Here is a 72,089-nt window from a genome sequence, read left to right as displayed (position 1 = left end):
CCTTTTCAAAAATGAGATAAAGACTCGATTCAACAAATATTTTGAATTGAAAGGACATAAATGAAATTCCTTTTTCCAAGATACCTGTTCCTCAACACTGTCTATAAAATAATGAGCAAGCAAAACCAAATATATCAAACTAAAACACAATTTATAGTAACTAAAGAGAGAAAATGCCTTTAATCATTGAAGTATTGCAGATTGATTCCAAGCTTCATGTTCACCAAGAACGAGAGAAGAACAGGAACCAATATTTGTAACCAACAAGTTAAATAGATCCAATCTTTGTAACCTTCGAGTTATGAGAGTCACCAAGACAAAATTCAAAGGTTTCATACATTGTGATCCGTCATAGAAGAGATGAGGAACACCGTCTTGTTGAAGAGATAGACTGTCCAAGAAGGAAGAGATATATGTCCAGAGGGATAGGTTCAAACACAGTTCTCTCTTATCTAGCCTCATTGATAGAATGCTTCGTGTCAATCATCGTGAGCATCAAAGTCAGGTAGAGAGCCGATGGCGCTGAAGAAAAGATGCAGAGCCAACTTTAAATAGCTCTACTCAGAAGATGTTGCACCGAAGGAATGACACGCTAATCTTTTCCAAATGAACAAATCAGCTAAGATCATTGTCGAGATGAAGATAGAAGATCCTGAGATATAGAAAGTGAAAGAGAAGAACACATATTAGCAATGTTAGTAGCAAAATGTATAATGTATACTTCTTTGGTAAAATAAAAGTTAAAAAGATTTTTTTGAAGCGAAAGAATCATAGTAGACTAAAATTTTTAGAAGCTTATGTTCAGAAATTTTAAGGTAGCGAAGCATAATGTTAAGTCATAAAGTAGCATTGCCTAACACAAGTACAATCAAAGTATATAAATGTTATTGTCCCTGAGTGCAGTGAGCACAATATTGTTCTTAGAATCAATAACCTTTCCTTCATTGCAATTAAAGAGAACTTTGTAACCAATGTCACAAAGTTGACTGATGGAAATAAGATTGCTTTTCAGGCCCTTGACATAGAACACATTCCTCAGCTTGAATGGTCTGCACTAAAATGTTCCAACGCCCATACAACTTCTTCACTATTGTCCCAAAAAACTACAATCGGACCATCTTTATCCATAAACCCCGTTAAGAGAGACTGGAGACCGGTCATGTGTCTAGAGCACCAACTATTAAGGAACCAAGTATGTTCCAGATCCTGACTTGACTCTTGGACAACTTGAGAAGTATCAGCGTCACACTTGCTGAAATCACCATCAAGGAAATCATTGATCAGAGCCATAAGACCTTTAACATTTAGCCCCTCATCTTCATATGTTTCCTCTTCTTCCACCCATTCTTCATGGTCCTCTTGATTTGTAATGAAGGCTTTTGGCAGAGATGTTCTCCTTCTTCATGTGGGCCAACAGCTTCTTGTACAAGACTTCATAATTCTCCGGACTTTGAGCTTCTTTCTTCTCTTTACAGTCCCTAGGAAAATGGTCAGGGCTTCTACAGTTAAAAAGTTACATGAGTTTCTTTTCTCTGAGATAGATCTTCTCGTTGAACTGTCTCCCTTGGACTGAGGTCTTCGGACTCCATTTAACCTGCTTTCTTCATAATGTTTAACGACCAATGCAGCACTGGCAACAAGTTCATCAATAATTTCTTCATTACTTGTTTGCCTTGATCAGAGTCATCGGAGTTGTTGATGAGATTCATTGCTTCTTTTCTAGAGACCAAGGCTACAGACTTCTCTTTGGAAGATATAAAAATGTCTGGTAATAGCAAAAGGCGCCACATCTCTTCAACACCTCCATTCCTTGTCGTCCGTTGTTTTACCAGTTGGATACCTGGTAACACATACACACAATGACACATACATAACGAATTTTATAGTAGCGAGAGGCTATGTGTGTTGGATACCTGGTAACACAAAGTAGGAGCAACCATGAAATAAACCAAGCTTGTGAAGTTGACATTATAGAAATATTCAACATTTGAAGACATTGCCTCAGCTTTCTTCCTAATAGTAAAAGACCAAAATACCCCCATTATATATATATATATATATATATATATATATATATATATATATATATATATATATATATATATATAAAACAAATCAAATCTTATATTATTTATCAGAAAACACAACACCTCTAAATTTTACTTTAGCGGTTGAGTTCATAAGTGATCGCATGTCATAATTTGCATGAACAAAAGACGCCAACTTCAACCAATTAATGCAAGCACAAAGCATCAATGATACGCCTGGTAGAACAACTGAATCAAACCTGCATAACTTTATAAAATCACATGAGAATAATAATATATTGTGGAATTTTTATATGAATTTTTTTTCAAATGACTATCTAAAAAGATAATGAATTACATTAATTATACAAAGCTTTTAATAGTATAAAGATACTGACCTCAAATTGGAATAATATACTTACAGGGTAGCATATATATGTATTTCATCTATTGGAGATAGAAATGTATGATGTATGGAATTTAAATAATCTAAACCACCATAATTTTATAATAAATCCTCTATAGAAGATTAAGATTCTTAAAACGTCAACCCAAAATATTCCCAAATCACAAACCTTTGGTTGCCCAAATTTATAAGTAAGAATAGTCACTCTATTTACAATGCCACAAGACAAAAATGATGTTGAACTTCTTTACAGGTAGAAGTGTAATCCACCTGCAACAACCAATGAGCAATAACATTCACCTGTAAATCACAAAGAAACTTATTTATTTACAATTATACCCCTAGATAATTTGTGTAATAACAGCTACAAAACCTCACATTTATATTAAACAATGGGAATTTGAAGGTTTGGATTTTATACTTTAACTTATAATTACTTTTTCAAATTAGGTTAAAAAGGTGGAACTACGTTTTCATTCTTTATTGTCAACTTTGGAAAAGCCCCAAGAATAAAAAGAACACTATGTGGATTGATGTTACTCTTCATATTTACACAATTTATCATTTGTTTTGTGCCTAGGCACCACTTGCATTAATTTAGCCAAAATTTGAAAAACCAAATCTCATATTACTTTGCCCAAGAATTCAGATTCCGAGACAGTTCGCTCTTCATCTACTTCAAGGCCCTCAAGCCTCATTTATTGGAGAGAGAAAGAACGGTGACGGTGAACTTTGGGGGAAGAGCTGTAACATCCCAAAATTCAAGACCAAAAATTTCATTTTTGATTAATTAAAACCACTTAGTAACTTGCTCAAAACATCGAATAGTATTCTAAATACAACAATCATAAGAGTTTTAATCCCAAAGATCTTATAGTGCGGAAAAACATAGTATGATGCGCTGCGATCACCCCGAGCTCCTTCCTTTGAAAACATAAGTACCTGAAACAAAAGCTGAAAGCCGTAAGCACGAAGCTTAGTGAGTTCCCCACATACAACATACCATACATATCAATTGGGCCATACATGCCATACATACTGTAAGCCATACATATCAATCATATATCAAATAAGGTGTTATGTGCCGCACATAGTCTTGTTGTTATGCCACGGGCCGCCACATGGTCTTTCTTGCCAAGCCGAGGGCCACCCTATGGGTCTTACAGACAAGTGCCAAGAGCCGCCTCCTGGTTTTCCATGCAAGTATCACAAAGAAAACTATCATACATACTACTCTACTTGGCTAATGAGCATACAGTGTTCCAGGAGCCACCTCCTAGTCTTTCATGCATATTGCCTAGGGCTAACCCTTGGGTCTTCCTGTCATACATAATAGCATATTGTGTGCCAGGAGTCACCCCCTGGTCTTTCATACATAGTGCCTACGGCTAACCCCCGGGTCTTCCTATCATACATAATAACATATTGTGTGCCAGGATCCACCCCCTGGTCTTTCATACATAGTGCCTAGGACTAACCCCCGGGTCTTCCTACCATACATAAACTAAATGGGTCGGCATTGTGGCCGTATACCCATACAAATAGTGAGGAGACTCACCTTGCACTTTTTAAGACTTACAGATAATCCTCTGGCTGCTAACTGGCAATTCCCGAACTGCTAATCCTTCGGCTCCCTGAGTTATCAATACCAAATAACACTTAGTCCAAAACCAATAATCATTCTTAGGGTAAAATGACCATTTTACCCCTGCTCTAATCTAGACCATATCCAAGGCCCAGTTCCATGTAATCTTTCTAAGTCCACTAATGGCCCACTAATGGCCCAATTTGCTAAATTGGGCCCAATCCCTCTAATGGGCCTTACCCTAAGCCCAAACATATTCTTGTCCCAAATTATCTGACTTATGATGGCCCACTAAGGCCCAAAGAACTAAAATCCAATGCATGACCCAATCCGAGGCCCAATAACGCAAAACCCACTCTGACTGAGTACGTGGGGCGTACTCAGCTGTACGCAGGGCGTATTGGGCTGGTGACCTGTACGCTGCGCGTACCAGCTTGTACGCCCAGCGTACTCCCCTATTAAGCCCTTTCTTCTATTAAGCACTTAATGCTTCTATCCAATGGTCCAAATCATACATCTAAGTTCCTCTTAACGTCTAAATCCATAAAGTCACTGACTTGGTGACTTTGCATGTCCCAAACAAGCCCAAACTCCAAAAATGGTATTCTAATTTCATGAAAATGGTCTTAACTCTTGCATGAGCCCATTAAGACCACCAAGATGACAACTTTCTATCTTAGGGAGTCATTTAGCACCAAGGGTGGCAACCCTTAGTCTAGGAATCAGATTTGGACCATAAAGCTTCATCCTTGGGACCAAAAAAGTCCAAAACTCCATCATAATAGATCTAAGCATTCAAGATACAAGTTCAAGACTTTATACCTCAAGAAAGTCTGAAATAAAGCAATAACCCCAGATCTATATCTTCTCCTTTAATCCACCACCTTGCTTTTCTCTTCACTTCCTTGAAAAATGAATCCAAAACACCAAAATGCTCTCTAATGGCCTTCTAAGCTCCAAGAACACTCAAGGGAGGATTAGGGTTTCGTGGTGGCTGTCTAAGAATGAGATGGAGGCTGACCAATGAGGCATATTATTCCTTTTATAGTGGCATATCCCTAAAATTAGGGTTTTAGAAACTCTAAGCGTACGCTGGGCGTACTTCTCGTACGCTGGGCGTACTTCTCGTACGCTGGGCGTACGCCTCCAACACCCGCATCCACTTTACACCCCTACGCTGGGCGTACTTCTCATACGCTGGGCATACTTCCGCGCCTACCACCATACATGCATGGTACCTTCTTTCCACTTTTCTCCATTAGGGACCAATATTGCCAATAACTTCAAAGTGCTATAACGTCTTCATCCCAAGCCCGTTTCTGACGAACTTTATATCCACGAAAAGGTGGTGAGTAGCCCTACGCTCCTAGCTACACCCTCAAGCCTAAAAGCCTTCCGAAAATAACTCGAGACCCATAAAAGACTGAATCATCAGATTACGCTTATGCCCTTGTCCTCCGAAGCCACAACCAAACATTTTCAAAACCGGGTGTTACAAGAGCAGTGGACATTGTGGGACAACTAACAAAGTCGGAATGGAATAAAGAAATAAAAGGCAAGTATTTTTCAACTCATGGTAAGAGGTGATTTCGTTTGAATAATGAAACAATGGAGTCTATAATTTATTTCACTGGCAACAAATGGAATCTGTAATGCATTTCGTTGGCAATAATTGGAATGGAATTCAACTTTATTCCTTTTCCATTTTCTGTTTGGTGTTAGAATCTGGTAAAAGCTTGGAACCATGTTAAGGTCACAATTCATGTAATTTTTACCTATGAACACCCACATGAAGATCTATGCTAGAAACATCGTTAAATCTTTGAAATGAACCTGCATTACAAAATCAAAAAAATCCCAAATGAGAAAACAAAAGAATGGAAGATATGGATATTACAAATCAAAAAAACATCGTTAAATCTTTGAAATCACCCTGCACTACAAATAAAAAAATCTCAAATGAGAAAACAAAAGAATGGAAGATATGGATATTACAAGATCAAGAAAGCGTCAATTTTTATCTCTGAAAATTAGAAATTTTAACACTACTTGAGAACCCAATTTTTGTGATAAAAGGTAACAAATTATGAACAAAAATTTCGAAGAAATACGGAATACCCACTTGAGTGACGAACACAAACCAGGTCCGATGGAGTTGATAGGTTTTCATGGAAGCAAGTAATATTGAGGGTATCGGCTTTGCACCTGGATACGTGGAGGCAAATATATAAATCAGGTCACACAATTACTTAAGAAATAGATGAATGGTGTGTAGAAAGTACCAAAGAGGGCGACGTCGAAGGTAGAGTACTTACAGTGGAGTCGTCAAGATGAACTTGCGGCGGAATAACTCTGTCCCACATATATCGTTCAACTTCTTTCTCTTCCCGGGCATCTGAATCGGCACACACACAGAAGTATAATGAGAATCATCATTGGAGGTGGTGAAGAGTCAGAGGTAGGAGATAGAGAGGGCTTCTTATGTAACCCAACGCAACCAAAAACCAAAAATCATTGTTGGGTTGTCGTGGGTTGGGGATGGTAAGACGTCCTTGTGACCAACGATGAGATAAAAAGAAAAACGGAGAAGATGGGTCAAGTGACAGGTCATAGGGAGCAGATATGTAACGACCCAATTTTTCAAAGAAAATTTTCATTTTTAATTAACCAAATACATTCCCATAAATCAATAAATTCCAAAACAATTGTTTTAAATCCATATTCATTACAACTTTATTTTCAAATATCATAGTCTCCCATAAAGTTTCCTGAGAGAGAGTGCATGCCACGCCATCAAACTTTGCCCTTGCCCTTGGACTCAGATGAACCTGAAACAAATCCACAAACTATAAGTGAATGCTTAGTGAGTCCCCCAGACCATACCCCCCACACAAACCACATAACACATATCGAATTAGCCATACGCTACATATATCACATAAGTCATGCATTCGACAAATAAGGAAGCCCTGGAAACCCTCCCGGGTCTTATACCAAATGCCACGGGAACCCCCATGTGGTCTTTCTCTGCCATGGGAACCCCCACATGGTCTTCCTGCCTTGGGAACCCCCACAAGGTCTTCCTGCCTTGGGAACCCCCACAAGGTCTTCCTACCAAACAAGACATAATGCAAACTATACAGGCAAATGTTTTAGGATGCCATGGAAACCCTCCAAGGTCCTATGCCAAATGCCACGGAAATCCCCACGTGGTCTTCCATGGAAATGACATACTATCAAATCACATATTCAATCAATAAACCGAATCTCATAAAATGGGTCGGCCTTGGTGCCTTAGACCCATTGATATGGTGAGAAGACTCACCTCACAAAGCTGAATCGGCAACTGAATTCAGGTATGTCCTGTGCTGCTCTTCCCAAACTGCCTATAACCAATAAGTAAATAATCTTAACTCAGCCCCTAAGGCTCCTCTGAGTCAAACCTGGTCAAAGTCTAGGTCTATAGTCAAGGTCAACAGTCCATATTGACCTTGACTCGTCGAGTACAATCAGTCACTCGTCTGGTCCCTGCTTAACCCATCGACTCGCCGAGTCATCCGAGGGACTCGTCGAGTTCCTTGATGTTCACGACCGTAAACCACCAACCGAACACCCTTGATTGTAAACCCTTGGCCGTAACCCTTGGCCATAAACCCTTGGTCGTACACAAGAAAACCCTCTCGACTCACCGAGTCTCTTGCACGAATCGCCGAGTCCCCCTTAGTCCCTTATGTTTATGGCCCTTTCCAATGGGACTCAGGGTCTCAAACTTCAGATCTATCCTCTACTAGTGCAGATAACACGTAAAGTTGCAAACTTTACGTGCATGCAAGGCCTCTCATGGCCATAATACTCAAAACTAACCCTTAACAAGGTTTTCATGCACGGAGAGGGAATGAGCTCATAAAAAGATGTAACTTTATGACTTCTGGGACCTAAGAAGGTCCAGATCTGGAACCATATCCTTGTGATAGGTCCAGATCCAACCTTGTTTCCCTTTCCTTCTATGATGGCCATAATCTTCCAAAATAAATTTAAGGATCTTAAACTGAAAGTGACAGATTGATACCTCAAACGAATGCCCAACACGAAATAGACGCTTGATCTAGTGCTTTTCCTCTTGGTACTTCCTCTTCAAGCTTGGAATTCTCCCCAAAATCCCAAAGATAGCCCCCAAATGCACTCACTTCACACCTTTGAGAGTTTACGGCCGTAAACGGTCTTTTATCGTGATAAGGGAGGCCATAAGGGTTTATAATGATGTTTATATATAGGGTAAAACCCCAAAATTAGGGTTTTCTTTAAACAGCTCGGACTCGCCGAGTCGACCCTCCGACTCGTCGAGTCAGTCATGTCCCGCGTCCATGATATCACGACCCTACTCGACGAGCTGGACTCCCAACTCGCCGAGTCCATGCACAAACACCCCAAAATAGCAATTTCCAACCACTACTCGAAACAAGTGTTACAAGTCTCCCCCACTTAAACTAGACTTCGTCCTCGAAGTTTGTCAAAACGAACAGTTCCGAATAGTGCTCTCGCATATCCTCTTCCAGATCCCAAGTCCATTCGGAGCCTCTCCGATGGTGCCATTACACTTTCACCAGTCTTACTTCTTTATTCCGAAGAACCTTGGTTTTCCTATCCAGCACCGCAACGGGCTTCTCAATATAGTTCAAACTCTCATCCACCTGGATATCGCCCAACGAGACGACTGCGGCCTCGTCGGTGACACACTTCCGAAGCTGCGACACATGGAAGGTGTTGTGAATCTGGCTAAGCTCTTCCGGTAAATCCATACGGTAGACTACTTTACCCACTCGAGCCGATATCCTGAATGGCCCAATATATCGGGGTCCTAGCTTACCCCTCTTTCGAAATCTAATGATTCCCTTCCAAGGTGACACTTTCAATAACACGAAATCTCCCACCTGAAATTCTAAGCCTGATCGTCGTCGGTCAGCATAACTTTTCTGGCGACTCTGCGCGACACGCAACCGGTCGCGCACCTGCTGAATCAACCCAGTAGTCTTGAGCACCACTTCAGTGCTTCCCATGACCCGGTGTCCAACCTCATCCCAACAAACCGGGGTCCTACACCTCCGACCATATAACATCTCAAACGGAGCTCGATCGATACTGGCATGATAACTGTTATTATACGAAAACTCTGCCAGTGGGAGATACGTATCCCAACTCCCTCCAAAATCCAACACGCATGCCCGCAGCATATCCTCTAGTGTCTGTATTGTCCTCTCGCTCTGACCGTCGGTCTGGGGGTGATACGTCGTGCTAAAATGTTGCTGAGTGCCCAGATCCTCGTGAAATTTCTTCCAGAACCGAGACGTAAACCGAACATCACGGTCAGAGACTACCGACACAGGCACCCCGTGTCTAGCCACCACCTCACGCACATAAATATCTGCCAACTTCTCTGCGGATATACTTTCGGATATCGGAATGAAATGGGCACTCTTCGTCAGTCTATCCACAATCACCTATTTGGCATCCACACCCCTCGCCGTCCTTGGCAACTTCGTAATGAAGTCCATCGTGATCTCCTCCCACTTCCACATGGGAATGGGTAGCGGCTGGACCTTACCATGAGGCCGCTGATGCTCGGCCTTGACCTTCCTGCAGGTCAAGCATCGCTCTACAAACCAAGCAATTTCCCGCTTCATGCAGGGCCACTAATAACTCAACCTCAAGTCCCTATACATTTTCGTAGCTCCTGGATGTATAGGAACTTGGGCTTATGCGCTTCCTCTAATATCTTCTGCCTCACTCCTCCGGTCACCGGTATCCACACCCCGCCACACTGCGTCAAAAGACCACGACTATCCTTAACAAACAAAGGATATTGTCCTTGGATTCTCTCTACCTTCCAATTCTCTTTCTTCACACCCTCAACCTGAGCCTCTCTGATCATCTCCAACAATGGAGAGATCACCGTCATTCTCAAACACACATTCCCAATCGAGGAACCCGCCGTCTTGCGACTCAAAGCGTCAGCCACTACGTTGGCCTTCCCTGGATGGTAAAGGATCTCACAGTTATAATCCTTCAGCACATCCAACCACCTCCTCTGTCGCATGTTGAGGTTCTGCTGGTCCATCAGATACTTCAGACTCTTGTGGTCGGTGTAAATAGTACACCGCACTCCGTACAAATAATGCCTCCAAATCTTGAGGGCAAATACCACTGCCCCCAGTTCCAGATCGTGAGTGGGGTAATTCGCCTCATGCGGCTTCAACTGTCGTGAGGCATATGCTATCACGTGCCCTCTCTCAGTACCGCACCTAACCCTGAAATCGATGCATCACAGAACACTACCAGATCATCTAATCCCTCAGGTAGTACAAGGATCGGAGCCTCGCATAATCTCCGCCTCAAAATCTCGAAGGCTAACTGCTGATCCGTACCCCACCCAAACGCCACATTCTTCTTGGTCAGACGGGTCAATGGCACAGCAATCTTGGAGAAATCCTAGATAAATCTTCGGTAATAACCCGCTAGACCCAAGAAGCTACGAATCTCTGATGCATTCTTCGGTACTTCCCACCGCATTACAGCCTCAACCTTGGATGGATCAACCGAAATACCCTCCTGGTTGATGATATGCCCCAAGAATTGTACCTCTCGCAGCCAGAAATCACACTAGGAGAACTTGGCATACAACTTCTCCGCCCTTAGGGTCTCCGCACCTCCCCTAAGTGTTGTTCGTGCTGCTCCCTAGTCTTAGAATAGACCAGTATATCATCAATGAAAACGATCACCGACCGATCCAACATCGGTCTACACACCCTGTTCATAAGATCCATGAACGCTGCTGGGGCATTGGTGAGCCCAAACGGCATCACTACAAACTCATAATGCCTATACCGAGTCCTGAAAGCCCTCTTCAGTATATCCTCATCCCGAATCCTCATCTGATGGTATCCCGACCAAAGATCAATCTTGGAAAACCAAGACGCACCCTGCAACTGATCGAACAAATCATCGATCCTTGGCAACGGATAACGGTTCTTCACCGTTAGCTTGTTTAGTTCCCTATAATCGATACACGTCCTGTGGGATCCATCCTTCTTTTTCACGAAAAGAATTGGTGCTCCCCACGGGGAACTGCTCGGACGAATGAATCCCCGGTCTAATAGCTCCTAAAGCACTTAGTTCCTGGTATGTATTTTATTTAAGTATTGTGCATTTTTGGCCTGGGACTCGGCGAGTTGAAGGCCCAACTCGTCGAGTAGAAGCGGATTGGATACAGGATTTAAATGACGGACTCGTCGAGTCGGCCTCCAGACTCGACGAGTAGACTCTGACTGGACAAAACCCTAATCTAAGGGTTTGCACTCTATTTAAGCACTTCATTCAACCACCCTTCGTCCCTATTGCTTCCAGAAACCTCCCATAGCAAACCCTAACTGTGTGTGTGAAGATCTAAAGGCATTTGTGGTGATTTTTGGTGATTTTGATCACAAGGAAGAAGGAAGGGCCTAGAGGGATCAAGAGAAGACCAAGGGAGTTCAATTTTGTGCATCATTTGCAGTTCCCAGAAGGTATAAAGTCGGTACCTTGCTTGCTCATTTGCTAGATCCCTTTTTGGGGAGATTTAGGGCTTTTATAAGCCATTCTTGGTGACCAACCATGATTGCAAGCATGGTTGGGGGTTGAGGCTTCAGATCTAGGTCCATGAAGGAGTTACAAGGCAGAAAAGGGCTGCTTTTGCACCCATGGAAGCCCCCATGCAACTTAAGAGTCTCTTTTAGAGCCTTTTAGGCTCAAAGTCCCATGCATGCACGTAAAGTTCGTAACTTTACGTGCTAGATCGAGTTTATGGACCTAGATCTATCATATGGATAAGAGTTGTACGCCAGAAATCGAAGGAAATAGACTTGGACAGTATCGACTCGGCGAGTAGTTCTTGGGACTCGGCGAGTCCTAGGTTAGACTCCCCTTTTCTGTTATAGGTCAAAGAGACCCAGTGGAGTGCTGGAAAGGTTTTAGAGGTTCCAGGGGAGTGACCCAATGTATTGGGCTAAGCCATAGTCCTGGAGTTCATAGGACTCGGCGAGTGCATGAACAGACTCGGCGAGTCCAAGGCAATCTCCCAACTCTTGAAGATGAACTCGACGAGTTGTTCATACAACTCGGCGAGTCGAGGACAGGACTGGTTCTTAGGATGAGGATGAACTCGACGAGTTGTTCATACAACTCGACGAGTCGGATGAAGGTTCATTCGATGCTCGTATAGAAGGAGAACTCGTCGAGTCATTTCTAAACTCGGCGACTAGAGACGTGGATGAGGACAGTTAAAAGGTTAGGGACTCGACGAGTTGGCGGCCCAACTCGGCGAGTCAGGTCAACTTGAAGTTGACTTTGACTTTGACTTTGACTTGGACTTGGTCAGGGGTAAAATAGTCATTTTACCCTAAGAGTAGATATCAGATTCTGACTGAGTGTTTTGTGGGGATTATAGCCGGAGGATTTCCGGAGCAGCAGCAGACAGAGATTTCCCGCACAGATTTTTAGCAGCTACTCGTACGAGGTGAGTTACCTTCCAGTAGCGGTGGGTCTACGGCCACAATGCCGGCCCACCAGTAGGAGTTGTATGTTAGATGATTGTCTTTGTGATATCATCTAGGTTTGCTACTACCTGATATGTTGTATGCTGGCATGATATGTTATATGTGATAGTACTAGAGTTCGGTTGTTAGGACCGAAGGGTAGGTCAGGCACCCCAGATATGTCTGACAGTATGTGATGATATGTTTATATGCTGGCATGATATGTTATATGTGATAGTGGTAGTAGGAGGGGAATAGTCCCCAAGTTCGGTTGTTAGGACCGAAGGGTAGTTCGGACACCCCAGATATGTCTGATAGTATGTTTATGTTATGATATATGTGATAGTAGCAGTAGGGGGTGGAATAGTCCCCGAGGGTCAGTTGTTAGGACCGACGGGTAGGTCAGCACCCCAGAATGGCTTGACACGGGTAGGTCGGCACCCCAGAATGGCCGTACCGGGTAGGTCGGGCACCCCAGAATTGCCCGATAGTATGTATGCTATATGATTGTATGGTATGTGGTACGATTAGGGGAACTCACTAAGCTTCATGCTTACAGTTTTCAGTTTTGTTTCAGGTACCTCTTCAGCGAAGGGGAAGGAGCCGGCGCGGTAGCTGCACATCATACACACATTGGATTCCGCATTATGAGATTTCTTGGGATTGTACTCTGACATTGTTACTACTTTTACGATATGATTTTCAGACATGAGATTATGGTTTTTACGAAATGATATGACTTCATGATATTTTCTTATGAATGTTTTCTAAGTCGTTATATCAAAATCAAAATTTTTGGACTCGAAAAATGGGATGTTACAAGTTGGTATCAGAGCCCTGGTTTGAGGGATTCGGACACACCCTCGGGAGTGTCTGAACTCAAACCGAGGGATTAAAATATTTTTACAAAGAAAATGGTTCTAAAATCTAAGTTAAAGAGTTTTGAGAAAGAACAAGGTGTGTGATGTGCGCGACCGGCCGAGCTCAAGTAAGTTTTCCCCAAATTACCCATACAAGTTTATGTTATGATTATCAGTTTTAGTAGAACAACATGCTAGATTAGGGCTAAGGATCTAGGAGGATGCCTTATGTGCCTGCTATATGTGTTTCAGCTTTATGAGAACTGTATGCTAGTACAGATTAGTTAGGAGGATAGCCTGAGTAGTATATGCTTGCTTATGTGCACTCGATATCCGAATGCTGCTTGCTTTGTGCTTTTAGGAGTTCTAGTTGTCTTTCACTAGCTAGTAAACAAATATGTTAAGTTACATATTGCAAGGACTAAATAATTTCAGAAGGTTAGGTCTAGCTCTATTTCGCAGCTCTTGTCTGAGTCCAACCGTTGTAGGGTAGGATCTCTCATTCGAAGAATTATCTAGTCTGAGTGATATGTAATAGTATTTGCGAGCTAGTTAGGGGAAGAAAGCAGGGACTTCTTACGCAGCTGATGGCGGAGAGTGGGTTGGTGATTACCCTAGGGCAAGCCTAGGAAGAGAGTAGCAGAGATCAGTAGTTGTAGAAGGGACTTGGTGGAGTCAAGGCAGTTCTTGAGGAAAGTACGGATAGATGTGGAAGGTAGTATGGGCCCGTACTACTGAAAGAGGATCCGTACTTGAATCGAGGAAGGCTGAGGCAAGACCAGGGAACTTGTGATAGATGTGATCCCTCTAGATGTATCGGTATCACTGACGGTTGTCATTATGTATTGCATAATGGTGGTACTACGTCCGAGGCCAGCAGTTGGCAGCTCAGGAGAGGGATCGGGTTCGGGTTCAAGTTTCGAACCGGTGGATGAGAGGCTACGCGAGTTCATCGCGTCCGAGATCACTAGAGGCATCCTTGATGCGACCCCGATCATCTTTGGGTCGATCAAGGAAGGGATCGTCGAGCTGATGAAGGATCGCCTTCGGGCGTTCAGGAGCGACATGGCGACCAGCCAGTCGGGATCACGCACACTGTCCTTTAAGGACTTCAGGGGCAGCAGTGCGCCGGATTTCCATGGGGCGAATGACCCCATTGCAGCCAGGTGATGGATTGCGGACATTGAGTCTGCATAGTTGACCAGCTTCTGCCTCGAGGGGTCGAAGGTGAGATATGCAGCAGGGTGCTTGAGAGACAGGGCCAGAGATTGGTGGGAGTCGGTTGGTGACTCTCTGGGAGCCTCGGCTAATGAGGCTATGACATGGCCGGACTTTGTGACCCGGTTCAGGGCGGAGTTTGCACCTGCAGTGGAGCTCCAGCAGTTGGCTAGGGAGTTCTTAGACATGAGACAGACTACGGAGACTGTGGCGGAGATCACCGCCAAGTTCCGGGAGAGGGCGTTACTGGTGCCCCAGTATGCGGGAGATGAGGACATGAGGAGGACCCGCTACCATGACATGTTGCGAGTCGAAATTCGGGAGCATGTTAGTTTTTCAGCTTGCCCTACCCTGGATTCCATGATTGCCAGGGCAAGGGAGAGGGAGATTGATCTGGAGCACATCCGGAAGAGGAAGGTAGAGGAGGGGCAGGTGACTGGGGCTTCGCGGAAGAAACCCAAGGGATCAGATGGTAGGCCGAAAGGCCAGTCAGGACAGGGCCGCTACAAGAAATGCGGCAGGCCACACGAGGGGGCATGTAGGTTGGGATCGTCGGGCTGCTACAAGTGCGGCAAGACGGGGCATTTCAGCATGGATTATACCGCCCCTGCACCCACTATTCAGACGTCCGAGTTGTTGTGTTTCCACTGCAACCAGAGGGGCCATAAGAAGGCCAATTGCCCCCAGTTGACAGCAGCAGCGCCAGTGAAGGCGCCAACGCCAGTGAAGGCGCCAGCCCCAGCGACCCTACGGATCACTGATGGCCGGCAGGGCAAGTCAGAGGCTACAGTGGTGAGGAGTCGGGCCTTCCAGTTGACTACCGAGGAGGAACGCGTCGCACCCGATGTGGTGACGGGTATGATTCTTTCCCTCTGATTTATTTATTTGATGCTTATGATATTGATATGTGCTCTGTGTATACGTTTAGGATCGTTCCATGTGAACGGTATCCCAGTACAGGTGTTGTTTGACTCAGGTGCCACTCGATCTTTTGTTTCCCTTGCACTTAGCAAGAGGTTTCCTGAGTCTTCGGGCATGTTGGATTGTCCTTTAGAGGTAGATATTGTTGATGACCGATCGGTGCGAGCATCAGCAGTTTTTAGAGATTGCGTACTGAGGTTATTTGAGGAGCGCTACCTGGTAGACTTGGTTCCCATTCCGTTGCGTGGGAACAAGGTGATTATAGGCATGGACTGGTTGAGCCCTAATGGAGTAGTGATAGATTGCGCACATCAGCTAGTGTGAGTCAGGACCCCAGGTGGGGGAGAGTTAGTGATCCACGGCGAGAGGCCACAATGTGTTCAGCAGCAAGGGCTAGGCGCTACCTACAGCAGGGCTGCGCCGGGTTTGTCGTGTATGTTATAGATACACGGGAGGCGGGTAAGGCGACAGTGAGCGAGGTTCCGGTGGTGCGAGACTACGCGGATGTGTTCCCAGAGGAGCTTCCTGGGATACCTCCGGAGCGACAGGTGGAGTTCAGGATCGACTTAGTCCCTGGTGCGGCTCCGATAGCCAAGGCACCATATCGGTTGGCTCCTCCCGAGATGCAGGAGTTGTCTACGCAGCTGCAGGAGCTGCTAGACAAGGGATTTATCAGGCCGAGCAGTTCGCCTTGGGGAGCCCCGATCCTATTTGTCAAGAAGAAGGACGGGTCGCATCGCATGTGCATAAACTACCGGGAGCTGAACAAGGTAACGGTGAAGAACCGTTACCCACTCCCGAGGATTGACGACCTCTTTGACCAGTTGCAGGGAGCATCTTGGTTCTACAAGATCGATTTGCGCTCGGGTTATCACCAGATGAGGGTCAGAGAGGAGGATGTGTAGAAGACTGTGTTTCGGACTCGCTATGGCCACTACGTGTTCGTGGTGATGCCCTTCGGGCTCACCAACGCTCCTGCCGCGTTCATTGACCTCATGAACCGCGTATGTAGACCGATGCTAGATCGGTCCGTGATAGTTTTCATCGACGATATCTTGGTTTACTCCAAGACGCAGGTGGAGCACGATGAGCATCTGAGAGAGGTGTTGGAGACTCTGCGGAGGGAGAGCTTGTACGCCAAGTTCTCCAAGTGTGAGTTCTGGTTGCGCGAGGTGCAGTTTCTTGGGCACCTTGTCAACCAGAACGGTATTTTGGTCGACCCGGCCAAGGTAGAGGCCGTGATGAGATGGGAGGTTCCGAAGTCTCCATCTGAGATTAGGAGTTTCCTAGGATTAGTCGGCTACAATCAGAGATTCATCCAGGATTTCTCCAAGATAGCCGTACCCTTGACGCGGCTGACGAAGAAGGCCGTAGTCTTTCGTTGGGGGCCTGAGCAGCAGGCAACGTTTGAGACACTGAGACAGAGATTGTGCGAGGCGCCAATCTTGGCCCTGCCAGAGGGCGTAGAGGATTTTGTGGTGTACTGAGACGCGTCTATTACGGGTTTGGGCGCAGTACTGATGCAGAGAGGACATGTCATCGCCTACGCTTCGAGGCAGTTGAAGCCTCACGAGGCGAACTACCCGACACACGATTTGGAGTTGGGGGCGGTTGTCTTCGCCCTCAAGATATGGCGACACTACCTCTATGGGGTCCGTTGTACCATTTACACGGACCACAAGAGTTTGAGGTACCTCATGGATCAGCCGAACCTGAACATGAGGCAGCGTCGGTGGTTGGACGTGGTGAAGGATTATGATTGCGAGATCCTTTACCACCCAGGGAAGGCCAATATGGTAGCCGATGTGCTTAGCCGCCGGGCAGCGCCGATCCGAGACATTTTCATGTGGATGACAGTAGTGACTCCACTATTGGAGCAGATCCGAGAGGCCCAGCGGGAGGCCATGAAGGAGGAACACCAGAAGAGCGAGCGTATAGTGGGTCAGGTTTCCTCCTTCGACTATGATAGCCGAGGGTTAATGACACTACACCGTAGGGTGTGGGTTCCATACCACGGGGGTGTATGCCAGGTTCTGATGGAGGAGGCGCACAAATCCCGATTCTCCATTCATCCCGGGGCGACGAAGATGTATAGGGATCTTCGTCTCGACTACTGGTGGCCCTGAATGAAACGTGATGTAGCATGGTATGTGGAGCGATGCTTGACCTGTAGGAAGGTCAAAGCCGAGCACCAGAGGCCACACGGCAAGATGCAGCCGTTGGATATTCCCCTGTGGAAGTGGGAAGATGTTACCATGGACTTCATCACCAAACTTCCCAGGACAGCGCGGGGAGTGGATTCCATATGGGTCATCGTGGATCGGTTGACCAAGAGTGCCCATTTCATACCGATCCAGGAGAGTATCTCGGCCGAGAAGTTGGCCGACATCTACATTCGAGAGGTGGTGGCTCGACACGGAGTGCCAGTCTCCGTGATTTCTGACAGGGATGTACGGTTCACTTCCAGGTTCTGGAAGAAATTCCATGACGAGTTGGGTACTCGTCTGCACTTTAGCACTGCATTTCACCCGCAGACAAATGGTCAGAGCGAGCGGACCATCCAGACTCTAGAGGATATGTTGCGGGCGTGTGTGTTAGACTTCGGTGGTAGTTGGGATACTTACCTTCCATTGGCTGAGTTCTCGTACAACAACAGCTACCACACGAGTATTGACCGTCCTCCCTTCGAGATGTTATACGGGAGGAAGTGCAGGACCCCGATATGTTGGGGTGAGGTTGGCCAGAGGGTCATGGGGAGCACCGAAGTGGTGCTCAAGACGACAGAGAAGATTCAACAGGTCCGGAGCAGGCTTCAGACTGCTCAAAGTCGGCAGAAAAGTTATGCCGACAAGCGCCGATCAGACCTGGAGTTCCAGGTCGGGGATATGGTTCTCCTGAAGGTGTCGCCATGGAAGGGCGTCATCCGATTCAGGAAACGGGGCAAGTTGGTCCCCAGGTATATTGGACCGTTCAGGGTTTTAGCCCGGGTGGGCAAGGTGGCGTACAGGCTGGATCTGCCAGCCGAACTCAGTCAGATCCACAGCACTTTACACGTCTCCCAGCTGCGGAAGTGCCTGGTGGACGACTCAGCAGTGGTGCCCTTAGAGGATATTCAGGTCGATGACAGCCTGAATTACATTGAGCGGCCTGTGGCGATCCTTGACCGGAAGTCGAAGGATCTGAGGAATAAGAGGGTCGAGCTGGTGAAGGTGCAATGGTAGCACCGGAAGGGCTCAGAATGGACTTGGGAGCCGGTGGATGAGATGATGGAGCATTACCCAGAGTTGTTCCAGGAACGAGCAGCAGACTTCGAGGACGAAGTTTAAAATAAGTGGGGGAGATTTGTAGCACCTGGTTCCTGATATGTTTTTTATTTAAGTATTGTGCATTTTTGGCCTGGGACTCGGCGAGTTGAAGGCCCAACTCGTCGAGTAGAAGCGGATTGGATATGGGATTTAAATGACGGACTCGTCGAGTCAGCCTCCAGACTCGACGAGTAGACTCTGACTGGACAAAACCCTAATCTAAGGGTTTGCACCCTATTTAAGCATCTCATTCAGCCACCCTTCGTCCCTATTGCTTCCAGAAACCCCCCATAGCAAACCCTAAATGTGTGTGTGAAGATCTAAAGGCATTTGTGCTGATTTTTGGTGATTTTGATCACAAGGAAGAAGGAAGGGCCTAAAGGGATCAAGAGAAGACCAAGGGAGTTCAAGTTTGTGCATCATTTGCAGTTCCCAGAAGGTATAAAGTCGGTACCTTGCTTGTTCATTTGCTAGATCCCTTTTTGGGGAGATTTAGGGCTTTTATAAGCCATTCTTGGTGATCAACCATGATTGCAAGCATGGTTGGGGGTTGAGGCTTCAGATCTAGGTCCATGAAGGAGTTACAAGGCAGAAAAGGGCTGCTTTTGCACCCATGGAAGCCCCCATGCAACTTAAGAGTCTCTTTGAGAGCCTTTTAGTCTCAAAGTCCCATGCATGCACGTAAAGTTCGTAACTTTACGTGCTAGATCGAGTTTAGGGACCTAGATCTATCATTTGGACAAGAGTTGTACGCCAAGAAATCGAAGGAAATAGACTTGGACAGTATCGACTCGGCGAGTCGTTCTTGGGACTCGGTGAGTCCGAGGTTAGACTCCCCTTTTCTGTTATGGGTCAAAGAGACCCAGTGGAGTGCTGGAAATGTTTTAGAGGGTCCAGGGGAGTGACCCAACGTATTTGGCTAAGCCATAGTCCTGGAGTTCATAGGACTCGGCGAGTGCATGAACAGACTCGGCGAGTCCAAGGCAATCTTCCAACTCTTGAAGATGAACTCGACGAGTTGTTCATACAACTCGGCGAGTCGAGGACAGGACTGGTTCTTAGGATGAGGATGAACTCGACGAGTTGTTCATACAACTCGACGAGTCGGATGAAGGTTCATTCGATGCTCGTATAGAAGGAGAACTCGTCGAGTCATTTCTAAACTCGACGACTAGAGACGTGGATGAGGACAGTTAAAAGGTTAGGGACTCGACGAGTTGGCGGCCCAACTCGGCGAGTCAGGTCAACTTGAAGTTGACTTTGACTTTGACTTTGACTTGGACTTGGTCAGGGGTAAAATAGTCATTTTACCCTAAGAGTAGATATCAGATTCTGACTGAGTGTTTTGTGGGGATTATAGCCGAAGGATTTCTGGAGCAGCAGCAGACAGAGATTTCCCGCACAGATTTTCAGCAGCTACTCGTACGAGGTGAGTTACCTTCTAGTAGCGGTGGGTCTACGACCACAATGTCGGCCCACCAGTAGGAGTTGTATGTTAGATGATTGTCTTTGTGATATCATCTAGGTTTGCTACTACCTGATATGTTGTATGCTGGCATGATATGTTATATGTGATAGTAGTGGAGTTCGGTTGTTAGGACCGAAGGGTAGGTCAGGCACCCCAGATATGTCTGACAGTATGTGATGATATGTTTATATGCTGGCATGATATGTTATATGTGATAGTGGTAGTAGGAGGGGAATAGTCCCCAAGTTCGGTTGTTAGGACCGAAGGGTAGTTCGGACACCCCAGATATGTCTGATAGTATGTTTATGTTATGATATATGTGATAGTAGCAGTAGGGGGTGGAATAGTCCCCGAGGGTCGGTTGTTAGGACCGACGGGTAGGTCGGCACCCCAGAATGGCTTGACACGGGTAGGTCGACACCCCAGAATGGTCGTACCGGGTAGGTCGGGCACCCCATAATTGCCCGATAGTATGTATGCTATATGATTGTATGGTATGTGGTACGATTGGGGGAACTCACTAAGCTTCGTGCTTACAGTTTTCAGTTTTGTTTCAGGTACCTCTTCAGCGAAGGGGAAGGAGCCGGCGCGGTAGCTGCACATCATACACACATTGGATTTCGTATTATGAGATTTCTTGGGATTGTACGCTGACATTGTTAGTACTTTTACGATATGATTTTCAGACATGAGATTATGGTTTTTACGAAATGATATAGACTTCATGATATTTTCTTATGAATGTTTTCTAAGTCGTTATATCAAAATCAAAATTTTTGGACTCCAAAAATGGGATGTTACACTTAGGCTTCTTAGCCTGACCCCCTGCTGCCTGCACCTGCTCAGCTTTCCGCTTCGTGTGAGAATCCAACTCCATCTCCCTCTCACGGGCCTTCTCCACCATCTCATTCAGGGTTTTGCACCCCGTAAAGCTCACAAACTCCCGAATATCATCTCTCAACATGGAATGATATCGGGTTCGTCTCATCTCCTCATCGGTAGCATACTGAGGGATCAACAAAGCTCGTTCCCGAAACTTGGCGGGGATCTCCGCCACAGTCTCGGTGGTCTGCTGCAAATCATGAAACTCTCGCACTAGTCGTTGCACCTCAATGAGTGGTGCAAACTCCAAATCAAATCACCGAACAAACTCGGCCCATGTCATCTCAGCCACCCCGGCTGGTCCCACCTGTTTAGTAACCTCGCCCCACCAATCCCGGGCTCTGTCTCTCAGCATGCAAGAAGCAAACCCAACCTTTGCCACATCCGGGTAAGAACTCGTGCTGGCCGTTTTCGATATCCGCCACCCAGCGTCGGCTGACAATGGGGTCCCTGACCCCAAAAAACTCTGGCGCCCCACACGCCTTGAACTCCCGGAACGAGGGAGTTCGGGCTCCCAACTGGCCCGCAGCAATCTCAGTCCTGAATGATCTGAGTCTCTCCTCCATGATCTCCATTATGCCCTCCTTGACCGTCCCAAAAATCACTGGGGTAGCGTCAAGGATACCCTTCGTAACCTCGACTGCAATGATCTCGCGCAACCTCTCATCTATGCCGTCTGTAGTGTCACCCGATCCATTCCCGGATCCAGATCCTGATCCTAATCCTCCCGCTCCGAAACGTGTGACCACCATGCTGAACTGGAATGTCATAAATCATAACTATCAGGATTTCCATAAAACAGATCTCTCCACACCGGTCCTCCTTGAAGTTGTCAGATCTAACATTGGTTCGGGTACAGGTCCTGTGCTTCCAGTAGTACGGGCCCAATACTACCTTCCACACCTACCTGTACCTTTCCCCACTGTCCTTCCTGATAACTCCAATTTGTCCCAATCAACCCTTATCCCACATCTACCGCGTAGCTCAAATCCTAGGTTGTCCTAAGATTTTCTCTATCTATATCAATCAAACCAATCGCAACAGGTTGCTTTTATGCATGCAAATTATACACAGAAAGGATCAAATAGACTTTCGAATAAGAGATTCTACCCTAAGACCACATCCAGACAAGGAAAAGAAAATAAGGCCAAATCAATCATTATGAGGCTATGAGCTCCTAACCGTATACAATTTTAAAAGCATACACATAGCAAGATCCATATAGTCAGCAAAGCTCAATATCACTATAACACGGATTAACATATTGGGGAACTACTTACTTGGCTCGGCTGATCACGCGCGCTGCACTCTCCTCTTTTTATTTATTTTAAAACCTTTTATGATACTTTTGAAAACAATTTTACTTCTTCCTTAGTTTAAGTCCTGACACACTCGAGAGTGTGCCCGAATCCCTCAAACCAACGCTCTGATACCAACTTGTAACGACCCAATTTTTCAAAGAAAATTTTCATTTTTAATTAACCAAACACATTCCCATAAATCAAGAAATTCCAAAACAATTGTTTCAAATCCATATTCATTACAACTTTATTTTCAAATATCAAAGTGTCCCATAAAGTTGCCTGAGAAAGAGTGCATGTCGCGCCATCAAGCTTTGCCCTTGCCCTTGGACTCAGATGAACCTAAAACAAATCCATAAACTGTAATCGAATGCTTAGTGAGTCCCCCAGAGCATATCCCCCACACAAACCACATAACACATATTGAATTAGTCATACGCTACATATATCACACAAGTCATGCATTCGACAAATAAGGAAGCCCTGGAAACCCTCCCGGGTCTTATACCAAATGCCACGGGAACCCCCATGTGGTCTTTATCTGCCATGGGAACCCCCACATGGTCTTCCTGCCGTGGGAACCCCCACAAGGTCTTCCTGCCTTAGGAACCCCCACAAGGTCTTCCTACCAAACAAGACATAATGCAAACTATACAAGCAAATGTTTTAGGATGCCATGGAAACCCTCCAAGGTCCTATGCCAAATGCCACGGAAACCCCCACGTGGTCTTCCGTGGAAATGACATACTATCACATCACATATTCAATCAATAAACCGAATCTCATAAAATGGGCCGGCCTTGGTGCCTTAGACCCATTGATATGGTGAGAAGACTCACCTCACAAAGCTGAATCGACAACTGAATTCAGGTATGTCTTGTGCTACTCTTCCCAAACTGCCTATAACCAATAAGTAAATAATCTTAACTCAGCCCCTAAGGCTCCTCTGAGTCAAACCTGGTCAAAGTCTAGGTCTATAGTCAAGGTCAATAGTCCAGATTGACCTTGACTCGTCGAGTACAATCAGTCACTCGTCTGGTCCTGCTTAACCCATCGACTCGCCGAGTCATCCGAGGGACTCGTCGAGTTCCTTGATGTTCACCACCGTAAACCACCAACCGAACACCCTTGATGGTAAACCCTTGGCCGTAAACCCTTGGTCGTACACAAGAAAACCCTCTCGACTCACCGAGTCTCTTGCACGAATCGCCGAGACCCCCTTAGTCCCTTATGTTTACGACCCTTTCCAGTGGGACTCGGGGTCTCAAACTTCAGATCTATCCTCTACTAGTGCAGATAACACGTAAAGTTGCAAACTTTACGTGCATACAAGGCCTCTCATGGCCATAATACTCAAAACTAACCCTTAACAAGGTTTTCATGCATGGAGAGGGAATGAGCTCATAAAAAGATGTAACTTTATGACTTCTGGGACCTAAGAAGGTCCAAATCTGGAACCATATCCTTGTAATAGGTCCAGATCCAACCTTGTTTCCCTTTCCTTCTATGATGGCCATAATCTTCCAAAAGAAATTTAAGGATCTTAAACTGAAAGTGACAGATTGATACCTCAAACGAATGCCCAACACGAAATAGACGCTTGATCTAGTGCTTTTCCTCTTGGTACTTCCTCTTCAAGCTTGGAATTCTCGCCAAAATCCCAAAGATAGCCCCCAAATGCACTCACTTCACACCTTTGAAAGTTTGCGGTCGTAAACGGTCTTTTATCGTGATAAGGGAGGCCACAAGGGTTTATAATGATGTTTATATATATATGGCAAAACCCCAAAATTAGGGTTTTCTTTAAACAGCTCGGACTCGCCGAGTCGACCCTCCGACTCGCGGGGTCAGTCCCGTCCCATGTCCATGATATCACGACCCTACTCGACGAGCTGGACTCCCAACTCGCCAAGTCCATGCACAAACACCCCAAAATAGCAATTTCCAACCACTACTCGAAACAGGTGTTACAAGATGTAACCGAAGGCAACCAAAAACCACTGTTGGGTTGTCGTGGGTTGGGGATGGTGAGACGGCCGTCAGCCGGAGTCGCCGTGTTGCTTTATCGATTGTAGTCGTCATCTTGAGGAGCGTTCTGCGAACTCATCAATGGAGGCGATGAAGGAATTGGTAAAGTAAGGAGGTCATATGGCGGTGGAAGAATTGGGAAGAAGCAACAGAAGAAATTTGAAATGATAACACGTAACAGGTAATTATCCCTAAGCCAACACGTGTAAAGGAATGTTCTAAAACCAAGAACTGGGGAAAATGAAAACAAAAAAAGGTAAAGCAGCATAAAAAATAAATCCGAGAAGATTTATTGTGGACCAAAAGCCACCAAAAAGAAAATAAAAAATAAAATAAAAAAACCTATTTAAATTAGGGCCATGGGCGGAGCTTTATTAGGGTGAGTGGGGGGGGGGGGGCTGTGGCCCCCCTGATTTTTTTGTTACAAATAGCCCATGTATTTTAATTTTATACATATTAGACCCAAAAATATGATTTTTTTTGCTGTGGCCTCCCTGCTCCCCTGCTCACCGATTTTTATACATATTATATTTTCGGCCCCCAAATCATATGTTGAAGCTCCGCCCCTGATTAGGGCACCAAATAAATTATTTAACCGATACATGAATTATGTTACTAATATAAGTGAGGGACAGGCCATGTATGGAAACATCCTATTAATGATTGTCTCATGTCGGATGAGCAAAATCTAAAGAAACCGTTCATAAAGACTGAATGTGTATAAAATAATGATTTATTTTGCAACAAAAAAAAATTAAAGGCTAAATATGTATAAATTGAGAAGTTAACCTTGAATAGCCGGTTATAATGAGTGAATGTGTATAAAACAAAAAATTAAAAAATTTACTTAAAAAAAACGTGTACATAGTAAAAACTATATTACCTTATTAAGTTATTTTTTTTTATATATTTATGTGTAATTTTCTTTTGAGTAATCATATAAATGATTTTCTATATAACGATTAAATCTTTTTAAATTATATAAGATAACCTGTATATCTATGTATGTGTGTAGTTTCATTTCGGTTTTATCACGATATAAGTGCAACCTTAACAGCAAAGTACCAAAAAAAAAAAAACAAAAAAAAAAAGAGGAGAATGGCCAATGAAATTGCAAATAAAATGAAGGTGGTGAGGAGATCGAGCGGTTAATTTAATTCCCCTTGCCACAGGTTAGCTTGATGAACAAGTGTACCACAGGTTAAGGATCCCACCTTTCAGTGCATCTTTGCCCAGGTTTAGCAGAAAGGTTTGTGTGCAGCTGCTTGTTTTCCCATGTGAAACGATCCAAGTCATGTCAAAGATGAAGCATCTACTGCGAAAGCTTCACATCGGTGGTGGTTTCAACGACCACAACAACCGCTTGTCCGCCACCGACACGCCATCTCAACCTCCAGCCACAACACAGTTCCACTCGTCGGCTTCTCCATCTCCATTACCTAGAATCGGCGCCGTTGATGCTTTATCTGTTGAGAATTTAAATAACAACAACAACTCAGAGTCCTCAGCTGTTGATTTCAATTTCTTCGAGGAGGAATTCCAGATGCAGCTTGCTCTGGCGATTAGTGTGTCATCAGGATCCGCTGAGGCGCGGGAACCCGACGCTGAAACTGCACAAATTAAGGCCGCAGAGCAAAGAAGTATGGGCTGTTCCCCTTCGGAATCTCTCGTTGAATTTCTCTCGCTTCGATATTGGGTAAGATAATTCAAACTTCTAGGTCTTATTTTTCTTTGTTGTTTTGTAAGATCGTTTCAATTCATTGCATTCTATCACAATTCGATTTTGCAGTTCACTGATTCACTTCTATGTTTGACCTAAGTGTTTCGTTTAATATGATCTTAAATGAATTTCATATTACTAAGATACATGTGTTCAACATTTAATTAGCTTATCTAAAAGCCAATGAGGGTATCTAAATTGGACTTTGGGCTTTTATTTTTGCCACAAAAGGCACGTCCTCAAACTAAGCAACACAGAATGAGAGTGACCCAAGAATTTAGTATGAAATTCCAAGACAAGTATATTTGTCATTGATGATAGTATTTGGTATTTGCAGAGTAATAATGTTGTAAACTATGATGAGAAAGTGATGGATGGTTTTTACGATGTATATGGGATTACTTCAAATTTAGTCACACAAGGGAAGATGCCCTCATTAGTGGAACTTCAAGCCAAAACAGTATACGATGATGTTGATTATGAAGTAATTCTAGTGGACAGAGCAAGTGATAAGAAACTGCAGCAGCTTGAAGAAAGAGTATCAAATATATCACTTGAATGTCATGCTTCGGGGATGAGCCAGATTATAAGCAGGTTGATCCAGAAAATTGGTAATATTGTTGTTGCACAAATGGGTGGTCCTGTTACTGATGCAGATGAAATGTTGAGAAGGTGGACTACTGCAAGTTATGAATTACGGAACACTCTGAAGACTGTCATACTTCCCCTTGGTTGTATTGATTGTGGACTTTCACGTCACAGGGCCTTGCTCTTTAAGGTATTAAATGTCTGACTTTTTATTATTTAAGTTGGTTGATGTGAAAATTTTAAAATAGTAATTAGTGATTCTTTCAGACACATATTTGATGTGCATTAATAAAAAGTGTACATTGATATGCAATAAAATAAAATAAAAACGATACGTTTGGTGCTAGGTACTTGCTGATAAGATCAACCTTCCATGTAGTCTGGTCAAAGGGAGCTACTATACTGGCACCGATGATGGAGCTGTGAACTTGATTAAGATTGATAATGGGAGGTATGGTTGTGCATGTTTTCATTTTTAATCAATTCCACCAGATGCTATAACTATAAGATATTTTTTATTTGGTCTATGTTGCTACTTTTGGGGCATGGACTCTTTCTCGATATCAAGTCTGTGCAAAAGACATGAATTTGCATCATTGAAAATAGCTCTAGAAAGATTGTCTGGAAAAAAAAATCAGGTTTAAAAGTTTGGAGAAGAGGTGAATGATGTAGCATCTTGTTTTGTTTAATGTTTACACAGCGAGTACATAATTGATCTAATGGGTGCTCCAGGCACCCTAATCCCTGTGGAGGTGCCAAGTTGTAATGTTGAAGTAGTAGATATCAGGAGTGGTGCAGGAGGGTATACATTGGATATAAGCTCTGAAAATGGTTTTGCCAAAGTTGTCCCATCAGATTCTATTATAGGAGGCTCACAATTGAACACTAGAAGTGGGAGTGCTGTGGAGAGAAAGCAAACCAAGAGGTTTGAGAGTGATTTTGGTAAGCTACTTCCGGCTCTTGGCAGGTCAAATGAAGGTGGTGGTGGTGGTGGTTCACCTGCCCAAAAGTTGCAGCTTAGTGATGTCTCCAAATGTGTGATAACTGCTGCAAAAAATCCAGATTTTGCTCAAAAACTCCATGCGGTGTTGTTAAAGAGTGGTGGGCCATCTACCGAATCACTTTTCAATTTAAGTAATAGGGGAGTGGGAGAGACAAAGGCCTTTCATTTGTTGGATGCTGATCTTGATCTTATTTCCTTTACTGAGATTGCCAATGCAAATGTTAATGGGTTACCTTCTCAAGAAACAAGTGCTCCTAGTCGTGGGACTACTACTACTACTGAAGATGTCATCAATGATTATGCAGTTGGTAAGAGATTTGCTGAATTCTGTATGATTTTTTCAATAATATTTGGTTTGCGATGATGGATTTGGAATGTTGGAAATTGGACAATATTTAGTTCCCTATGATATGAATCTTTCAAATTCCTTGTTTGATGGATTTCACCATTCCTAGGAGTGAGTGAATGGAAACAAATCTTATTCTTTGTTTTTTCATAAAAGATCGGAATATCCTGATATATATATATATATATATATATATATATATATATATATACATACAAGGCAAAGTATAGAAAACCACTATATCTGCAGCAATGTTGTGGCTTAACCATTTACACTTAATTTTTTCTAATCAAACCTTGAAAGTTTCAGATGTTTTTCCAAATTAACCATTTTGACAGAATATTGTCAAAACGGTTAATTTGGAAAGTTAATGGTGAAACATGATAGAACATGTCAAAATGGTTAATTTGGAAAAATGTCTGAAACTTTTGTGGTTTGTTTGGAACATAAAGTATTAGTGGTTGAACTACAAAACTGCCGAAAATATAATGGTTTTATTTTGTGTTTTTCCTTTATAATCGAAAACAAAATTTGAGTTGTATAATAATATATATACACAATAAACAAAAAATATATTCAGTTTTAGTTATTGAATTCCAACCAAAGTGGTGATAGATTATGATTCCTTGAAATTGCAATTCCATTCCTTCCAAAATCATTCTACAAACCAAACACGCGTTTAGATGTGAAGCAAATTCATGAATGCCCTTTGTCCTTTGCAGTAAAGCCTGTAGAAAGACGATATGCAGATAATACCAAAAACAGAAAAAATTTAGACATGAAGTTGGTGGATTTGGAAAAATCTTGCACCAATCAGAGAGAAAGGAAAATTCGCATTGATGAGGAGTGGGAAATCCCATGGGAGGATCTTCAGATTGGAGGACGCATTGGTATTGGTAAGAATTACTTGTTTCCAACATATTCTGTAAAACTGTATTATTACAATGGAAGGAAGTGGATCCCATGATAAAAAGAAGGGAATTAGAATTAGATTAATATTTTAGTATTTAATATAATAATCTTATGCTGTTCCCTTTCTTGTATAGGTTCTTTTGGAGAGGTTTATCGTTCAGAATGGAATGGAACTGTAAGATAAGATGCTTCCAAATCTGAAAAATTATAATCAATCTACTACCAGCTAGTTTCCCTTCCATAATCTTAAAATGTTATGCAGGATGCTAGTTTACTTACTTAATTTAGTAAGCATTATCTGATCCTGATGACATGAGTACATGACAGGAGGTGGCTGTGAAGAAGTTTATGAACCAAGATCTCTCAGGCGATGCTCTCACTCAATTTAAAGGGGAAGTAAGTGCTACAACTGGACAAAATTTGCAATTTTTTATTTTCGTCTCTCACCCAAAATGTGGAATAACCTAGGACTAGGAGGAGGTTATACAGGGACTTGTCTGTATAAAAGACATAAATGCCCTCCTTTTATGTCCTGTGTGAGCCTTGTGGTATTCTTCTTTTGTATACAAGGAAGGATTTGATTGAATGCATAGTGTTTTGTAATGTTTTGTAGGTTGAGATCATGTTAAGGTTGAGACATCCTAATGTTGTACTTTTCATGGGAGCAGTCACCCGTCCACCAAATCTCTCCATACTTACAGAATTTCTACCAAGGTTCACTGCTTCTTTCAATTCTAATCAAGTCTACAGATATAGCAACCTACTTTTTTTTATTTTTTATTGTTATTATTATAGCCATGTACCTTACAATATATATATATATATATATATATATATATATATATATATATTTATTAATAGGACATTATACTTTGACAAATTCGTTACATCAATGAAAATTGCTTTGTATTTGGATGACTTTGCTATATTTGGGTAGATTATCAAAGTACACTGGTAAATGAAAATAGGATGCTATAATAATCAAATTAATGGAAGTTCGTTGCTGTTTCTTGCATTTAACCCATAAGTGTATCTGATTATGAATTTCTAATGTTTTACTAGCTTAAGTTTTGTGCCTTAATTTACAAGTACTTGTTATTATTGCTACTATAAGTGGTTCTATAAGTGGCATATGTGTGTGGCTTTTGTTTCTATCTCTTGTTTTGATCACTAAAATCCTTTTTTTTTTACTACCACTCTCATCGTTGGTAACCAGACAAAAAAAAAATGGAAAATGCAACAAATAGTCCTTGAAGTACATATGTGAAGGATAAATCACAAGAACATTTAATGATGTCCTAATGTTGTTTAATATAAAAGATCGAGGGGAAAAACAAAACAAAACTTTGTATCTTACCCATTTCTATCAAATTTAACCCGTGATGGATTTAAAAAAAGTGCTTAAATGCAAGAAACAGCAATGTACATTCGTTCATCTGTTTATTATAGCATCCTACATTCATTTCATCATTTTACAACATTATATTATGAAAAATCTACAAAAGTATATAGCAATGTTATCCAAATACAAAGCAACTTCCATTGCTATAATTCGGTAGCTTTAAAAAAAATAATACAATGTCCTAATGAGAAAAAAATGGAAGTGCAATGCAATTTTTTGATATATTAATTCTATTCCTTTGTTGTTGTTTTTATCCAGGGGTAGTTTATTTAAATTATTGCATCGTTCGAGTATCCAAATTGATGAAAAGAGGCGAATGCGTATGGCTCTTGATGTGGTACGTACATTCTTTCTCAACATTTGTCTGTTTTATCTGTGATAATTATTATGTATGGTAAATGCTTGTAGGCCAAGGGGATGAACTATTTACACACTAGTAATCCAGTTATTGTGCATCGGGATCTCAAGACACCAAATCTTCTTGTTGATAAAAATTGGGTTGTTAAGGTTAGTATGATAAATTTGGGTTATATTATAAGGTTCATCAAATATCAACGGACCTACATTTATTTGTTAATTTTATAGCAGTTTTGAAAAGTCTACATATTTCATCTAAATACAAAGCAGGTGTAAGTTTTCAAAATACACTTATTTAGTAATTCACTCACACTACTTATGGTTTATGTGCAATGAATTTGGTTGTTTTAGCATTCCTTCCTTCCTATTACACTTACACCATTGTACTTTGAAAAATCTACCTGGTTATTGCATTGTCCTCCAGATACAAAGCAATTTTTGCTGCTATAAATGCTTAGCTGTTTCAAAGTATAATGTTTTAATACGAAACATTAAAAAAAAATGAAAGTATCAAAGTACAATGTTGTAATAGAAAGAAATGGAAATAGGATGGTAGCATACACAAACAAATGAAAGTCCAATTTAAGTTGGTGGTGTTGTATTTAGTTGAAATTTAGGAATTATGGCCATTTTAATTGTCTTTTTTTTTTTTTTTTTTTTTGAATTTTGATGTATGTACTATACTATGTATGCAGGTATGTGATTTTGGGATGTCACGCATGAAACACAATACCTTTTTGTCTTCAAAATCTACTGCTGGAACTGTGAGTTATATTTCTGAAAATAAAATTAAGCTAAATGAGGGAAAATTTGTAAAACATTATATTATGACTTAAAAAATGATATTGATAGTGATGTTTGGTACTATCTGGCAGCCCGAATGGATGGCACCAGAAGTGTTGAGGAACGAACCTTCGAATGAAAAGTAAGTGAATATTTTTATATTATGTTGAGAAATGTTAATGTTTGTGTTTGTGTTTGTGTTTGTTTTGGCAGGTGTGATGTATATAGCTTTGGTGTAATTTTATGGGAATTAGCAACTTTACGCATACCGTGGACAGAGATGAACTCGATGCAGGTTGTTGGTGCTGTTGGTTTTCAGTTCAGACATCTCGACATTCCACACCATATTCATCCTACACTTGCATGCATAATAAGTGATTGTTGGCATCTGTAAGTCGCTTGCTTGCTTTTCTAGTATTTAATTTAAATTGTTATTCATGTCTTTTTGCACATTCAAATTCTCTTTATTTTTCTAGGGATCCACAGTTGCGGCCATCTTTCAAAGAGATCATTTCCCGACTTAGACAATTCTCAAATGACACAACAAAAACCACAACACTTAAATAACACACTATTGTAGTCGGGGGTCCAAACACCCATGATTGATTCTTGTACATTGAAAAAAAAAAAAAAAACAAAAAAGAAACAGAGAGGAGTGGATCGGGAAGTGTAGGTTTTGTTTCGATCAAAATGATGGATACAAGGCCAAACACAACCAAACCAAACCACATGCATTTTGTTACACTCCGGTTTGTTTCATTGCTGTGCAAAGTGCAGTTATAAAGGGGGTTGGTAAATGATTTGTTTGGTAACAGAAGTTGTTTATTTTGATGTGGTAGTTTGAGCAAAGAGAAGGGAAATAAGCATTTACAAGTGTTTGGAAACAAACGTATGAGGTGTCTCTTAAGTTAAGTAAAAGTTTGAAGCGCTTTTTTTTTCTTGTGAAAAAAACACACGGTAGTTTACAAACATTATTTATTTGTGAATGGAAACATTTTAGGTGTAGACATAGGAAAGTAAATAGAAATGTTGTTTTTCCTCATCATGTATCAAAACACTTATACGAAAGTTTATTTTTGTTTGGGAGATTTGGTGATTATGGTTTTTCTTTTGTGTCCTGGCTGCGGTTAGGTTAGTTGTGTGAAAATTCTCTTCTGTTATCGATCAATCTGAGTTGTAATATTATGAAGAAATCAGTTGAAAAGAATCAAGTGAGATTTTAAAGAACTGAAATAGAATAAAAGTTTGGGGTAGGAATATCCACGGATATCTTTAGAAGTAGACCTTGAAATAAGAAATAAACAAGAGTATTATGAACAAGGTTCTTAAAGGCGTGGTGTTTGTGTAGATACACATTTGGCAAGGTGTTTGTAGAAGCCAACTAGTTTCCGATTGTCTCTGGATTTGATTGAGATATTTTGATCAAGAGAGAATTTTAGCGAGAGACAAGTAAATTGTTTGAGTAGTTGAAGGAATGGTGGTTTGCATTTTGACTAGTTTCCTTTCATATGTAAAGTAAAGGTATGTTGTTATATTATGATCCTTAAGTGTCATTTCTATGCAGTGAACGTGTCTAGTTTATACATCCTATGTGTAAAATAAAATTGTTTGAAGCTGCCTTCTTATTAAAACACAAACGTAGTGATTTTTAACTGTTAAAATGGTGTAATCAATCCAACCACACATTAATATGATGTATTTTAGAGGTCAAACATTTAACCTTCATATTTGGTGTTTGAGACCAACTCTAATGATAAAACACAACAATAGTGACTTTTGAACACTAAAATAGTGTGATCAATCCAACTACACATTAAAATAGTATATTTTAGAGGTCAAACATTTTGGCCTTCATATTTGGTGTTTAGTGTATTCTACACATTAAAATCGGATGTTTTAGAGGTTGGTTGGAATGTCAAAGAGAAAAACTAACATTAAAATGGTGTTTTTTGGTGTTCCATTGGAGTTGGTATGAGTGTATCTCACATTAAAATGTGGTATTTTAGAGGTTGGTTTGAATGCTAAAGAGAAAAACTAACACTAAAATTGTGTTTTTAGTGTCTCATTGGAGTTGGTCTGAATGTATCCCATACTAAAGTGAAGTATTTTAGAAGTTGGATGGAATGCTTAAGAGAAAAACTAACGCTAGAATGGTGTTTTTTTGCGTCCCATTGAAGTTGATCTTAGTACCGTAAAAAGAAATGAAAAGATTTGGAATAAGTATCATCAATCTATTCCATTCGCCACAAAACCAATGTCTCTGCATCTACTTTATAAGTGGATATAATAAATTTCCAATTTGACCAACGAAATAAACCCCAATCCAAACAAATTTCATTAATTACTTTTTTGGAATATTATTGAAATCTCCTGAGAGACCCTGACACTAGAAACAAATGTGGCGAAATGTGGCGTGTTTAAATGTGAAATTGATATGCTTTTTGTTGTAAATTTAACACCAAAACAATTTGTAATCTTCACATACGCAATATGGGGTCTCACTAATATCCCATTGATCTCAAAGTTTCAAGTCAAATTGCAACTTGTTTATCTTCACAATTTTAATCTCAAATACTTGGGAGTAAGTTTTTTCATGGATGGGGCAACATTGACATGCTATTTTCATACAAATTAATTTACTTGTTACTTGAATATATTTGGTAAATAAAGAAAACAATATAAAAATATAACTATGGATATATTTGTAAATTGATTTGAACAATTTATATGCTTATTATCATGGTTGGACTTAATGTTTTTAAAAAGATTTGATTTTATTATTGCATTATTTTTTGTTACAATTTAGTAACTAAGTTTTTTAAATTTTTTCAATTTTAATCATTTAACCGGCACTAAAAGACACAAACTTTTCACTTTTTTTTTTCAATTTTGACATTAGGTTCAATTTCTTTCAATATTGACCACTTCCATTTGAAACCGTATGTGTCTCTGCGTGTTATATATATATATATATATATATATATATATATATATATATATATATATATAGAGAGAGAGAGAGAGAGAGAGAGAGAGTGGTAGATTCAAATGTTTCTCACATCTATTGTGTGCTAGAATGCACCAATAGGAATTTAGTATTAATTATATGTATATTAAAAGCTATCCATACTTATAACTTATTTTTATGGAAACTAATTAAATTCGTCATTAATGTCAACAATAATATTCTTTCAGAATTAATTCATATCTAGAAGAATGAGAGTGTATTCTAGTAGAATACACTCTCGTTCTTCATATTTAATGCAACTTTATTTTATTTTAAGTGAGTGAGTCCTGAAACAAAATACGAACTCATATATAAAAACCTAGATGCGAATTCATTCTAAAAGAATGTTATTGCTGACGTTAATGACGGATTTAATTAGTTTCCATAAAAAGAGAATTATAATTATGGATATCATTTAATATACATATAATTATGGAAATCATTTAATATTTATATTTATTTAATTAAATAATTATTTAATTTACTAAATTCCTATTGGTGCATTCTAGCACACAATAAATATAAGAAACAAAATAACCTAGCCCTATATATATAACATTTAAAACCGTATAAATATATAATTATTACACTTAAAAATCATATTCTTTTTAGTCAATACAAGTTTTATATACAAGTTTTATATATTTAAAAAGTAAAGTTATATATATATATATATATATATATATATATATATATATATATATATATATATATATATATAACCGTATTTTTCATTAAATACATAATTTTAATATAGAAAATATATTTTGGCATATAAATGTAATTTTAACATAAAAGTACGGTTTAAATGTATTAAGGTTTAAATGTATTAAAAAGATATATTTATGCAAAAAAATATGTATTAATTACCATATTTTTGGTACAACTTTATTTCATTAATTTATAAGTATTACACATATACATCCATGTAGAAACGAGGTTATTAGTCATGAAATGGTGTAATGTGATAAAAACAAATAAAGAAGATAAAAATAATCCACTAAACTAAAAAATATCGGATGTATTAAATTGTAGAAGTTTAAGATGAGATGACCTCGTTTAAACCGTAATTTTACATTAAAATTGCATATTTATATGTAAAAATGAACATTTTACATTAAAATTACGCATTTAATGAAACATAATTTTATAATATAAATAATAACATAACATTATGTTTTAAGTATAAAAAACTTGTATTTAGTTATATAATAATAACATAACATTATGTTTTAAGTATAAAAAACTTGTATTTAGTTATTATATAAAAACATGGTTTTTATATAATAATAACATAACATTATGTTTTAAGTATAAAAAACTTGTATTTAGTTATTATATAAAAACATGGTTTTTATATATATAAAAAAATGTATTTATACGGTTTCAAAAGTAAAAAAAAAAATTATATTTATACGGTTTCAAATGGAAAATGGTCAATATTGAACGAAATTGGAAAAATGTTTGATTTGAACAAAAAAATGTTGTGTCAAAGTTGAAAAAATGTGAAAACTTAGTGTCAAAAGTGAAAAAAAAGAAAGAAAACATAGTATCTTTTATATCTGTAACACCGTAAATTTTCAAACAAATTTTTCATTTTAAAATCACATAAATCTCATCAACACTTTTCACAAAATCCCCAATCGTCAAATTATCGAAAACACATATTCATAATTGTTGAATAAAATCCAGATCCTCCAAAACATAACTCCATCTCGTGTGTACAATCAAGTCGGCGCCTTCCCACGATCCTAAGAAGCACCTGAAACACATATCACATAACACGGTAAGCACGAAGCTTAGTGAGCTCCCCAAAATACCACACACATCTCATTAGCCTCTCATGGCTATACTCGAATAAGACCCTCCGGTCAGTGTGTCTCAGTGGGACCCTCCGGTCCCACAACTCGGGTGGACCCTCCGGTCCTAACTCAGTACGCTCAGAATAATACACAACAAAACTCACAAAGACATAATGCATGATATCACAATACTCAATATAAGCACAGAAGACCCTCTGGTCACACAAAGGTTACCACTCTAGGTAAGTATAGTTAGAAGACTCACCTCGTAAGCAAGCAAGGAAACTGAATACCCCTCGAACAGTCTAATCCCCACCTACATGTAACAAGCATCTCTAATTAACACTTAAAGATCACAACTCATGATAGTCCCTCTTTAACTCTTGGGATGGGTAAAAGACCATTTTACCCCTCCATGACCTCCATCCCTCAAGTTGACCAAACCCTAAAGTCAACAAAAGTCAACACTCGAGTCAACAGTCCATGTTGACCCAACTCGTCGAGTGCATCTATGCAACTCGTCGAGTCCCTTTGGTTCCTCAAACCCCTCATGAAAGTCTAACTCAACTCGCCGAGTTGACCCGTCAACTCGCCGAGTTACAGCGTGGATCAGACTCATCGAGACAAACTCCAACCGACTCGTCGAGTCAGCTCATCGACTTGTCGAGTCCCTTAAGTCGAATTCTCATTAAGACGTTTTAAGGCAGAACTGATTCCCCATACTCCGGATCCATCTTCCTAAGGCTCTAATATCACGTAAAGCTGCAAGCTTTACGTTCATGCATGGAATATTAGGCTCATAATGCCAATACAAGCTCCAACAAGGGTTAGATGCACAAGAGCTTGCCTCCAGCTCAATAAAGCTCGAGCCTTTTGTGACAAACCGAAATTTTTTTTCTTTAAAATCTTAGTCAGTCAACTCAACTAAGTGTCAAACTCATTGGCAATGAGTTCTAGCCTGGTTAAAGGTCATTCTAAGGAGTTTTAAACCTAGTACACTTAAGGAATGAGTGTTAGAATGAACCTGCTAGAGACGCTGTATAACAAATCCAGCCTTAACCTCATCAAAAAGAGTTCAAGGCCACAACACTTGAGTTTACGGCCGTAAACTCAAGGTGGGCCGTAAACTCCTCCATATAAGCTCATATCCTTCAACTTTTCTTCATTCTTTCACTTTCACCTCAAGAACACTTGAGTTCTCTCTCAAGTATCATCCCGAGTTTCATCTTTGATCTTCAAAAATGGTAAGTGTTCTTTCTCTAGTTTGTTGTTAATCCTTCTTAACTAGCTTCATCCTCATGATTCATCCATGGAAATCATGTTTTCTTAGATCTTCAAGAAACACCAAGAACACCAAGAACACACACTAGTGTTCTTGGACCTTAATCACCATTTCAAGCCTCCATATCGTAAGTATTCCTTCATTATACTTCATATCTACTAGGAAGCCTTGAATCACACCCTTGAAACATACATTTTCCCAAGAACATCTTGAGTTTACGGCCCAAGATCCCCCTTGGCCGTAAACTCAATGTTATGATATGTATGTGCCATAAACCCTGCTAGGTGTAAAGCTTGTGGCCTAGAACCGTTCATTGATGAGTATAGGACCTTAAACCACACTCACTTCATAATGTCCATGAGTTTACGGCCGTAAGCTCCTTGCTTGGCCGTAAACTCATCAAAAGCCTTCCTTATGATGGTCTTTATCATCCTTGTATAGAGCAAAAGTCCCTCAAGCTTCCCTAGCATTCAAACCCACACTTATGCATGTTTGACCATGAGTTTACGGCCGTAAACTCCCTTGGGCCGTAAACCCATGGTAGTAAACTCATGTTAGTGTCATTTCACTTTCCTTTGATGAATCACATGTGATTCCAACACTTGGTCAAAGTGTTTCCTAGTCCCGGAAGGTGTTTCCTTTCATATAGTTGCTTATAAACACTATATTCATGTCAATATATGTCATTTAGGACTTATTGTGTCTCAGGACTTCATTCGTGGAACTTCTCATCCTTACACGCGTATTCATTGAATCACCCACATCAGGTGAGTTCATACCCCGTAATGAATCTTTTAACTGTTTTAAATGCTTTTAAGGGGGGGGGGGGGAATACAAGTTGAACACAATGATAATTGTGTAATTTTTTGTTATAAACATCTTTCAAAATGTTGCTTATGTCTTTTATAAGTGATCAAAACATTTCAAAAACTCTTTTAAAGTTATGTTACTTTATAGTTAATCAAACTCCGTTTTTAAAGTACAAGCATAACTTAGTAGTAAAATGAGTCTTTTCAAGAACAGTTCAAGTAAAAACATTAGTAAACTATAATAGGTATAGTTTAGGAAGATACTATTCATTACTTCTAGTACAATGAAGCATACAAAGAGTCAGTTCATACATGAGTCAAACATACTATGATGAGAAACAAACAGAACATACATACATACTAGACAGAGAGAACATACAATACATCTAGTACATACAGAACCATATACAAGTATACAATAACATAAATGTGAACCATCGTTCGGGGCATGGCATCATCTGTCATGGCTCGATTTGTAGCCAGAATCTCCTAGAGGGAGAGCGTGAATTTGTGTATAGATCTATACTGGATTGACTATCCTACACCTTGTTGTTCGCTACAGTGGGACTTGCAAGTCTACGGGTGCCAAATGTCATTTCTTCCGACGTCTTTCATCGTCGTGTTATTAGTCGATAGTATGGTGCAACCATTCCACATTTAATCTTAATTAACGGCCGGATTAAGATAGAAAGTACAACAGTAGTTACTATAATACAACACTACAGTACTTTATTATTTCCCCATTTCATTCACATTGTGATCTTCTCACAATAAACAGTAATGTAAAAACTATATTTTTGGTTAATGATAGTCTCACTTGGGAAATTACACAACTCATGCAAGAAACAAACATAGATAACATTAGATGCCTTGGTAGAAGGCTACGTTTAATAGAAAGGACCATAATGCTAACCTTATGATTTCTTAATGTATACATCAAAGGATATATATATATATATATATATATATATATATATATATATATATATATAACAATAGGATCCGACAGGTAATAGGATGTGTGCTCTCCGCTTCATTTCATGTTCCTTGTTTGGTTGTGGGCTTGGAACGAATTCACCCAGTCTATTTTCTATTCGATTCTAGATATATATATATATATATATATATATATATATATATATATATATATATATATATATATATATATATATATATATATATATATATATATATATATATATATATATATATGCTCAGTATACATTAAGTCGTCATAAGGGTACCAGGTATGGGTCAAGTCATAGGACACAGAGTCAATGCACAGTTTTCTAGTACAAAACATACTTTCCAAATCATAACTTTTGGTATACAAAACTAGAAACTTACCAGTTAAAGGTTTAATCCATTTTATTAAACCAATATAAAATTAAAGGACCTTTAGTGATTAACTCTATAATACTTTAATTTATACATCATGGTTATATATAATTAATACCAAATAGGTAGTTGGATGTGTGCTTTCCGCCTTACTTCCTGTTCCTTGTTTGGTTGTGGGCTTAGGGCAGATTCACCCAATTAACTTTCTATTCGATATTAGATCATATATAGCCAGTATAAACTAAGTGATTATAGAAGTAATCACTGTGGTCACCATTTTATTATAAGAAATAAGGGTTTTCTTAAAGAATCTTTTCATTAAATATAAAGGAACCATTACAATTAACTCCATGAGTAACAAGTGAATACACCAGGGTTATATACAACGATGATCTAACAACCAATGGGATGTGTGCTATCCGCCTTACTTCCTGTTCCTTGTTTGGTTGTGGGCTTAGGGCAGATGTGCACATTCGATTGTTTGTTTAGTCTGAGTTTTATATAACTTGTATCCATTTAGTACTCATAGAAAGGATTATAGAATCATTTTTACGTATCTTTCATCAAAGTAGGAAATATAGGATTTTCTAGAGGATCAGGCGAACTTTTCTAAACAGAACTTACAACTTGCTACATCTTTTAATTACATTTTACAACAACATTTTACAACTTACTTACATCACTAAAATCTTATGAACTCACCAGCTTAATTGCTGATCAACTCTTTCAAATAACTTGTATTCTCAGGAGTCTAGTAGACAGGTACTCGTGCTGGGATTCAGAAGATGGAGCTGTATAGCTTCAAGTCTTGTTTTGTTATTTTCTTATAAATTCTATGTTTTGTAAACACACACATTGTAAACACTTTCTTTCTAATGAAATGGTTGTTCATTACTTGCTTACTATAATGCATATATTGTGATACTAAACATGACGTCCTCCACCCCCGAACGTTTCCGCCGTTCCGGTTTTGGGGTGTGACTGATTGGTATCAGAGCATTGTTTATAGTGAACTAAGTATATCAACCGATAAAAGATATACAACTATAAATACAATGGGGCTTAAGTGCTCTGGATAATGATATATTTTAAGAGTATAACGATAAGTTATAAAAATATACCTACTTGCTTATACATGTACATACTAGACCAGGTATCACAAGAAGAACAAAACTAAAGTATTTAAAGGTTCAACATTGTCGTCAAACCTGAACAGTTATGTAATCATAGCTAGGATCAATATAGCCTGATAAACTATATTTATTCGAGATGTGACCGACATGTGTTTGGGAGGGATGTGGTGTTGCAACAGTCTTAAAACTTACCTAAACACCAGTCAAGAGAATACTAGATCAAGTACATTAGAGTTAGAATACTATAGGAGTATTCTATGATACTATAACGCGATAACAAGTTTAAAGCATACCAAGAAGATTACATTAAAATACTATAGGAGTATTTTAGGCTCTATATAAACAACTTACATGATAACATAAAAGACCCTTGCGGATAGGTCTATAATTTTACAATGTATACTCCCAAGGTTATATATAATTGAGAAATTATAGACTTAGAATTTGTGATCTACGCTCCACTACCTGTTCCTTGTTTGGTTGTGGTTTTGGAGTAGGATCACTTATTCGAAGGTCTATTTAATCTTAAGTTATATACAACTTGTATACATTGTGCAATTATAGGAGGACTCTGTAAGGATCACCCCATAAAGTTACCTTAAATCTCATAGATTCTTTAGTCACATCTATTCTCGCACGATGAACCCAGATAGATGTAACCACTTCCTCATAGTAGACAACAGAAGGGTCCAGGAGGAACAAGAACAAGTTCATGAGAAGCTTTCAAAGAAGGATCAACAGAAGTAACCAAAACGTCTTACACGTCACACTAATAAATAATAATCTTGTTAACTTAATGAGTGAGTGGAGACACTGCTCACATTATATGTTAGGATTATTTTCTTACATGCAGCTGGTAACAGTTATTCAGGAAACAGATATTCATTCGAGGATAGCCATTTCAAATTCATAGAGTTTATTAGGTATAGACTCTTTTATGAATTGTTTCTAGAACCCTGTGGAAGTCAGGACCCGATACACCCAGAACTAGGATACCCTTGTCTTTTTAGCTTTCGGCTTGTGTCCATTGCTTTAGACTTATTCTGTCTCATCTTTGTATTCTCTTAGCAAAGATGCCTCCTCACAGATCAAACAGACGCACTACTCCGATAACTCTAATACCTTCTCCACAAATCGATGCGGCAACTCTAAATGCTGCAGTAGCTGCGGCTGTGGCAACAACCATGGCTCAATATCATCCTACCAGTTCCAGCAGAGGTGGAACACCTGTTCTTTCTACTCAAGGTGAGGTCCCTGTGCGCTCGAGAGAGTGCTCCTACAAGGACTTCACCAACTGCAAACCCCTTTCCTTTAATGGAAATGGTGGAGTCATCGCTCTGATGCGATGGTTTGAGAAAACAGATTCGGTCTTCGAAATCTGTTCGTGCCCAGAAGGGAGCAAAGTGAAGTTTGCTGCCTGCACCTTCTCCAACAAAGCCCTAACATAGTGGAACAGCCATGTTAAGTCACTAACCCTATCAGTGGCTAACTCAATAGGTTGGGAAAACCTAAAAGAGTTGATGCTGGAAGAATACTGCCCGAGGGGCGAATTTCAAAAGCTGGAACAAGAACTATGGGAGCTCGCTATGGTCGGCACAGACATAGTGACCCACACTGACCGGTTCAGTGACCTAGCAGCTCTATGCCCCGGGATGGTTACCCCGGAGAGCAAGAAGATAGAACGATACATTTGGGGTCTGACTGCTCCGACCCAAGGAGATGTGTTGTCTTCTAACCCAGCCACATTCGAAAGCGCCAAACGCCTGGCCCAGCGACTCATCGACCATGGAGTCCGCCATGGTATAGAAGTCCATGTTCCCGAGCCATTGAGGGAAGAGGACTATAAACGAAAGTCGGGGAACAAGAGGAAGAAGAAGCGAACAACACAGGACACCCCGCAAGAGCAACAAGCGAGTACTATGTACGCCGCTACAACACCTGCTGCTCCAGCACCTGCTAGTCGATATGCTGGAACCCTCCCAAAGTGTGGAAAGTGCAACTATCACCACACCGGAGTATGCCGGGAATTGCAGTGTCTGAACTGCCACAGAAAGGGACACACAGTCTGTTTCTGCAGGGCACCGGCTCAACCAATCTCCCAAGTCCCCGGAGCTGAAGAAAACCAAGCCTGTTATGGCTGTGGTGAGACTGGACACTATCAGAGGGACTGCCCGATAACAAAGAACTCAGGAGTGGATGGACGCATTCTGATGATCACCGCAGGAGAATCTACCCCGGAGTCGTCGACGAGCAGCGGTACGTTTTCGAAATAGTAATTGCTTTGAAAATTAATTTATATTTATATAAGATTAAAACTTGGGGATAACACTTAAAAGTAATTATAAATAACTCACATAATGAAGTAGGTCACAGTATTCAAAAGAACTAAAAGATCCGTTTAGAGAAGCTATGATGGCGTAGCATATACATCATGGTTGTGAATAACTAAGAGGCTGCAGGCTTAGAGTGAGTGATTCCGCCTTAATCCCTGTTCCTTAATTGGTTAAGGAATTGAGGCAGAGTTACTCAGTCAACTGTCTTATTCGTCTTAAATATTCATAACTTGTATATGACAGGCGATCGTAGTGGTACCAAGGAGGATCATGATATAAAGTATCATCACCAGTTATCAAAGCACTTTCATTTGCATGTATGCACACATAGCGGTACAATACGTATAAGTGTTAACATCAAATGGAAAACAGAAAGCCCTGGATCATTTACAAAGAGTACATTGTCGAACATACTAGGAGTACATTGTCGAACATACTAAGAGTACATTTTCGAACACACTAGGGATACATCATCGTATAACAGACGTTTCTTTCAAATTGGCCAAAACTTGTTCAGTAAAGAGTCTGTTACTATCATTCGTCATGAATTGGCATGGTCCTCACCATACTAAGTTCATATGTTTCTATCGCCTCGATCGGCAAGTTCTCGAAACTTTCGTCATTCGTATCGACAGTCCGACCTAAACCTCAGTTTTATCTTTCATATTCTAAACCCCGAAGTACTTGTGCGAAGAGTACTTTGTCCTCCGAAGCCGTATCGTCATATGTTTGTAGACCGTCAAGAAATACCACTCGTCCAACAGGCCAAGTTCGAGCACAGAGGATATGGACGAATACAGCCCACCTATCACTATTCAGTGTATACGCGAGGGTGGTATATGATTATTATTACACATATTTAGTATGTGTGTTTCCGCCCTATCTCCTGTTCCTTGTTTGGTTGTGGACCTGGGGCAGAGTCGCACATCCGACCGTCTTACTAATCCTAATTATATACGACTTGTATACACGAGGTAATGATAGATGGACCAAGTACGAATCCTATCATGAACACCAGGGCAAAGTTGCCAGGTCTACGAGTAGGTATTCTGCCAATCAGAGGAGCGCAACCCCAGTAGTACTGCTAAGAAAGCTAATTTCGGGACGAAATTCCATCTAACGAGGGGATGATGTGACAACCCGAAAATTTTTTGCTTTAAAAGCTCAGTCAGTCAACTCAACTGAGTGTCAAACTCATTGGCAATGAGTTCTAGCCTGGTTAAAGGTCATTCTAAGGAGTTTTAAGCCTAGTACACTTAAGGAATGAGTGTTAGAATGAACCTGCTAGAGACGCTGTATAACAAATCCAGCCTTAACCTCATCAAAAAGAGTTCAAGGCCACAACACTTGAGTTTACGGCCGTAATCTCAAGGTGGGCCGTAAACTCCTCCATATAAGCTCATATCCTTCAACTTTTCTTCATTCTTTCACTTTCACCTCAAGAACACTTGAGTTCTCTCTCAAGTATCATCCCGAGTTTCATCTTTGATCTTCAAAAATCGTAAGTGTTCTTTCTCTAGTTTGTTGTTAATCCTTCTTAACTAGCTTCATCCTCATGATTCATCCATGGAAATCATGTTTTCTTAGATCTTCAAGAAACACCAAGAACACACACTAGTGTTCTTGGACCTAATCACCATTTCAAGCCTCCATATCGTAAGTATTCCTTCATTATACTTCATATCTACTAGGAAGCCTTGAATCACACCCTTGAAACATACATTTTCCCAAGAACATCTTGAGTTTACGGCCCAAGATCTCCCTTGGCCGTAAACTCAATGTTATGATATGTATGGACCATAAACCCTGCTAGGTGTAAATCTTGTGGCCTAGAACCGTTCATTGATGAGTATAGTGATGGGTTTTGCGCATTCTAACACTCCTAAGTGTACATGCAACCCTAAATACCTTGGATCTATGTTTTCTCTATTATACATGCAATTATGAACTTTCCAAGGTATTACCCTATCTAGCATACAATACTTGATACTTGGGTAATCAAATGGATAGAATACATACCTTTGTTTGATGTAGCTTGTCTCCATGAAGCTTGAGTGCCTAGTGCCCCAAGTGTGACACCTCAAATGGTTCACACAACACCAAATGCACATGGAATGACTTGAGAGAAATGGAACACTCCTTGAAATCGTCTAGCCCTCATATTCACACATTAGTGCACGATTTCTTGAGCCATGGGATTCTTTTATATGGTGGCTATTAGGGTTACACCATGTAACTCATAACTTTACCCATTCCTTATGCTCCATGGATTTTAACCTCCATGGAGTATCCATGGGTCACCCCATGGACTTAGTCCAACATAAGGAATCTTGGATCACAAGCCCATATATATAAGAATGAATGATTTACACAATCAACCCATATATTTAATTAGTCTCCTTTTGATCACTTAATTAATTCCAAATTAATTCTTGATCAATACTAATTAAATAACCTTATTAATATATTAGAACTTATAATATATTAACCAACCTTAAGTGTTATTTCTCTCATTATAGTCTATCCAAATGCATGATGCCATGCAACCCAAATGGACCATGCCGGGTCGGGTCAAGTCTTACCAATTATAGTTATGGACTTAGACATTAATCCAACAGTCTCCCACTTGGATAAGTCTAAAACTATTATTACGTATGACTTCAGGAACCGATCAGCAATCGTAGCTCTCAAAAGCTTCTGTCGAACTCTGACCTTGTCGATGAACTCTGACCTTTGTCAGTGACTTGTCCATTAGATAAGGGATCATATATTCCTCCATTCTAGATATCATATGGACTGAGACATGGATTATCAATCATTCTCTCTGTCCATTTGTTGTTTCCCGATTTCCGATTCATGATGACTGACTGATTGAACAAATCAAATCAGTCCTGGCTTGGCCAAACACTCACATGTATCATCTTTAAATCATCGAGGGGCCCACAGATATCGCTTTTATCCCGAAGGTAAAAGGAATGGATAAACTTCGACTCATATGGCTTGTTCTACTACTTGTTTAATCATACACAAAGGCACGTTTTATAACATCGAGTTACCGAATGCGTTTTCGTGCAATCAATGTACAACCAACTCATAGTAACAACTCATATCTCTAGGTTTGAAGAATATAAGATATTATCGTCTCATGATCACTCGTGATAAAACCCATGAAGTGATTCAAATGAGCGCGGGTTGAATCCAATACTCAGAACTTATGAGCACTCATGAGTGTTGTAGCACCACTTTGTCCACCAACTTGGACCTCTACAAACCAACCCATGACAGTCTTGATTCATATCTACTTCCAACATATGACCGACTGTGGATGGTTTGAATAACTTAATCATTCAGGAAGAGCGACTTAGTTATTCTGGAAGTCAAAACATGCAAAGTGAAACACAAGAATAAATGAATCAAATATGGTATCAAACCCTATGAATATAAATAAACACTTTTATTTATCACCATACTGATTACTCATTATTCATTGTTTCGGTTTTATCAACTTTATACTTGAATTAAAAACACTAGTTGTCCCATGCTCCAAGCATGTACACTATGTTTTTCTTAAACAATAGCTTTGCCATACACCAAGTATGCACTCTATGTTTGTCTATGATCCTTACTTTATGAAATAAACCAATTGAACATAATTTCAATGATTCTAATTTCACACTCCCAAATCCTTATCGAAAAATGTGAGAATTTCAAATTCCTATCATTTATCGAAATCTGTTTAGATTTTAAACTTATATACACTGACCCTCCTGTAATGAATATGTACAAAGTCACAAAGACTTGTCAACAGTCATTATAAGGTATTCCAATGGAGATCAACTCCATGGAAACTAAGTCTCATATTCAAAGTACATTGCTTTGGACATGCTTCTTGCATTAAGTTTTCTAATCTTACACAGATAACTTCCACCTATGGAGACAACTCCATATTTTCATTTTGACTATCACTTCTGAATAAGAGATGCCTCTTTTCAGAATATGTCAATATGGTCCTTCCAAAAATTAGCACTATACTTCCAACTGTCCCTGAGCAACCAATCTTTGGTAAACCTCAGATTGTCCTCGACAATTGCTTAATCATTTTAGTCATATCCAATTCTAGACCTTTTCCCTTCTTAATGCCTCTGGGCATTTGGAAAAATTTAGAAATGACAAATATTATAGCACATGCAATCGATCTTGTACCCAAAGCAAATGGTACACGATTCATGATGTCTCACATAAAGACATGATTCTAGACCAGTCTTTTGCTACAATATTTTTATTTGCCATGTTTTCAAAATTTGACTATGAAGAGGGATGTCGTAATCATAATCGAATTTTGAGAACGCAATATATAGAATTTCCTTAAGTTGAACCAATCCAACATGAAATTCATATATATATATATATATATATATATATATATATATATATATATTCTTGACTAAAGATGATTAAGGTCTCAATCTAAGCCTTTAGAACTGAAATGAAGTATATCCTCTCCCTTAATTATAGCAAAACAACTTTTTCAATCCCTGCAGCCTCACGAATTGAAACTTTTTTTTTCTATAATTAACATTGCTAACTTGCAACACTAACAATAATTATCATGCTCCCACTAACATGATGATTATTAGCATAACACTTATGCTCCCACTAGCTTTGACATGTACTCAGAAATCAGCTGGACTTCTAGAAATCAATACTTTATTGACTTCCTTACCAAAGTTCAGATTTCTGATACGAGATGCTTTGATAAAACTTTATCAAAATCATACACCTTTCCTTAGATAGCATGCATGTGTGTCTAAACAATTTCAGAACTATGAAAAGGGATGCCGTAATCATAGTCTCAATTGTTTAGACCTTTTGCCATCTGCTTCAAATCTACTTGGTGGAAGTGTTTCCTCACCATCATTTTCATGAATCGGAGAGAAACCTTATGACCCTTAGATTTTATGGTGTATGTGTTCTTATCCATGTGAATCGTCAAAACCATAGTCACAAGACAAGGATAATGACAAATCCAAACTCATATGGACTGAACTTATGCAATCTTAACTTCTTGCCACCTGGCAGTACAGGGCCTGCCATGGCTTCCAAGTTGTTATGCAACCAATTGAGAACTTTCAGAACTCCTATGCAAAGCCAACTTTAACTGGAATGGGCACAGAATATGTCAACATGATAGGTTATAAACCTCAAGTCGTGTGCTAGTGAAGAACCTCAGGTTTTATTCTTGATTAGTTCTTGAAATTATTTTTAAGATCTTTAAGACGCCCACTGTCCTCTTGACATATAAGACTATCTTGCCAAATATTCAAGAGATAGTGCGGATTCTTTATCAAGACAAACACTTCACACAATTGGCCTTAGTTGGTCTTTGTTTAATCCAAAACATCACAACTTACCAACTTCAAATGTACAAGAGTAGGACACTTTTACTCTTACATTTGACAAGTGTTATAAACCTTTCTTTAAGATATGCCACTCAACTTATAGTCTTGGAGTATGACTCTAAGACTTGTTTTGAAACGAAGTATGACTCATCTCCTTGATTTAACGATTTCAACAATTCATGACTCCTCTTCTTAGTCATAAGAATGCACTAAGATGTCCTTAGAAGACCAATTGTGATGTGGTTCTTAAATCATTAATATGATCACAAAACATGATACTAAAGTACTCTCCCATCTTTCAGATTTGAGAAAACTTTTATCTTTCTGCCTAATTTGATTCTTCTCATTCGTTCTGCCATACATTGAGACTTTTCCAATGTTTCAGAATTGTACTTAAACTTGTAAGTATAACCATATTTACTAAACTTTAGTAAATCAAATAGTCTTAACGAGCTTTGTGGTGGACAAGAATGTGTACTCGATCCCTTTAGTCCTTCACTTGACTCACACATCCATGTGAACAAGTAATTAATTAGTCTTGATTTTCCAATGCTTGAAAGTTCTCATTCATCATACTATTCAACTTGCATGATTCCAAGTTTCGGTCCAATTGAAACTTGGGCGATGAGGAACTTTCCTGATTTGGTAAATTTAGACACTACCACAAATGAAAGAATCAAATCCATTTTCCAATATTGCTGTCAGTGGAATCATATAAGCAACAATTTTCCACAAATACCATTGTAAGGATACTTCAAATAAATAAAATTAAACAATTTTCTTTTATTTTAAAACTTTGCGGAAAAACTTATCCTTACAATCCACATGGAAAATTGTTGTTATCTATTCCTTGCTCAAAATTCTGATGCGATCGAAATCCACCTTCGCAATCAGAATCAACATATACTTCCTTTAAGATTTCTCTCTATTCTTTGATTCTTAAAACATCAACATGTGACCCAGTCACATCATGTAATGAGGATCTCAGAATAGAACTTAACAGAGTTAGATAATGGGCTCTACCTGATGTAGAGTCAAACTTATTGACTTTAACATCCTTAGGTAAATTTGGCAGCTTTGCAATCAACGCCCCTTCCTTTGGCAAAATAAACATATGGATCCTTTGGTAATGGGACTATCTCAAACTTAGCCTTTCTCTTTACCATTTGGTCAACCGGGTTGACTATGGCCAATCCCTTTCCATTGGGAAGAGAATGCTTTTTCTGGATTTCCAGTGTCACCATTGTCACTGTCCATAAAGTTTTTGGGAAGTTGATCTTCTAATCAAATTTGCTTTACTATCGTTCCAAATCATTGCTGATTCAGCAGCACCAAGCAAATAGATATGATCATTAAGGTTCATGTCATAGTCTGTTTCATAGTAGTCCCAAAGGAACTCACTATGTGACTTAGAAAGTGATTGAACATCCAACTTTCTCAAGACTTTGACACCCAACTCTCCCAGCTTGTCAATATGTGACTTCATCTCTAAGATGTGATCACACATAGACCTTGCTTGCCATTAGGGCTTGAGTGACCTTGAACTTGTGGGTTAGGGAGAATAATTGGAGGAGGTGGAGGAAGTAAAGTTCCAAGAGATTTGGGAAGATCATAGATGTCTGAACTAGACATCTTTTGGGAGATATTCAAGATAGTTGATCTAAAGTCCTTAATATAACACCCAATATGAAATATTAAGGCTAGGATCCAACAACCTATTTATAACTGGAAGAGGGATGCCGTAATCCGAGTTATAAAATAGTTGAAGGTAGGTAAATGACGATTTACCAATTTCCACCATGAAAAACGAAATAATGTAATTAGGTTTTTAATTGGATTTGAAACTCCTAGATCTTTTGAGATTCATTGAACTTTTCAATGGCATGTTTCAATCTCGAGTGTGCCCTTCAGGTTTTGTGACTGGGATGCCGAGGATCACAAAACAAGGTGTGAAGTAACCATGCAAATATACTTGGTACCCTTAATATTTACCCCTCAATCGATGTGCCGGTTAACCACACGAGCTCCACCGATACTATGATAAATATTAAGTTACCCTTTGCCTACTTTGTTAAATCCAGGTTAGTGTGCCGGTTAACCACACACGCTCCACTAACGGTTTAAACAAAGTGCAAAGTGTAATTTCATGGATTAGCACCTTATTCACATTTTCCTAAGTAACTAAGATTGGGAATTTATAAGTGTTTAGTTACTTAGTATTTATCATTAATACTTTTAATGAAGGGAGAATTATAGTCCTTGTCCTACCCGTTCGGCTAACGACCCTCCACCAGTCAAGGAAGCGGTGGGTGAGAGTGGACACCCATTAAACTGCCATTTTATAGGCAGTAACCTTATACCCCCCTTATATACCGGCTTCGTGAATGAGGCCTACTAACGGTAAGACTGACTTGCTCTTATACATATATTTATTATTAACTTATAATACTATAAAGTATAAGGGTTGAATTTTAACTTTTAAAATTCTAAGGGCTAACTTGGAATTAAAGTATTCATGGGGAAAACTTTACAAATTCCAAAACTTGAGGGCAAGTTTTGAAAATATTCAAAACTAATTAATTCCATAACTTATGTGTTTAAAGTAGTTTTAATTAAAAAAAAACTCTTCAAGTTCCATAACTTGAGGACAAGTTATGGAAGACTTTAAACTAATAAAAGAATGTAACTTTTCTTTATTTTTGTAACTTATGGAACTAGTTAAGGTTACACATTTGATCATTTAATGAAGTGACTCTTGAACCTCCATAACTTGAGGACAAGTTATGAAGTCATAAAACCATTTAATGAGGACAAGACTCTTCATTTTTGTAACCATTGCCAACTTTTTAAGAGTTTTATGAAACTTAAATGTGACTTTTCATATAACTTGAGGACAAGTTACAAAAACACATTTTAGAATCAACTCTTAGATTAAAATGGATTGAAAACACATAATCAATTAACTTTTCTATTAATCTAATAAACTCATATGAACAAAGATAATTCACATCAATTTTTTTTCAAGTAATTAGCATAACTTTTAAACTAATACAATTCAATTTTTCAGCTAATTTTGCAAGTATAACAAGAAAACAAGCCTTGGCTCTGATACCACTTATGGGTTTTGCGCATTCTAACACTCCTAAGTGTACATGCAACCCTAAATACCTTGGATCTATGTTTTCTCTATTATACATGCAATTATGAACTTTCCAAGGTATTACCCTATCTAGCATACAATACTTGATACTTGGGTAATCAAATGGATAGAATACATACCTTTGTTTGATGTAGCTTGTCTCCATGAAGCTTGAGTGCCTAGTGCCCCAAGTGTGACACCTCAAATGGTTCACACAACACCAAATGCACATGGAATGACTTGAGAGAAATGGAACACTCCTTGAAATCGTCTAGCCCTCATATTCACACATTAGTGCACGATTTCTTGAGCCATGGGATTCTTTTATATGGTGGCTATTAGGGTTACACCATGTAACTAATAACTTTACCCATTCCTTATGCTCCATGGATTTTAACCTCCATGGAGTATCCATGGGTCACCCCATGGACTTAGTCCAACATAAGGAATCTTGGATCACAAGCCCACATATATAAGAATGAATGATTTACACAATCAACCCATATATTTAATTAGTCTCCTTTTGATCACTTAATTAATTCCAAATTAATTCTTGATCAATACTAATTAAATAACCTTATTAATATATTAGAACTTATAATATATTAACCAACCTTAAGTGTTATTTCTCTCATTATAGTCTATCCAAATGCATGATGCCATGCAACCCAAATGGACCATGCCGGGTCGGGTCAAGTCTTACCAATTATAGTAAACTATAATAGGTATAGTTTAGGAAGATACTATTCATTACTTCTAGTACAATGAAGCATACAAAGAGTCAGTTCATACATGAGTCAAACATACTATGATGAGAAACAAACAGAACATACATACATACTAGACAGAGAGAACATACAATACATCTAGTACATACAGAACCATATACAAGTATACAATAACATAAATATGAACCATCGTTCGGGGCATGGCATCACCTGTCATGGCTCGATTTGTAGCCAGAATCTCCTAGAGGGAGAGCGTGAATTTTTGTATAGATTTATACTGGATTGACTATCCTACACCTTGCTATTCGCTACAGTGGGACTTGCAAGTCTACGGGTGCCAAATGTCATTCTTCCGACGTCTTTCATCGTCGTGTTATTAGTCGATAGTATGGTGCAACCATTCCACATTTAATCTTAATTAACGGCCGGATTAAGATAGAAAGTACAGCAGTAGTTACTATAATACAGCACTACAGTACTTTATTATTTCCCCATTTCATTCACATTGTGATCTTCTCACAATAAACAGTAATGTAAAAACTATATTTTTGGTTAATGATAGTCTCACTTGGGAAATTACACAACTCATGCAAGAAACAAACATAGATAACATTAGATGCCTTGGTAGAAGGCTACGTTTAATAGAAAGGACCATAATGCTAACCTTATGATTCCTTAATGTATACATAAACGGATATATATATATATAACAATAGGATCCGACAGGTAATAGGATGTGTGCTCTCCGCTTCATTTCATGTTCCTTGTTTGGTTGTGGGCTTGGAACGAATTCACCTAGTCTATTTTCTATTCGATTCTAGATATATATATGCTCAGTATACATTAAGTCATCATAAGGGTACCAGGTATGGGTCAAGTCATAGGACACAGAGTCAATGCACTGTTTTCTAGTACAAAACATACTTTCCAAATCAAAACTTTTGGTATACAAAACTAGAAACTTACCAGTTAAAGGTTTAATCCATTTTATTAAACCAGTATAAAAGTAAAGGACCTTTAGTGATTAACTCTATAATACTTTAGTTTATACATCATGGTTATATATAATTAATACCCAATAGGTAGTTGGATGTGTGCTTTCCACCTTACTTCCTGTTCCTTGTTTGGTTGTGGGCTTAGGGCAGATTCACCCAATTAACTTTCTATTCGATATTAGATCATATATAGCCAGTATAAACTAAGTGATTATAGAAGTAATCACTGTGGTCACCATTTTATTATAAGAAATAAGGGTTTTCTTAAAGAATATTTTCATTAAATATAAAGGAACCATTACAATTAACTCCATGAGTAACAAGTGAATACACCAGGGTTATATACAACGATGATCTAACAACCAACGGGATGTGTGCTATCCGCCTTACTTCCTGTTCTTTGTTTGGTTGTGGGCTTAGGGCAGATGCGCACAGTCGATTGTTTGTTTACTCTGAGTTTTATATAACTTGTATCCATTTAGTACTCATAGAAAGGATTATAGAATCATTTTTACGTATCTTTCATCAAAGTAGGAAATATAAGATTTTCTAGAGGATCAGGCGAACTTTTCTAAACAGAACTTACAACTTGCTACATCTTTTAATTACATTTTACAACAACATTTTACAACTTACTTACATCACTAAAATCTTATGAACTCACCAGCTTAATTGCTGATCAACTCTTTCAAATAACTTGTATTCTCAGGAGTCTAGTAGACAGGTACTCGTGCTGGGATTCAGAAGATGGAGCTGTATAGCTTCAAGTCTTGTTTTGTTATTTGCTTATAAATTCTATGTTTTGTGAACACACACATCGTAAACACTTTCTGTCTAATGAAATGGTTGTTCATTACTTGCTTACTATAATGCATATCTTGTGATACTAAACATGACGTCCTCCACCCCCGAACGTTTTCGTCGTTCCGGTTTTGGGGTGTGACATCTTTGGACTTACAAGGCCTCCTACAGTCCAGATCTGAGGTTCCAACCTCAAGCCATGCTCAAATGACTCAATGACACAAGATGGATGGGAGAAAACCCTAAAAACTCCCTAAACCAAGATCTCATAAGGAAAAGATCAAGTTAGCATCTTTTTACCTCCAACTGAAGCAAATATCTGAAGATTCTCTGGATCCAAAAGCCTCCTTTTGATCCAAGCTTTGATGCTCTCCATTTCTCCTCCAAAATATCACAAAAATGCCCAAGATTAACTCTATTTTCTCTCTTAGCTCACTCTAGGCGATTTGGATTTCACTCTGGGGAGTAAGGTAGCTGGTGCGGCGGAAATGAGGGCTTAAGGTCCTTTAAATAGGACCCAACTCTGGAGATCTAGGGTTTTGTTCTCACAGAGCCAACTCGCCGAGTTGGTCTCTTCGACTCGCCGAGTTGGTTGTAAAACCCCCGTGATCAAAATGTCTCTACTCGACGAGTTGGGGCACCCACTCGTCGAGTTGCTCAATCATCTCATAAATAAATATATAAATATTATACCTGGGAGTCGGGATGTTACAATTCTCCCCCACTTGAATTAGATTTCGCCCTCGAAATCGCTCCTTGACAACATGCAGATCAAACCCAATAACCCGAGAAGCACCACCAAAAATCTCATATCATACAACAACCTCCCTTCCAAGACACCCGAACCTAATCAGGAACTCCCAATCCCGAAACAGGACGGACCCCTCTGCCGCTGCGGTACCAGTTCTGACTCTCCAGAACCTGGGAGTTCTAGTGGTCTGTCTCCCTTCTAGACCGTCCATGCAAGATATCATCATGTTACTTGCTCATCGAATAACAGACCCCGATAACACACTGCCAACTCTGATTTTCTTGTTGCGACTAATGAAAACAAGTTTTTGACCGATAATTGGCTACCGATCACTCATGTCAGATATACCAATCGATCCAGATCGCAGCTCAAAAGGAACGGAAGGGTCACATCTCACTAGGGACCCACTACCTGTACTGCTATCAGAACCCATCTGAAAAAAATTCACCTCAATACTCTGTCCTTAGACACAATAAAATGATCATACCCGATCGGAACTATCCTCTGACATCTATAGTCATAAGCCTCCACTTCCTCTCAACTATCTCTCCCAACACCGTGCACCAGGTCAGCTCTCGACCCAACGGTTGAACCACCAAGGCTATCCTTGCACACCCATTAAAATGGATTTACAGACTCCTTCTCACAATAACTATCTCAACCCGTCATGACACAGAAAGTCGCGAAGTTCGCTCTACCTCAAGCAACTACCACCCCATCTGAAGTCGTCTCACCTCCGACCTCTATCGTCTACCACCTACTGGTTCCATGCGTCTTGTGTTCCTTCCCAAACCAACGCACTGAATTACACAGGACTAAAACATTATATGGAAACCATTACCTCTCAAAAGGAACCCATCCGGAAATTCGGAACCTCATCTTGCCTACACATTACACAAATATGGCCAAACTCAAACTCGGAAGTCTGATTCAACAGGAAAAATTGGAACCACTCATCTCCAATATGAGACTCAACTCACGCCCCATGATCCACAAATCTATGCGTACACCACTCCTCCAATCGGGATATAATGATTCCCGACCATCACGGAGACCCCAGTCTCTCCCCTGGTCCAGCCTCCAGTTTCCCAAAGACTCAATTGGTAAGGCTACCCAAGCCTAAGAATTCCTCTGCGTCATGCTCTGACTAATGAAGGCTATGGCTCCCCGCAGTTATACAACACTCTCTCACTGACTAACAAGTGTTACGGCTCCCCGTAGTCCTATGAAACTCTCTCCCTGACTCACGAATGCTACGGATCCCCGCAGTCACATGATACCCTCTCTCTGACTCATGTATGCTACGACTCCCCGCAGTCATACGATACCCCCTCTCTGACTCATGTATGCTACGGCTCCCTGCAGTCATACGATACTCTCTTGTACTGACATCGTGAATGCTATGGCTCCCCGTAGTATTACAATACTCTCTCGTACTGACATCGTGATTGCTACAGCTCCCCGTAGTATTACGATGCCCTCTCTCTCTCTCTTCATGGGCTCACTCCACGGTCTCCCCTGACAGTCCTAAGTGATTACTCCCACATGGATGCACTCGCTCTCTTATCACCCCACAACCCCATCCTCGAGTCATCACCTAACTGAGTTCACCAACTCATGCTCCGCGGTCCAATCATAGGTAGGTGCACACACCCGCCCAGATTAAGCATCACTACTTCTGACGACAGTCGCCGCAACAGAAAACTTTCTCCTGCTACGATTCACCTTCTTGGGTAATCCCGTCCGATGACAATTGGTTGAAGGGCTCCCACTGTAACAATAGGCACTCGGTACCCCACTTGCCATCTCACAAACTCAAGTCTCAAAATAATCCAAAAAATTTAGGGTGTCATACTCAGATACCCCGACACACCATCACAAACACTCACGATGTCTCGCCTCAACCACCGATCTTCCACTCACGACATCATACTCGGATACCGCAATACACCCTCTCAGAATCTCACCATGTCTTGCCTCGACCACTGATCTTCCATTCACACAACTCGTGACCTCGAAATACTCTAACTGACAACTTGAAACACGGAGGAATCATCAATGACTAAGAACACGTTGACGACAATCCGAAACCCCATCCTCTACTGCTCAAAACCCATGCGAGAATACTCATACCGACCCTGGAGTTGGTTGACAAAACCACTGCTGCCCTGCCTAGAGTGCATATAACAACCCATACATCGAACCAGAATTATCAACAGTCGAAACTGGACCTCAATGAGCCAACCGCCTCGAACTCAACCTCTACAAACTGAACACGAAGAGTTCCTAACCACAATAAGGTCTCTGGCTAACTGCTACTCACTGTGGATACACTCATCCTTTCCTGAACACATGCAACATGCATCATCTCGCTATGTACCTCGCCTCATCCACCAATAACCCAAGTCTCATGTGTTCGCATCGCAGATCTCCATAACCAGTTCTCTAACCGCCCTTGAACAAATCGTTGATCCTCTCAACAGAATACCCATTTATCCCCCCACTCAGGGTTCGAACCATCACCAATTAGCATACCAACAGTCTACACCATAGACTGTTTCACCAGGTACATCACACTTGACTCTTGGAATCGTACCACGTAACACTTGATGATCTTCCCGATAGAGACCAAGCAACTCCAAATATCCCGAATCTCAGATGAAATCCTTAGAACCCTCCCAACGTGACTTCCTCTAGTCATCCTGAAATCTCATACCGACACACCGCCGGATATTCCAACTGTCCTGAACTAGTCACGACTCTCAATCTGGAAGTAATGCACTATCACACACCGTGTCTCCGATCCCTCAACCAACAATCCATCGCGTGGATCATCATAGAAACAAGAGACCTTACTCTCACAGTCGATATACAACGTAGGCAACGAGGGCTGCCGCCCCGGTATACTCCTCTTGATCACCTGAATCTGCTGAAAAGTATGGCTTACTCGACCAAGGCATATCCTCGTCCTCATCCATCTCAGTCCCCACCAATGACTCTTTCACAGTATAAGAAATGCCTCGCAGCAACATATCACAATTACTCTGGTGAAAACATCGCAACTATATGATACCTCACGGAATTACCTCCAAACTCTGGAACCAGAAGCTCGTTATCTCGTTCGCTCCATACGAGAAGCGGAAATAGTGTAATCTTCGTCACAGGATGTGACATCTCAACCATCGGTCGATCACTCAACCCATACTGAAATTCTCCTCAGCGTATCACCTCCACTTTTTCCTCAAGTCCCGCGACTCCAACTGGCAGCCCACCAGTCAACTCATCGGGATCTAAAATCAATTCCCTCACAAGGTACACTCCATCGAAGCTCATCGACATGGCCCTCTGGCCCCATAGTTTACCATATCCTCTCTCAATCCGAACACCCATCGTCGGATAACTGGTAAAGATGAAAATACCCTCTGCTACGAATCATGGTACCTGAACCATGTTATCTCCCCTTAACCTGCTATTTAGAACCTCTGGGATTCTCCTTGCTTCGATTATGGGTCCTCTGCTTTCAGTAGTATGGGCCCATACTACCTGCCACATCTACCCATACTTTCCACACGGATCGTCCCAGATTTCCTAAGTAGCTGCTCAACCTTCTCGATCACTAATCTCGTTACACATGGTCACTCTCCAGCGAAATCTCTCCACTATCAGTGTATTCATATGACTAAAGTCACTCCCCAGGCTCTTTCTAGGTTCTCACACTTCTCTGCCATCAGCTGCTGAAGAACTCCTCATGATGCCAACCATCTACCTCCTAAATATTGTCATATTCACTCGGTAGCTGACTCCCATCATCAAGAGTTCCACAAAGCACAAAGCAAGCAGCATTCGGGCACTGAATAACCTCCACCAGCATGTAAAACCACTCTGGCATATAACTCCTCTCGCTCTATCCACAACTCAAAAGGCATCGCCGACTCAGGAAACCCTACCCCTCGTGGCATCTAACTACCCTCTCAGTAGATTCCTCCACAAGCACATCTAGGTATCTCTCCTAGATTACTCCACTACTCAAAGTTCTCTCTAAAATATTCCAGCTAGATACTCCTACTCAGCACACACTCAAGGCACATAACAGATAGCAACAACTCCTAGGCTAAGGCATCACAAATCAGGCAACTCTAGCCCTAAAATATGAAATACCTAGCCTATCCTCTAGCATGCATCACTAATATCTCATAACACAATTAAGTAAGGGTATTTTGGGAAATCACCGTTCGGGCTCTGGCTCATTTCTTTTGAAATTTTTTCTCAAATCCTCAGTTTGAGTCTAGACACACCCGAAGGTACATCCGAATCCCTCAAACCAAGGCTCTGATACCAACTTGTAACACCGTAAATTTTCAAACAAATTTTTCCTTTTAAAATCACATAAATCTCATCAATACTTTTCACAAGAACCCCAATCGTCAAATTATCGAAAACACATATTCATAATTGTTGAATAAAATCCAGGATCTTCCAAAACATAACTCCATCTCGTGTGTACAATCAAGCCGGCGCCTTCCCGCGATCCTAAGAAGCACCTGAAACACATATCACATAACACGGTAAGCACGAAGCTTAGTGAGTTCCCCAAAATACCACACGCATCTCATTAGCCTCTCATGGCTATACTCGAATAAGCCCCTCCGGTCCCACAACTCGGGTGGACCCTCCGGTCCTAACTCAGTAAGCTCAGAATAATACACAACAAAACTCACAAAGACATAATGCATGATATCATAATACTCAATATAAGCACATAAGACCCTCTGGTCACACAAAGGTTACCACTCTAGGTAAGTATAGTTAGAAGACTCACCTCGTAAGCAAGTAAGGAAACTGAATACCCCTCGAACAGTCTAATCCCCACCTATATGTAACAAGCATCTCTAATTAACACTTAAAGATCACAACTCATGATAGTCCCTCTTTAACTCTTGGGATGGGTAAAAGACCATTTTACCCCTCCATGACCTCCATCCCTCAAGTTAACCAAACCCTAAAGTCAATAGAAGTCAACACTTGAGTCAACAGTCCATGTTGACCGAACTTGTCGAGTGCATCTATGCAACTCGTCGAGTCCCTTGGGTTCCTCAGACCCCTCATGAAATTCTAACTCAACTCGCTGAGTTGACCCGTCAACTCGCCGAGTTACAGCGTGCTCAGACTCATCGAGACAAACTCCAACTGACTCGGTGAGTCAGCTCATCGACTCGTCGAGTCCCTTAAGTCGAATTCTCATTCAGACGTTTTAAGGCAGAACTGATGCCCCATACTCTGGATCTATCTTCCTAAGGCTCGAATATCGCGTAAAGCTGCAAGCTTTACGTTCATGCATGGCATATTAGGCTCAAAATGCCAATACAAGCTCCAACAAGGGTAAGATACACAAGAGCTTGCCTCCAGCTCAATAAAGCTCGGGTGTTTGGACTCACAAGGCCTCCTACAGTCTAGATCTGAGGTTCCAACCTCAATCCATGATCAAATGACTCAATGACACAAGATGGATGGGAGAAAACCCTAAAAACTCCCTAAACCAAGATCTCATAAGGAAATGATCAAGTTAGCATCTTTTTACCTCCAACTGAAGCAAATCTCTGAAGAATCTCTGGATCCAAAAGCCTCCTCTTGATCCAAGCTTTGAGGCTCTCCACTTCTCCTCCAAAAGATCACAAAAATGCCCAAGATTAACTCTCTTTTCTCTCTTAGCTCACTCTAGGCGATTAGGGTTTCACTCTGGGGAGTAAGGTAGCTGGTGCGGTGGAAATGAGGGCTTAAGGTCCTTTAAATATGACCCAACTCCGGAGATCTAGGGTTTTTTTCTCACAGCGCCAACTCGCTGAGTTGGTCTCTCCGACGCGCCGAGTTGGTTGTAAAACCCACGCAATCAAAATGTCTCTACTCGACGCGTTGGGGCACCCACTCGTCGAGTTTCTCAATCATCTCATAAATAAATATATAAATATTATACATGGGAGTCGGAATGTTACAATGTCTTTTTGTTTTCCGATTTTAATACGTCATCTTTCCACATCAGCGTCAAATAAATAAGTAATGTCATGTTAATATGTCACGTCACCAAAGACTGACACTACAACACGTCACGTCAGCCGGGAATTAGGTTAACAATAAGATGGTCAAAATTGCAAAAATTAAAAACTTAGAAATTAAATTGTAACAAAAAATAACGCAATGTCAAAATCGAACTTTTGTGAAAACATAACGACTTTTGTGCAGTTTATCCTTACTTATTTAATTAAACAACTCTAAGAATTTAGTTATTACTTAGATACTATTTGATAGTTGTTGACCGAGTCATATCTAACTGTTAGGAATAAAACCCTAATTGTGATTTGATGAACAAGATGCGGAAAATAAGAACAAACACAAATATGAAGATATGTCGAACGATCACTCGATTTATTCAATTATGAGGAACAGATTACACTTTAAGAAATAAGAATCTTACTCTACAAGAAACCTCACAACGTGGCAGCTACATTTTGACTCACTCTTAACCCTAATTATGAATAATATATGACTATTTATAGGGAAAAGACAAGTCTTGGGCTTTTAACCTACACTTCATCAAGGGGGCCCATTGCCATCATCCATGGAGTACTTTGAAACCCTACAATATCCCCCTCAAAGTATGGAATGGATGACAATGGTTCAACTTCCAAAACAAGCATCTAGCAAATAAAAAGATCTTGCAATGAGGAATATTTGAAGCAATCCACGAATCTTGATTCTTCAATAGTCTTCAAAACGGGCTCTAGGATATATAAACCAAGCACTGAAGTAATGTCTTTAAACTTCATTTTCGAATGTAATCCCAAAAATCTTCAAGAAAGCCAAACCCGCCATAAAAACCCATTTCAGAACAAAGAAACCGAATCACTTCTTGTGTTTGAAGAGCCCCCCCTCCAAGTCACAATGATCTTCAAATAAGCTAATGATATAAGCCACCAAAAATTATCATGTAACAACCCAAAATTTAAGATTCGTAACGCGACTTGATCGAGAAAATACTAGAAGTCGAAGATATAACAAGTCCTTAGAAGAGCTCGATGAAGAACTGCTACTGTAAAGGATACCTTCATAATTCTACCACAAGCTTTATCAAAAATCTTCAAATTTGAAAAGTCACAAATCCAATTCCGAATAGCCATACCAAATTCTCCCCCGATTTATAATCAAAAACATGATTATAAAGCCTTCAAATGGTCATGAGAATGATCTATGGATAAAAAATTATTATGCTCCCCCGTGACAAAATGATATACACAACGAAGTATAAAATTCGAAAAAGTCGTGAAAATTTGTCGTTATCACGAAAAACGACTTTCTGAACCACCAAGACTTGATGGAATCTTTATTTTGCTGTTCACGAAAAAATATATGCATTAAAAAAATTCAAAACTGTTCACCAGCCCACAACTTTGTAAACTTTTCTGAATATTGGGCAGAAACTGTCATTTGCTGAAAGACAGGGGCTGGAATGGTATTTCTGCATCATTTTCTCTTTGATTTGAAACAAGGTCCAAAAATGATCCGAAATTGCCAAGATGCTAAAGATATAGGGACAAAAAATGTAAGTTTATGTCATCTTCCCCATATACCCCTGATGTACGAGCCCGACTATAACTTCGAATACCACCACTTCAGTGCACTTTCATTTCAAGCACAAGCAACCGAATCCAAGTTCGTTCCAAGATCGTTGATACAAAAACGAAACCATGTTCGTTCCGAGCATCACGATGCGAACAAACGCGAAACTTTAGCCAAACCAAATCACATGTTCGCTTTCCCCTATTTCGTTCCAAGGCTAACAAATGAACCCAATCATAGGTTCGCTTCCGATTCGGTCGAATACAGCCCAAAGTGAATCCATGTCAACGAATGTTAGTGTGAACCCATAAATCAATTCCACATCCGAACGTTTGCAGGTATGATGTTCGTTCCAAATCAGTCGTTCATGATCCTGATGCGAATCACAGTCAAATTTTGACTTTTTGTTTGACCGGTGTTCTTCCAATTTAGTCCCGATTTCATTCGCAAGTGGTCAAGCCCCATCCAAACACATGCTCGATTCCGAGCGTTGATGTAAGTTACGATTCCAAGACCTGCACTTCAATTCCGAAAATGTCCATTCTCGTGAGAAACAGTTCCAAAATTAACTTCATATCCCCTCAATTCCGATTGTTCTAAGCACCGATTGAAAGACCCGTTTCACAAATGTTTAACAAAGCAACCTGTGAGTTAAATTAACCAGCCGAACCCAGTACATCACAAACACCAAATCCCACTTCTTCACATCAATTTCAAGATCAAATGACTCTTCTAATTAAATTCATCACAATCATCATCTGTTCTTGACTTCTACCATATGCTGGTACACACAAAAACCCAAAATAATCGATTTCGTGGATTAAGACTTCACAGATTCAACATAAAACCTTCATCGGAAACCAAAACCCAAGAATTCACAGATTCAACATAAAACCTTCATCGGAAACCAAAACCCAATAATAGTGACTTATCTGGTTTGACCATCCAAATCGAAATTCAACTCTGTTCATCCTTAACATCTCAAAACGATATAATCAAAATCGGTATTTGATATTTGAACATGAATGAACAGATTGACTTTGTTCAAACACAAAATAATAAAATTAAAATCGATTTTGATAATGGAATCGATCATAAATTGCGATTTAAGAACCGAAGAACAAAAGATTTTAAGATACAATGATTTTGGATTAGAGATGAATTGACTTGTGTAACCCAGATCATACGATTTCAAAGAATAAGATACGGCTGAACCAATGAACAGTAATTGGCAATAATGGGCTCAAGTACAAATAAATGGTATTGGATTGGTTGAATGAAGAATAATCAGATAAAAAAAAGAATAACAGTGGAACTCGTGATTTGGACTCAAGCGTGGATTTATAGAAAAATAACTGAATCAAAAGATTTTGATCTCAAAACAAATCAGATCCAAAGAACAGAAAAGTACCACGATGAACAGTAGAATACACCATAAATCTTCATGAACAGTAGCTTGAACATAATTTTGATTCCAAAACGCCAACACACCATTAATCTTCAATAACTTGTGTAGAAAATCATCAAACCAAGAACTGATACTTCAAAAATCAATAGATCTTCAAAGACCCGCTCTGATACCACTTGTTAGGAATAAAACCCTAATTGTGATTTGATGAACAAGATGCGGAAAATAAGAACAAACACAAATATGAAGATATGTCGAATGATCACTCGATTTATTCAATTATGAGGAACAGATTACACTTTAAGAAATAAGAATCTAACTCTACAAGAAACCTCACAACGTGGCGACTACATTTTGCCTCACTCTTAACCCTAATTATGAATAATATATGACTATTTATAGGGGAAAGACAAGTCTTGGGCTTTTAACCTACACTTCATCAAGGGGGCCCATTGCCATCATCCATGGAGTACTTTGAAACCCTACACTAACTAAGCCAGAGGCCTACCTGGGTCTACGGTATTGATTGTATCTTGTTCTGACTGAAACCATATTGTTTGATTATATATCTATGCTTGATACAAATATTATATTATGTTGTGCATATGTATAATTTCTAGGTACGTATTGCACTTAAACTATTTATATAAAATATAAATATAAAATTATATATAAGTGGGAAATATTATACATATATATATATATATATATAATATTTCCCACTTATATATAATTTTATATATATATATATATATATATATATATATATATATATATATATATATATATATATATATATATATATATATATATTATGTTGAAGGGTGAATGCCTGTTAAGCCCTTCAAGAGACACATCTTTCCAACATTTTTTTTCCTTTTAATTTTAGATACAAGAATTTCATAACATTTTAGATACAAGAATTTCATAACAAAAAACCTGCTGACCGATTAAGAAGTAAATGAACGAATCAAATGTTATCTTTTATGAAAAAACAAATAAACAAACATCTTGTTAACAATATATATTTTTTAAAAGAGAAATTAAATAGTCTCATACTTTTTTTTCTACTTATCTTTCTATCCATATGAAATGATAACAAATGTCATATTTTTTAATAAAATTAATAATATTCTAAGACATTTGTCATCATTTCAAACGGATATCAAAATAATTAGTATATATATATATATATATATATATATATATATATATATATATATATATATATTTAATCTCTCTTTTTTAAAATAGATTAATCGAAGACAAAATTGCAAAAATGGTCTCTGTGGTTGGTAAATTTATGCACTTTTGGTCCAAAACGAAATGTTGGTGCACCGCTGGTCCAAAATTGGATCTTTTTATTGTTTTTGGTCCCTCACATTAACTTCCATCCATATGTGCCGTTACCTGCAATAAAGACAAGGGTATTTTCGTCTTTCCACCTACACAGACTGTTTTTGCATCCTTATTCAAAATAAAAGCAGGAGCTACCTCACTCTTCCATCTTCAACCTTCACGAGCTTCATATTCTTCCCTACTCATACTCTGTGTTCACAACTTCTTAGACATCAACAATTGAAATGGTGATGTGTTTTTGTGATAGGGTTGCGGTGGTTCACACCTCTTGGACATCAACAAACCCTGGTCGGAGGTTTCTTTCCTGCCCTCAACAGGTAAGTATTCCATTTTGGTATTTTACCCTCATTTTGGAAAATCACCCTCATGTTTACCTTTTTTTATCTTGAAGGGTTCCAGATGCAGATTCTTAGGATGGATTGATCCTCCAATGTGTGCAAGATCTATGTTGATAATACCCGAATTATTGAGAAATATCAACAATACAAACTATCAAGTGGCAAGACTGAAGATGTGTTTGTTTGCAAGTTGGTTACTATTTGTGGTGGTTTGGGCGTTTTTCATTTAGGGTTTAGGAATTAGGGACCCCTGTGGTTGCATGGAATTTTCGGTGTTTTTGGATTATGAAATTGTAACAGGGGAATGTGGTAGTTTTTTGCTATTTGATATTATAATATCGATTTAGTGTTATTTTGGACAACTTCAGAAATGTGTACCCTTTTGATGGTTGTAATGACAATGTAATGTAGTTATCACTTAATGTTAATGTTTATTTATTGTTTCAGAACAAAGTCATCAAAGCCTCTAAATGTGGTAAACCGTTAGAAATACATCATAAACATCATTCTTTAACAATCATAAAAGGTTGACATTAAATTCATGACCAAAAGGGTTAAAGGACCAAAATAAAACCATGACAACAAAATAGTTCTAAACCATAAAAATCATTCTTTAACAATTACAAAAGGTTGACATTAGATTCATGACCAAAAGGGCTAAAGGACCAAAATAAAACCATGACAACAAAGTAGTTCTAAACCATTACATCCAAATGCACAAAAGTGGTGCTAAACCAATAGATAAGTTTTTTTTAAAAAAATACACTAACTACTGCCTTGACTGCCACCTCCATTCCCTCTTTGATTGCTTCATGCATTCTGTCACACCCCCGAACCAGACGGCGGAAAACGTCCGGGGGCGGGCCACTTCATCTTGTAATATCATCACAGTGTATATAATTGAATCAAAGACAACATCATCATCACACACGAAATATAACAACCATCATAGTTTACATCAGTGTGTTGGTTTACAAATTACATTCCAATGTCAAATGTATGATGATAACAAAAATACACAAAAATCCACGTGTTCTTGATGACCAACCTACTTAACGATTCTCTGAGAATACAAGTTATTTTGAAAACGGTCAACATATATAATGTTGGTGAGTTCATAAGCATGTTTGTATGAAAAGTTTTGTATCATTTGTAAACACCAGAAAATCCAATATTTTCCGCAAAAATGGTTTGAGCGTTTTGTTTCAAATCTTGTATTATAGCATGTGTGTTCATATTTTGAAAATGTATAAAGTGAGAGTTCCAGAAATTCCTATATTTTCTGTTGTAAGTTAAATGTAAGGTATCGTGTTTGTTTCCCAGAAAATCTGATATTTTCTGTCTGTAAAAGAGTTGTAGTCTTTAAACCATAAAACCCGAGTGTTATAGAAATGAATAGCTCGTATGTGTATCAAAAGTATAGTATATGTATTCCGTAAATTTATCGTGTTGTTAAACTCTATGTGAGTCGTTATAACCATGCTTGATGAGACTGATATGCATGTCATGACGTTCTTCAGGCGTCGCTTGTTTAAGGTAAGATATTTGTCACCCTAGACTGGCCTAGTCTAGCTGTAGCGAACAGATCAGGTGCGGGGCTGTCAACCCCGTATAGATCTATACACAAACTCTCGCTCTCCCTCCAGGAGACTTTGGTTATAACTACAGGACTTAGGGTTGTACACTAGGTAGGTACGGTTGAAAACGTGTCTCACAGGAGCCTTAACTAAATTTACGCGAACAGTGTATCACGTTATTATCGCTTTAAAATAATGTTTCGAGTATGCATTTGATTACAAAACATTGGCAATGAAAATACCATTTGTTTTTATCAAAGAGTCAGGTATTGTTTATTATTAGTCCGATTAACATAAAATGTGTCATGAGGCCCAATAAGAAAATCAATGGGCCTATAAGGCCCAATAAACATGAAATGAGTATACGAAGCCCAATAATCATGTATTTGAGTATAACAGGCCCAACAAGCATGTAATGAGTATAACAAGCCCAATAAGCATGTATTTGAGTATAACAGGCCCAACAAGCATGTAATGAGTATAACAAGCCCAATAAGCATGTATTTGAGTATAACAGGCCCAACAAGCATGTAATGAGTATAACAAGACCAATAAGCATGTTATGGGTGTGTCAAACCCAATCTGAGTAAAAATATCGTAAAGAGCCCATTTATTACGAAAATGATCGTTTTAGTCCGATTTGTGCTAAAAATGACATAAACAACCCACTTTTCTTAGAAATGACCTTTTTGGCCCAAGTAATCAAGATTTTTCAATAAAATCCCGCTTTTGTCAAATTTTAATTATTTGGCCCACTGAAACCAAAATTTACAACAAAGGCCCATTTTCATTTCAAATGACATTTTAAGCCTATTAAAAACCGAAAATTTGTAAATAAGGTCCATTTTGATAAAAAGGACATTTTAAGTCCATTAAGGCCAAAAAATTACATTTCAAGCCCATGAAACCGTGAATTTCCAAATAAGGCCCATTTTTATGAAAAATGACCATTTTAGCCCATTAACACCGTGAAGGCCCAAAATAAGCCCATTTTGTCAAAAATAACACTTTTGACCCCTACAAAACCGTGAATGTCTTAAAACCCATTTTTATCCAAAAATGACTCTTTTGGTCCTCTCAAAACCGTGAGTTGTCACAAAAGGCTCACTTTTTGTTTATTCGTCAAAAATGGCCCTTTTTGCATTATTTCTTTGTTTTTCTAGTAACTTTTGCATGTTAAGACTTTTGAACATTATGTAGAGTCACTTCAAATATCTTAGTTTACTAACATCAACATGATTTGGTAGGTATTTCGAGTTTAATGAAAGTTTAACAAGCTTTCATGACCTATTCACACCATATAACATGAAAATACACACATACATGCATAAATACTTAGATCTGACACAAAACCAACTTGTATTCTCCCCCAAAACATAGTAAAACCGAAAACAAGGGGGTATGAAGATCACCTTGGTGATGGATTCGGTTTTGATCAAGAAATGAAAGAGAATGAAGGTGTTTTCGGCCTTGGAGTGTTCCTTTGGGAAGAGTTTCGAACTTAAGAAGTTTTAGGAAGCTTAAACACGAAATGCAGGTTGTTATGAGAGTAAATCCTTAACACAAAATAGGATAATTCAACTTGATTTCATATGATCGTACCACAAGTGTGAAGCTTGAAGTGATCTTCTTGAACTAACCCACACACCCACAGTTTTAGAAGAGGAAGAGGGAAAGATTGCTTTGTGTTCTTGAGAGAGATATGAGAGGATTTTAGTGAGTTTGAAGTGGAAAAATGAGGGTGATGGTGGGTGCTCTCGGCCGAGATTAAGAAGAGAGAAGAGAGAGATTAGTTTGGTTATTACTTAGTGGATTATCATCTATGCCTAGATGTTTGGTGGGTAAAATGCATGGATTACCCCCATGCATTAGTGAGGTGTCACTAATTGAATGAATTCATTTTGTTTACAACCGAGAATGAGGGGAGGAAAAGAGAAGAGAAATGTTTGGGCTTGAATTGGATAGCAATCGAGATCTTATAGTCCGATAAGAAAGCTTTCAGCCCATTGGGCCCACATACAAGTTTTCGGCCCAAATGAGTAAAAGGTATGGGTTTTCGGTCCATTAAAAACAATTGAATGGTTTCGGCCCAATAAGGCCCATGAAGAGTCTTATGGCCCAAAATACTATCGCTTAATGAATGTGGGTCCAACTAGGGCCCAAATGTGGATTCTTGGCCCAAAAGGATCAAATTGAAGGTTTATTGGTCCATTAGGCCCAATAAGAGGATCCTGGTCCAATAAAAGTTTGAACCGGGAAGTTAGGGTTACAAACCCAAAGTTGAGTGAATGTAGTGCATTGAATTAGGTTTAGAGCTTGCACAAGTGAGTTTTGATTCGAATTGTTGTTATTGAATGAATAACATGTATAACAATATACTTAGGGTTACAAGATACACCAAAAGTTAATTACGCATGGACGGAATTTCCTAGCCTGAAAATGCTAGTTGTGACATCATCCCCCCGTTAGAGGGAATTTCGTCCCGAAATTCTTTTGAAATTTGATCTTAAGGGCTTGATAAAAGGTGAGGGTACTTTTGCATCATTTGATCTTCGCGTTCCCATGTGAATTCCGGTCCGCGCTTAGCATTCCATCGAACCTTCACAATAGGAATGCGACTTTGTTTTGTACGCTTCACTTCCCTGTCCATGATTTCAACCGGCTCTTCAACGAATAAGAGATTCTCGTTCACCTCGATCACATCCAGGGGAACAACAAGGGTTTCATCTGATAGGCACTTTTTCAAATTGGACACGTGGAATATGGGATGTACGTTGCTAAGTTCTGAGGGTAATTGTAGCTTATAAGCTACCGGACCAATCCGGGCAAGGATCTCGAACGGTCCGATGTATCGTGGATTTAGTTTTCCCCGCTTCCCAAATCGGATCATCCCTTTCCGGGGAGAGACCTTCAACAACACTCGATCTCCGACTTGAAATTCCAGAGGCTTTCGCCGTTTATCAACATAGCTCTTTTGTTGGTCTCGCGATGCTTGGAGTCGTGCCTTGATTTGAACTATTTTCTCCGTCGTTTCCCGAATGATCTCGGGGCCTGTAAGAGTGTTGTTCAGTGTTTGCCCTCTTGCCAGCTGAGTGTCTCCCACCTCAGCCCAGTAAAGAGGTGATCTGTATTTCCGGCCATACAAAGCTTCAAAAGGAGCAACCTTAATGCTTGTGTGATAGTTGTTGTTGTACGAGAACTCGATTTAGGGCAAATGGGTATCCCATGCCTTGACAAAATCAATCATACAGGCTCGGAGCATGTCTTCAAGCGTTTGAATGGTTCGCTCGCTCTGGCCGTCAGTCTGGGGTTGATAAGCAGTGCTCATATCCAGTTATGTTCCTAATGCCTTCTGGAGCGACTGCCAAAATCGAGAGGTAAATCTAATATCTCGATCAGAGATAATAGATATTGGTACCCCATGTAATCTCACCATGTCCTTTATATAGATTCGCGTTAGCTTCTCCATTTTGTACGCCTCCTTTATTGGCAGGAAATGGTCGGATTTGGTTAACCTATCGACAATCACCCAGATAGCATCCAACCCGTCTGTTGTCTTAGGTAATTTGGTTATGAAATCCATCGTAATCCTTTCCTATTTCCACTCGGGGATTTCGGGTTGTTGCATTAATCCTGAGGGCTTCTGATATTCCACTTTAACCTTGGCGCAAGTGAGGCACTTGCTCACGTAAGTGGCAATTTCTGCTTTCATGTTTGGCCACCAATATTGTTGCTTCAGATCCAAGTACATTTTATCAGCACCGGGATGGACTGAATATCTTGTCTTGTGTGCTTCGTTCATGACCACGTCTCTGAACCCTCCAAACTTTGGGTTCCAGATTCGGTTCATGAGTTAATAAGCTCCATCCATTTTGATTTCGAGATTCTTGTCCATCCCACGTAACACTTCGGTCGCAACGTTTTCTGACTTCAGGGCCTCCAATTGAGCATCCCTGATTTGTGTGGACAAGTGGGATTGAATGGTCAATGTTAGGGTTTTCGTTCGTCAACTCGTATATTCCTTCCTGCTCAGGGCATCAGCCGCCACATTAGCCTTGCCTGGATGGTACTTGATCTCGCATTCATAGTCATTTAGCAGGTGAACCCACCTTTGCTACCTCATGTTTAGATCCTTTTGATTTAGAATGTGTTGGAGGCTTTTGTGGTCCGTGAAGATGGTGCACTTTGTACCATAAAGGTAGTGCCTCCAAATTTTTAGGGCGAAGACCACAACTCCCAGCTCGAGATCATGGGTGGTGTAATTTACTTCATAGGTCTTTGATTGTCCGGACGCGTAAGCTATCACTTTTCCATGCTGCATAAGAACACAACCTAACCCTTGATTCGAAGCGTCGCAATATACTACGAAGTCTTCAGTTCCCTCTGGTAAAGATAGCACCCGAACACTACAGAGGGCTCGCTTCAGGGTTTGAAAACAGCTTCTTGTTTGTCAGTCCAGTTGAAGGGTACGCCTTTTTGGATTAGAGTGTTGAGGGGCTTGGCAATCTTGGAGAAATTCTGAATGAACCTTCTATAGTAACCAGCAAGGCCCAAGAATTGCCCGATCTCCGTTGGCATTTTCGGAATTGCCCAGCCTTCA

At 39.7% G+C, this 72,089-nt stretch overlaps 1 protein-coding gene across 1 annotated transcript; it reads left to right on the top strand.

Annotated features, from left to right (window-relative positions):
• Positions 1–25,652: 25,652 nt before the first annotated feature.
• LOC145117720 (putative serine/threonine-protein kinase SIS8) lies at positions 25,653–32,778 on the top strand. Its single transcript, XM_079054029.1, has 14 exons — positions 25,653–26,264; positions 26,626–27,066; positions 27,224–27,327; positions 27,577–28,187; positions 28,948–29,121; positions 29,272–29,312; positions 29,465–29,533; positions 29,751–29,851; positions 30,798–30,876; positions 30,948–31,046; positions 31,592–31,660; positions 31,772–31,821; positions 31,893–32,069; positions 32,156–32,778. The coding sequence occupies exons 1-14, from the start codon at positions 25,863–25,865 to the stop codon at positions 32,244–32,246; spliced, it is 2,508 nt and encodes an 835-aa protein (XP_078910155.1). The 5' UTR covers positions 25,653–25,862; the 3' UTR covers positions 32,247–32,778.
• Positions 32,779–72,089: the final 39,311 nt, after the last annotated feature.

Source organism: Lactuca virosa, chromosome 5, assembly GCF_052849685.1.
Source record: "Lactuca virosa cultivar CGN04683 chromosome 5, Lactuca_virosa_CGN04683_v6, whole genome shotgun sequence".
Taxonomy (NCBI): Eukaryota; Viridiplantae; Streptophyta; class Magnoliopsida; order Asterales; family Asteraceae; genus Lactuca; species Lactuca virosa.
Note: the sequence above shows the minus strand (reverse complement) of the source record. Positions and strands in the feature narration are given on the sequence as shown.

What these genes read in the sequence shown, in the direction of transcription:
- LOC145117720 (XM_079054029.1), top strand. Translation starts at nt 25,863, where the DNA reads ATGTCAAAGATGAAGCATCTACTGCGAAAGCTTCACATCGGTGGTGGT. An exon ending in TTCTCTCGCTTCGATATTGG is followed by an intron (nt 26,265 to 26,625) that starts GTAAGATAATTC and finishes TGGTATTTGCAG; the next exon opens with AGTAATAATGTTGTAAACTA. An exon ending in CTTACAGAATTTCTACCAAG is followed by an intron (nt 29,852 to 30,797) that starts GTTCACTGCTTC and finishes GTTTTTATCCAG; the next exon opens with GGGTAGTTTATTTAAATTAT.